This window comes from Pelmatolapia mariae, linkage group LG3_W, assembly GCF_036321145.2.
Source record: "Pelmatolapia mariae isolate MD_Pm_ZW linkage group LG3_W, Pm_UMD_F_2, whole genome shotgun sequence".
Taxonomy (NCBI): Eukaryota; Metazoa; Chordata; class Actinopteri; order Cichliformes; family Cichlidae; genus Pelmatolapia; species Pelmatolapia mariae.
Genome location: NC_086229.1, coordinates 53,882,651 through 53,954,739, shown reverse-complemented (window position 1 = coordinate 53,954,739; position 72,089 = coordinate 53,882,651). Strand labels below are relative to the sequence as shown.

General features: G+C 39.5%; 4 protein-coding genes and 2 pseudogenes across 4 annotated transcripts; 1 reads left to right on the top strand and 5 right to left on the bottom strand.

The window, feature by feature from the left end:
* Positions 1–1,702: 1,702 nt before the first annotated feature.
* On the bottom strand, positions 1,703–2,378 carry LOC134624660 (histone H2B 1/2). Its single transcript, XM_063469684.1, has one exon. The coding sequence runs from the start codon at positions 2,367–2,369 to the stop codon at positions 1,995–1,997; it is 375 nt and encodes a 124-aa protein (XP_063325754.1). The 5' UTR covers positions 2,370–2,378; the 3' UTR covers positions 1,703–1,994.
* A 7,746-nt stretch (positions 2,379–10,124) lies between these two features.
* Positions 10,125–10,674, bottom strand: LOC134624658 (histone H2A). Its single transcript, XM_063469681.1, has one exon. The coding sequence runs from the start codon at positions 10,529–10,531 to the stop codon at positions 10,145–10,147; it is 387 nt and encodes a 128-aa protein (XP_063325751.1). The 5' UTR covers positions 10,532–10,674; the 3' UTR covers positions 10,125–10,144.
* A 3,899-nt stretch (positions 10,675–14,573) lies between these two features.
* Positions 14,574–16,576, bottom strand: LOC134624661 (histone H4-like). Its single transcript, XM_065470324.1, has 2 exons — positions 16,555–16,576; positions 14,574–14,885 (listed from the first exon to the last, which is right to left on the bottom strand). The coding sequence occupies exons 1-2, from the start codon at positions 16,574–16,576 to the stop codon at positions 14,587–14,589; spliced, it is 321 nt and encodes a 106-aa protein (XP_065326396.1). The 3' UTR covers positions 14,574–14,586.
* A 17,163-nt stretch (positions 16,577–33,739) lies between these two features.
* On the bottom strand, positions 33,740–34,827 carry LOC134624655 (E3 ubiquitin/ISG15 ligase TRIM25-like; annotated as a pseudogene).
* Positions 34,828–52,545: 17,718 nt separating this feature from the next.
* Positions 52,546–54,439, bottom strand: LOC134624654 (tripartite motif-containing protein 16-like). The gene has a single exon (XM_063469678.1). The coding sequence runs from the start codon at positions 54,349–54,351 to the stop codon at positions 52,678–52,680; it is 1,674 nt and encodes a 557-aa protein (XP_063325748.1). The 5' UTR covers positions 54,352–54,439; the 3' UTR covers positions 52,546–52,677.
* A 9,564-nt stretch (positions 54,440–64,003) lies between these two features.
* LOC135932544 (uncharacterized) lies at positions 64,004–64,963 on the top strand (annotated as a pseudogene).
* Positions 64,964–72,089: the final 7,126 nt, after the last annotated feature.

The following is a 72,089-nucleotide window of genomic DNA, read 5'->3' as shown; positions in this document are numbered from 1 at the left end:
GCAGCGCGCGCAGCTCTCGCGTGTTCCCCGCAATGCTTCATTTTGTGTTTCGTGTCTCGGGATCAAAGAGCTCAAAGTGAGTGTGTGAGCAGCACTGCAGGTCGACAGTGGAGCAGTCCACAGCGGGCTTGTGTCTCGTCGTGCAGGCCTCGTGTCGGGCTCTCGTGCTCTCTGCTCTCGGTTCGTGGAGCTTCCAAAGCTCAGCGACTCGGTGCGGAGCTCAGCGCTGCTCGGCGGCTTCTTGCACTCTTTTCTCTGCTAAAACCGATGGAGCCGCAGCAGAGCTCCGTAAAAAGCCTTTTCCAGCTGATACACATGTTTGTTCTCGCACTCCGACTTAAAAGCAGCATCTGGTGAGCGCAGCTGTGGGACAAAGTGATGCCGCGAGCTCCCAGCAAACACACCGATGCTGCTGGAGCCCCACGGAGCAGTCTGTGACAGCTGCTCACTTCTAACCAAAGCACAGTTTCACTCACATTCTTGTACATCAGAAGTTTCATTAGTGACCTTACAGCAGCTCGCTTCCACACTTTGGCTCTGATCTCTTAGTCTGCATTGACTCAGTTTCCTTCTACAGTTACTGACTCTACAATAAACAACAGCAGTGAATGAACACGTGAATACACACATCCACAAACGGATCACTAAGTGTCTCAATGTGTAATACTCAATACCTGCTAAAAAACATCCAGCCATCTCACTGTTAAACTATTATTTTATTTTTGTCGCCATTAGTCAAACATTTTATTTATTATTATTGTAATATAATAAGGTTGTTGTTATTATTTGTTATTTATCTTATCCTGCTCTGCCCATGTCGGTGCATTTCCCAGCTCTGGCACTAATAAAGCTTATCTCATGTCCTGGATAGCGACGTCAGTTTAATCTAGTATAGTATTTTTTAATTGTGCCCAGTATGTCTGTGCTCCTCTTTCTGGAGGATTCCGTTATTCTCCCACCTACTGAAAAATATGTGACCACAATTTTTTGTGCATGATGAGTAAAATGCTGCACAATAACTCTGACCCACTCCATCATGTGCTGACCAGTCACAGGAGTGGGTTTAGTGAGAGACTGAGATGACCAAAATTCCCCTCTGAACACCACAGGAAATCATTCCTACCCATCTCCTGTACAACTCCCCCATCTTATGCACAGCACTTACTACAATACTTGTATTATAGAAAGGGCAAGGTGGTTACAGAGCCACCAAATTAGGAGTTAGATTCAAGAAAGCTTTGATGGAAATTCCTCTGGGCATTGCTAGGAAAGCTGGATGTGAAGGACACAGCAGGGCCTGCCTGTGGCATAGGCAGTATAGGCAAATGCTAACAGTGTCATCCATCCAGGGGCATCATAAGTGAGGAAAAGGTACAAAAAAATAAAAAGTGATGATAGCAATTCATATCTTTCTTAGTATACCTTTTGGCATCTAATAGTCCAACAAACGAGCCCTTTGTATCCTAGTTAGTCTAGTTGTGTGTTAAAGTGCACATCAAGTCAGGTGGGTTTGTGATTTCAACCATGTGCAGTACAGTACACAGTGAAGCAGGAGCATAGTGCTGCATATAACAGACAGGACCACAACTGTATGGCGAAAGTGCAAGAAAATGAATACAGACGACAAAAACTGCAACATGAATGTTGATACTCGTTTTCTGCGCCGAAGCATTTTAATGCAATGACTAACTCAACTTTGCATATCAGGAATAAATAAACCGAAGAATTATACTTGGAACAAACACAAGTGTTTAATACAAAGTCGCACTAATTATGATTGTAGTGAGTTTGTCTTTCCACAAAGTAAAGAGCAGGAACACGTTTCTGTAGACAGGGTTCAGTAATGCAGATTAATACCACCCAGTGACACGGAGGTGAACATCCGCGATTCTAGTTGCAACACAGTATGCAGTATGTTTGACGGTAGAAATTATGCTCGTTAGTTTAGTGTGTGGCTCTGAAAAGAGCCGTTGTGTTGACGTCTGAGATCCAGTTTATTTGGAGCTGGTGTACTTTGTGACGGCCTTGGTGCCCTCAGACACGGCGTGCTTGGCCAGCTCACCGGGGAGGAGCAGGCGCACTGCGGTCTGGATCTCCCTGGAGGTGATAGTGGAGCGCTTGTTGTAGTGGGCCAGGCGAGACGCCTCAGCAGCGATGCGCTCGAAGATGTCGTTGACAAACGAGTTCATGATGCTCATGGCTTTGGAGGAGATCCCGGTGTCGGGGTGGACCTGCTTCAGCACCTTGTACACGTAGATGGCGTAGCTCTCCTTCCTGGTCTTTCTCTTCTTCTTGCCGCCCTTGCCGGCGGTCTTGGTCACGGCTTTCTTGGAGCCCTTCTTGGGCGCTGACTTGGCGGGTTCAGGCATTTTCTCTACTCGATACTCTGCAGCAATGGATGAGGTATTTGACTGAGAGCAGCGCTTTTTATACAGGCTGTATGCTAATACCACTGCGCAGGCCCTCGCATCTCATTGGTGGAGCCGCACAGTGGGCCGGACGTTGTGTTGGAGGGAATTTGTGAATTTTGCTGAAACAGGCGCGCATCTAACAAAGACAGTGGGCTGTGTGATTGTGTCCTCGTTTGCTGAGGCAGTCATTTATTCTAAATGAGCAGTAAATGTAGAGCTCTGTGTGACAGATATGGATGTGTTAGTATCAGTATTATCTTCAGACAACAATGAAATCATTTTAATAATAATTCCGCCTGGTTTCGTGTTTGTGTAGCGCCCATGTAACGTGGTGATGGTCACAGTTTACGCACCAGCACACAGCTTTAAAACTTCACTGAGTTTTAGCTCTGAGTGGAGATTAAACACTGGGCATAATTAGGTAACTGCATAGTTTTACTGAAGTTTAATATGTCTTCTTCTTCTTCTTAAATGTTATTGGCGTTTGACAAACAAAGTTTAATATGTCTCACTGGAGCGCACATATTAGACTGAACTTAGACTGAAGAGAGAGAGAGAGCAAACAGTATTCATTTGGTGATTTATTATAATATATAAATGCTGTTCTGTTTCATTCAATGCTCAGTCTCTTTGATGCTGATGGATAACACAGAACACACAGCAAGAACACCTGTTCAGCCAATCACATTCATTCCACTTTGATTTGCACAAACTCAAGCGCCCGTATCTCATCTTCGCACAGCTCCAGGTTCACGCAAGAGAGACTAATTACCTGCACCTGTGCTTATTAAAGAAAAAAGAAAAAAGAACTTGGTTGCTGTTGTTCTAAAGCAGGGGTGGGTTATCTCAGTCCACGAGGGCCGGTGTCCCTGCAGGTTTTACATGTGTCCTCGAACCAACACAGCTGATTTAAATGGCTAAATTAGCTCCTCAACATGTCCTGAAGTTCTCCAGAGGCCTGGTAACGAACACATTTCCTTTGAGTGTTAACAGTGCGAAGAGAAGTATCAAAATGAGTGGGCGCGGCAAAACCGGAGATTACTATTAGTTATGTAATCATGCCCCCGTATGCCCCATTATCGTTTGCTTCTAACTTCAGCAATCTATGGGTGAGACTGAAGTACATCGGAAACGGGGATCCCCCGACCCGTGATTATGTTGGTGAAGAGCTGTTATTACAAACATCATGGCTAAATGTGCAAGACATATACTCTCTCATCGCTCTGCCCAGTAAACGGGACTTTGAGCTGTGTTTCACCCAAGAGGCGCCTTTACGTCGCTTCTTAGAGATCTCTCTTTCCAACGCATCACATCCGAAATGGAAAGACTGGCAGGTGGAGTCTTCTGTCCAGGTAGAGGTAGTGACTTTTGTTGTTAAATTCTGGACTGGAAGGATTCCAGACCAAGATATCGAGCTATATCTTAAAAGGTACTGCGAGATTCTTCAACCCCCAGTCAAGCCAGTGGATAAATTCGGCCTCTGGTATGGAGTACGAAAATACAAAGTGCGGATGCGTAGAGATGAAGCTGGACATATAATCTCCATCCCTAATTCCATCTCGTTGGGCCCCTACAATGGTAGGATTATTTATCCTGGCCAAACGGTAAGGTGTTTCATCTGCCAAGATCTAGACCACCAGGCGAGAGATTGCCCCACTATTAAATGTTGGAAATGCGGTGAGTTGGGCCACAAGGCTAAAAGTTGTCATAATGAAAGTGAGTGCTCCCTCTGTGGTGTGAAAGGGCACACTTTCTTTAAATGCCCCAAGTCTTTTGTGAACATACTTAAATCTTCCCAAAAACCCCGACCTTCAGACACCTTAGATTTCCCTTCTTTGGAGGATCCTTCTCAAGTAATGGACGCCCCCGTGAGTGCCCAGGAGAGAGAGGCTCCCCCCTCTCCTCCTCTTCCTCCTTCCTCGACTTCAGTCTCACTGTCACTCCCGACTTCGCTTGGATTAGACAATCCACAAGTGGATGATCAGGATAACCAACCTAGCCCTGTTCAAGATGAGTTACCATCTCCACTGTCTCAGTCAAGTGAAAAAAGTGACGAGAGTAATGAAGAGCTGGATGGTAACCTAATCATAGAGACATCTGATGGCGAGAATAAGAGTGAAAGTGACGACGAGGAAATTGACAGCGAGAAGACATCTGATGACAATGGAGATAGCGAGGACCTTGGATCCTTCCCTCTCACAGAGGCGGCATCTCTGGCTTTTGCTGCGCTGCCTGAGGAAACGAAAGGAAAAAGGGAAGACCTTCGTTAGTGGAAGTCACCCGGCCCTCGATGAGCTCGTCAACGAGGATATGAGAGGAGGCAGAAAAAGGAGTGTTTCTGCCTATAGCTGTGGAAGAGATAAGCGGAAGGATAATAGACCAAGTCCTCCGTGAGTAATAATTCTGAGATGGACTTTCCTTTAGTGAACCTATGAGTAACATTAAAATAATAACATTTAATGTCAGAGGTCTTCAATCAGACAAGAGCAGGAAAAGGAAGGTTGATTTCTTAAAAAGGCTTGATTATGACATTTTGTGCCTTCAAGAGATGAGATTAAAAACACGCGCAGATATATGTGAATTAACTAAAATGTGGAACACTGGCCATTCAATAATATCGATAGGGGAAGACAGCTCTGATGGAGTGGGCATTTTCTTTAAAAAAGATACGGTGAATATAATCAGAAGAAGAGACATAATACCGGGACGTCTCCTCCTCGTTGATTGCTGTTATTACGGGCAAAGGTTACGTATTATTAATGTTTATAATGCACCCGATCGAACGAAAAAGATACATTTATTGAAAAAACTTAAGTATTTATTAGAGACTGGTTTTAATATAATTTTGTGTGGAGATTTTAACATTGTTACTGAAGCGACTGACAGAATATCCAATGTTGAATTTAGAGAATTGCGAGAAAGTAAATTGTTGGTCAAAGTTTGTAAAGAAGCAGCACTTCGTGATTTATACAGGCTTTTGCATCCCCATACTATACATTACACTATTCGATTCATTAACTAAAACAAGGATTGATAGATTTTATATATCATCTAATGTTCAAGGTCTGAAGTATGACACACTATTAACAGATTTTTCTGATCATATGGTGGTTATGGCAACAGTATCGTGTTGCTCCCACGAATTTTTGAACTATTGGAAATTGAATACATCCTTGTTAACAGACGAGTTGCTTGTGCCCGAAGTTAAATCTGAAATTAAGAAAATATTACATCTTAAGATTTTTACTACTTCTTTTTCGGAACTTTGGGAGCTCCTTAAACGACGTATGTGTCAATTTTTTAAATTCAAAGCGAGAGAATTAAATCATGCAAAGAATATAAAATATAACGAAGATGTGAGTAGATATATATATTTAAGAAATAAGAAGGAGAAAGAAGAGGAGGAAGAAAATCAAATGATGTCTCTTAAAGAGAACATTGATCGAGTCAATAGAGAAGTTTTATTTAATATGTTGAGACGTACTGAATTTCACGGGAACGGCGATTATATGATTCTAAATAATCAAAAGAAACGTAGAAATTATTTTATTGTCTCAATTAAGGATAAACATGGAAAGTCAGTTTTTAAAGAAGAAGGAAAAAGACAAGTTATTGGGGACTATTGTTATACATTTTTTTGAGTGAGGTCGAACCATTAGATTCTGTCATTTATGAAACTTTGATTGGAAAAATTAAAAGAGAGGAAGTGGAGTCAGTAATTAACCAACTTAGCACCGAGAAAACACCTGGTCCGGATGGCCTCCCCTCTGAATTTTATAAACTTGTGAGTAAAGAACTGTCTGAATTATTAACTCAGTATTATAACGAAGGAATAGAAAGAGGAACAATGGGTAAATCGTTTTATGAAGGAGTTGTGTTTATTATATAAGAAAGGTGACAGAGAAGATATTAATAATTATAGACAATTGACAATAATGAATGTAGATTATAAAATTTTTACTAAAATAATTATGTCCAGACTAGAGGATGTGTTAGATATTATCATTGAAAAAGAACAAACATGCGCAATTAAGGGACGACTGATGTGGGATAATTTATGTATGCTAAGAGAAATTATTTATAATGGAAAGGACTCAGAGCTCTGCATCTTAGGCTTAGACCAAAGGAGGGCTTTTGATTCTGTTTCCCACTCCTATTTATGGCAAGTAATGAGTTAATTTATTAATTTAATGAATTAATTTATAAAAAGTCCCTAGTGCGAGTTAAATGGAAAACTCTCATCCCCTTTTAGTGCTGAGTGCGGGGTTAAGCAAGGATGTCCTTTGAGTGCTGCATTATATGTCCTTGCAATCAACCCTTTATTGAAAAGGATGAATAATGATAAACGTATTAAGGGATACATCCTTGACAAATCCCATAAAATCACTCTTGGCGTATGCAGATGATGTGACGGTGTTAATTAGAAATCAAAATGAATTGTCTTCAGTTATGGAGATATTACACCAATACGAACTGGCATCAGGTGCCAAGCTGAACCAAGATAAAACTGAAGGGGTGTGGCTTGGACATCAGACCAGACAACCCAAAATGACTATCTCCTTATGTAGGGAGATTAAAATTTTGGGTATATGGATCGATAATACTGACTCTATAGTTTACTAAATTGGAATAAGAAAGAAAATGAAATCAGAATGGAAATTATGAAATGGGAAAATAAAGATACAAATTATAAAACACGTATTAATATTGTAAAAACACACATAATTTCAAAACTTCTTTTCCTTGCCACAATACTTCCTCCTCCGAGAAAAACCGTAATGAAAATAAGTAAGATGTGCATTAAATTTATCTGGGGATCCAATCGTGAAGTGACTAAGAGAAAATTTATGTACAAGGGTAAGAAACACGGGGGATTGGGAGCCCCAGACTTAGAGATTGTTTTGCGAATCCCTTTTATTAAAAATACTCACAGTGCAATATCTCGGGGTGCCCCGTGGGTTCGGGGGAAGGAAGAATTGTGGAACAAAAAAAGAGGCAGGGCCAGAGCGGGCGTACCATACCACAGACTTATGTATGGAGATTTATCAAGTCAATGGGAACATTATAGTCTAAATATTTTCCAAGATAATACGAAAAATATTTATAAACAAATTAATGAAATTAAAAATGAAGGTATGATTCAATATAAGTGCGTAGATAAAGACGAGAATCTTTCTACAGTTAAAAATATACAAGACAAATTATTATCCGAAAGCATGAGAGATGTGGTATGGCTCATCTCGCTCGGGCGCCTCCCTGTGAGGGCAGTGGTTCAGTGGAGTTGTTTTGTTACCACCATGAAATGTCCTATGATAGACTGTGATGAAGATGAGACCTTAGAACATCTTCTATTGGACTGTTATAGGACAACTGAGACAAGGCAGAAGATGACAGAATTTGTGAGTTAATTATTAGGTATGCCCTCACTGTCATTTGTTATGCTTTTATTTTGTAAGGATGCTTCCTGTTGTGCACGGAGTATGCGCGAGAGTTCTATAATAAAACAATGGCACCCTTTCGGTGTGAATGTTCCGGTGAAAGCCGATGCCCCACGTGTGATTATTCCTCCGTCTAGATAATTAGTATCTTCAATATTCATGCAGATTCCGCTGGAAGACCCGTCTCTGCTAACAAATTGGTTACGATTTTGATGTTAACATTAAAGCACTTAAATATGGTTTGTTTAAAGAAAAAATGGGTGAAGACAAAAGGAGACTCTTTTGGTTAATAATGTGTGTAATTAACACACATATTTGGAAAACCCGTGCCAAAGGAGTGATAGAACAAAGGATGATAAGTAGTGATGTGGTGAGCAAACATATCATTACAGATCTGCGGAGAAGGAGAACAATGGACCTGAAACTTGGAAAAGTTTTCCCCTGGAATGTATTGACACTGTAAGTTTTAAAAGTGTTTTGTGGACTCAGATGCTCGACTTTCCTCCTTGTTTTCCTTCTTCCTTAATAAGTAGTATGTGATCATGGTTTTGTATATGTAATTGTATGTATATGTAAATTTTATTTGTAATTTTGTATACTTTAAATAAAGCGTTTAAAAAAAAAAAAAAAAAAAACAGTAACGAACTAATCATGTGATTCAGGTGTGTTGACCCAAGGTGAGATCTAAAACCTGCAGGGACACCGGCCCTCGTGGACTGAGATTGCCCACCCCTGTTCTAAAGGAATAAACAATGCAAAGAAATATTTCTTAAATTGCAGTTTTCTTGGTGTGAACCTCAAAGGGTTAATGCTTGCAGTCATTACTCTAAGGCTGTACGGAGTACTGCACATGTAGCTTTGGATGATTCTTAATGAGGTATTGTTCATAGACTGTTTATTACCTCAGTATTTAATAAAAACTCACTAAAATAAATAAATAAACAGTCAGTTCTAAAACTATTGATCGGTGAAAAATTTAAACATAACTTTGAACTTAAGCTACCAAATGGCTGTAATTGGTTTCAGCACGTAAATACAGATGTGGCAAGAGACAGAAAACATGCTGCTGTTTGCACATATTCAGTCCAGTTTACTGAAGAAGACCTCAGGCTGTCAGGTTGAAACAGTCGGTCGTGGTTTTGTTACATAAACACTGGACCTCCTCTCAGCGTCCCCGCTCTATCTGCTATTCCCAAAGAGACTCAAGTTTCTCTGTGACTGCAGTTGCCAGTTAAAGCTGACGTCACAGCCCAATTTAACAGCATTATGGTAGTAATTAGAATCAAACATACAATAAAAGAGAGCCCTTGAGCACAAATATGCATCATGCGAACTGCTGATAATGAAGGAAAACATCTTTAGGAAAATTTATCTGAGGAGAATTTTTTACTTTAGTCTGGCACCAACCACATTACAGCCACAGCTCAATGCAGCTTCAGTGATGGAGGTGCTGAACATGGTCCATTCAGTCTCAATGTCCCCAGTCATTGATTCTTAATGAGGTATTGTTCATAGACTGTTTCGGCAGGTAGATGAAGAATGTACATTCTTCAACAATTTGAGACACATCCACTCTAAATTTCCCAGTACACAACTTGATAAATGCACATGGGGTGGCAGCATCTCTGCTGGGGACAGGAAGAGACTGAACAGGCTGATCCGAAGGGCCAGCTCTGTTCTAGGATGCCCTCTGGACCCAGTGGAGGTTGTGAGTGACAGGAGAATGGTGGCTAAGCTGTCATCCCTGTTGGACAACATCTCTCACCCCATGCATGAGACTGTGACAGCACTGAGCAGCTCCTTCAGTGGGAGACTTCGGCACCCACGGTGTGGGACGGAGAGATTTCGCAGGTCTTTCCTCCCCACTGCTGTCAGACTCCACAACAAAGACTTTAACTGATCAAACACACACATCCACAAATGTGCAATAACACAAATGTGCAATAATCTTTCTGGCACCGTTGTATTTTTCACTCTGTTGTATATAGCATTTGTATTCTATTTTTATCCTATTGTATATTTTATTCTATTTTATTCTACTGTATATAGTATTCTATTTTTATTCTATTCTGTACAGTTGTGTACTGTATTTATTCTTATTTTATTTTATTCTAATTGTCCTTCATAACTTTTGCACTGTCCACTTCCTGCTGTGACAAAACAAATTTCCCACGTGTGGGACTAATAAAGGTTATCTTATCTTATCTTATTAATGCCAAGTAAAATCTTTGCTGAGAGAGGAGTGTTTGGCTCTTAAAAGAGCCTTTGTTGTTGGTGCAGCCCAGCGCTTTGCGTTTACTTGGCCTTGACGGGCTTCTCGGTCTTCTTGGGCAGCAGCACGGCCTGGATGTTGGGCAGCACACCACCCTGAGCGATGGTGACTCCCCCCAGCAGCTTGTTGAGCTCCTCGTCGTTGCGCACAGCCAGCTGCAGGTGACGTGGGATGATGCGAGTCTTCTTGTTGTCGCGGGCTGCGTTGCCAGCCAGCTCCAGGATCTCAGCGGTCAGGTACTCGAGCACAGCTGCCAGGTAAACGGGGGCGCCGGCTCCCACACGCTCCGCATAGTTGCCTTTGCGCAGCAGCCTGTGGACACGACCCACGGGGAACTGAAGCCCGGCACGGGATGAGCGGGTCTTAGCCTTAGCTCTGGCTTTGCCTCCTGTCTTTCCGCGACCACTCATTTTGACAGGTTCTTTTCTTCGTAGTATCGACACTAAGAGAAAATGTGGTCCGATCAGCTCAAAGCCTCGCTTATATTTCCGCAGAGCGCGCGCAGCTTCGTCACGCACCTATCGCAGAGAGGCTTGCGGCAGCGCGCAAATTCAATGCACTCTTCTCCAATGAGCGGCACACACCGAGGCGGGGCGGTGCTCCTCTGAACGTTGCTGAGCACCACGTGCAGCCCGTCACCAATCACGAGCCGGAGCGGCACCGCGTCACAGCCAGTCACACACTTTAAGAGCAGCGAGTCGCCTCTGGTTGCTACGTTTTCTGCTGTTAGCGCAGTAAAAAGAAAAGCGACAAAGAATGGCAAGAACCAAGCAGACCGCTCGCAAGTCTACTGGCGGCAAAGCCCCCAGGAAGCAGCTGGCCACCAAGGCCGCTCGTAAGAGCGCCCCGGCCACCGGAGGCGTCAAGAAGCCTCACCGTTATAGGCCCGGTACCGTGGCTCTGCGCGAGATCCGCCGTTACCAGAAATCCACCGAGCTGCTCATCCGCAAGCTGCCCTTCCAGCGCCTGGTCCGCGAGATTGCTCAGGACTTCAAGACCGACCTGCGCTTCCAGAGCTCTGCTGTCATGGCTCTGCAGGAGGCCAGCGAGGCTTACCTGGTCGGACTCTTCGAGGACACCAACCTGTGCGCCATCCACGCCAAAAGGGTCACCATCATGCCCAAAGACATCCAGCTGGCTCGCCGCATCCGCGGAGAGAGAGCTTAAGCGCGCTGCACGCTCTCCTACCAACAACGGCTCTTTTCAGAGCCAACTCACTCACACCAAGAGCCCGCTCCTTTAGTCTTCTTATTACTATTGTTTTTATAATAATCTCGTACTCTCACTTCAATGTTCTTGCTGTTTCTATACTAGAAACTAAGTTGGCATCAACGTTGAATTCATCAGAACTGTCTTTGTGTGTGTGTGTGTGTGTGTGTGTGTGTGGCTGGATGACTGAATGTAGTGTAAAGCGCTTTGGGGTTCTTAGGGACTAAATAAAGCACTATACAAATACAGGCCATTTACTATTTAGTTCTCTGTCTCCCAGAGTAGCATTTCTAATTTTGATTGAACTGTCAGAGACAACAGCAGCCTCGAGTAAGCCACGGTATTAGTTTACAGAGGCTGTTAAACTTGCATCTAACATTACAATGTTGGTGACTCAAGAATGTCATCCTAATGGTACTGACATATGTTTACAAAATGTACAATTTATATTTGCATTTCAAGTTTTAAACATTTAATCAACATGTCTGTGGATTTTTTAATTGTAAAAAATACTAGCATTTTAAGATCTTTGTGTGATTTCAGATCAGTAATACTAATGCAGTATGTCAGTGAGGAAAAACAACTAAATTCAGTTGAGCTAAAAAGAATGATAGCAAACAAATGGTGAATGGCCTGTATTTGTATAGCGCTTTACTAGTGCCTAAGGACCCCAAAGCGCTTTACACATCCACTCATCCACCCATTCACACACACATTCACACACCAAACAAGGCAAGGGGGAAAAAAATAAAATGAAACAATTTGAGGGTGAAATCCAAACATAAATTCAAAAGGAGTGAAAAATGGCCGTTTGTATTTCAGACCTCAGTGGGTGAATCCAACAAATCATGAAAAATTAGGTTTAAATTTATGTTCGTGACAGTGCAGATTTCTGACATTTTGTGTAATTTAAGCTGTAACAATGTGATTGTTTTCCAACAAGAAACAGTGTGAAACTTAAATTAGACTTGTGTTTGAACCGCACCATGTAGTGTAGCTTTATGGATTTAATACTTATTGTGCTACATATTTATTTATTATACAGGCAATACAGTACATAGAATCAAAACTCACATGTTTTATGTAACTAAAGTGTGTAATTATGTGGGCTACAGACAATAATTAAGTTCTAGACTATATTTATATGAAAAGTGTGTATACTTACTGCATTTGAATCATTTTAACCATATGTAACCACCTGCGTGTGTTTGGGGGGAAAAAAGGCTTTGATTTTGCCACCCCATTTGATTTCTTTGCCATCTTAAAAAATTTCTCTAGATCCGCCCCTGCTATAGATTAACTAGTATTTATTATCGTGACAATTGTCAGGCTACTTTTAGTCATCCCAGTATCCTCGGCTGAGGCTGAAAGAAGCTTCAGTGCTCTCTCAAGACTAAAAAGATGGCTAAGGTCAACAATGACTCAAATGAGATTAAACAATGCTGCTGTATGCCATGTCCCCCAGGAGAGACTGGACAGTATAGATGTAAAACAAATATGCCAGCAGTTTATCTCAGTTAACGAGAGGAGAAGGCATGTGTTTGGCTCCTTCACATAGTGGACGTTGAGTTGTTGTGTGGGACACCAGTAGTCCATGTCTGTTGCTGTAACAGTAGTTCATGTTTAGAATAAAAAATCCCAGCTCACTGATTTGATCGGGGCAATAGTGCCTAAAATGTTGCATCATTTTGCTGAGAGATCTTTTACTTTGTGGTAATCTTAGAGGAGTAGTTTTATGGACAAAAACCACCAGGTCATTCAGTGTCCCCTTTTAGTGCTAATGTATCAGAGATGTTGGTGTAATATAACTGAAGTAATGTTGTTAAGTCCTTAAAGTCATATTCTTTTATTGTCATGACTGTATTTGAAAATATTTTTATTTTTGTATGATACCTGATTTATATGGAATATGGCTGAAGTAAACTAAAGCCTAAAATACTTTAGTCAGTCATTTGTTTAATAGTAATTTAACATTATATAATTCACATATAAAACCAGGAGTTGTAGTTTTAAATGGTTTAAAAGCATGTAGAATAGCATAAGAAAACAGCGACGAAGAGCTGAACAAGCTGCTGGGCCGAGTGACGATCACTCAGGGTGGTGTGCTGCCCAACATCCAGGCCAAGAAGACTAAGAAAGCTAAATAAAATCCAGTGACTGTCCTCAACCAACTAGCGGCTCTTTTAAGAGCCACTCACAACCTCAGAGTTCACTTGCTTAAAGTAATGAAACTAAATCTTTAATCCATAGGTGTCAAACTCATGTTCACACTAAAACTGAAGTGGGCCAGCCCTGTTAGTCTATCAGTGTGTGCAACACATTTAGCAGTTTTACTACATGAATACAAATCTGACTGACTTAAGTTGTAAAGCTATTACCCAGACTTTTTTCTTTTTATAAACTTGCTGTAAAAACAGAAATCTGTGTAGCAAGAGCATAAACATTGTGCCATTGTTTTTTCCTTAAAGTACATGTACTAAAACTTTCTCTCATTTAGGTCTGAGATTCATTTAGGCCGAGAGCGAGCCACAGCAGTGTGCTACATGCAAACACACTTTGTGTATGGTGTATTTTCTGATCTGTAAATGTGGTCTTTCTTAAAGGGTTTTTTTTTTAACCTGGAAGCATGTTGAATAAACGTAGACAACCTGGCAAAACTTGTTTGTGATGTGCGTTGTTCCATCATAGAGCATTTACAGTTACAGCCTTTGATTCTTTGTTTGCACTTTAAACAGATATGTTGCATTTCAAGTGCATAAGAGGTAGGTACTAAAAACATATCTCCGCTAGACAATGTTCCTTTTATGTAGGTTATGTCAGGATTTTAAGGCAAGGCAAGTTTATTTATATAGCACAATTCAAAAACAAGGTGATTCACTTCAAAGTGCTTTTCAGACTGTTCTCTAGTACTCCAGCTGTAGGGGAATAATTAAACAGCGGTATTGATGAGGTCTGTAACAGCTCAAGATCAGTTTATGGCTGAGTCAATTATTTTAAGTTTGTAATGTGTGTTTGTAATCATTTCAAACACCTTTAGAGTTATTAAAATATTAATAAATGTATTAAAATATGTTGGGAATGCAAGCCAATAATTGATGTGAAGTTACTACTTCGGAAGTTGGTGGCAGGCGTGTGACTAATATTTTCAGAAGTTTCTGCCAAAACATGAGTAAAATAACACCACCCCAGAACAGAGCTCTTAAAGTGAAGTGTGTGGCTCTTAAAAGAGCCGTTTGGTGGATTAGGTCGAATGAGTTTAACCGCCAAAGCCGTACAGAGTGCGGCCCTGCCTCTTCAGAGCGTACACCACATCCATGGCGGTCACAGTCTTCCTCTTGGCGTGCTCAGTGTAGGTGACGGCATCACGGATGACGTTCTCCAGAAACACCTTCAGCACACCGCGGGTCTCCTCATAGATCAGACCGGAGATACGCTTGACTCCGCCACGGCGAGCCAGACGGCGGATGGCGGGTTTGGTGATGCCCTGGATGTTATCACGGAGAACTTTACGGTGACGCTTGGCGCCTCCTTTGCCGAGTCCTTTGCCACCCTTGCTTTTTTTTTTTTTTTTTTTTTCTAATTTTGTGACGCTTGGCGCCTCCTTTACCGAGTCCTTTGCCACCCTTGCTTTTTTTTTTTTTTTTTTTTTTTTTTTTTTAAAAGCCTTTATTTCCAAAATTCACGGCAAATTCACAAGCAAATGACACATAAGAAAAAATATTTTTTTACATCAATATACATAACAATACACATAGTAATTTACAATAGATATATAAAGCACAAAATCCCCCCCCAAAAAAAAAAAAAAAAAAAAAACTCAAAAAAAATTTAACATCAATTAAATTTTAATTAATTAAAATTAATTAATTAAAATTAATTAAATCAATTAAATCTTCAAAAGGTCCCAAGGTAAAGGGCTATTCTTTTTTTGGTCTAACGTTTTCCTCCTTCTCAGGTCTGTAAGGAAATTCTTGCACACAGCCACGCTATCTATCATTTTTTGCTCGATGACCACTTTGGCTCTCGTTTTCCAAATGTGGGTGTTAATGACACACATGATAAGCCAAAAGAGGCGTCTTTTACTGTCGTACATTTTTTCGTTAAACAGACCATATTTTATAGCTTGTATGTTGTTATCAATTTCAAACCCTACTTTAGTCATTTGCTGTCTAATCTCAACTGTTCTATAACAGGATAGCAGTAAATGTTCAAGGGTTTCATCCTCGCCACACCGTGGCATAGGACATTCTTTGGTAGTAACATAACAGCTCCACTGGACCACCGCTCTAACAGGGAGACGTCCAACAGAAATAAGCCACACCGTATCTCTCATATTTTCAGAGATTAATTTGTCACGGATATTTTTAACTATTAACGGGTATTGTTCTACGCCCGCGTCTTTATATTTTATCTGACCTTCATTATTTTTATTATTAATTATATTATATACTTGCCTAGTGCTTACTTCTGTCCAATTAATGCTATGGTCTTTCCACTGTTCTATAGTGTCGCCAAAAAACAATTTATAATAAGGTATATTCGATCTAGCCCTACCTTTGATTTTTTTCCATTGAGTTACATTACCTTTAATCCAAGGAGCTTCTCTATTAAGAGCGCTAAAAATATTTTTAATAAAAGGAATTCTTAAAATGATGCGGAGGTCTGGAGCACCCAATCCACCACACTCTTTGTCTGTATACATTAAGGTTCTTTTCGTTACCTCTCTATTTGTTCCCCATATTAATTTGACACACAATTTGTTTAAAAGTATAAATGTTTTATGGGGGGGGAGGAAAAACCGTAGCAAGGAAAAGAAGTTTTGATATTATATGGGTTTTAACTATATTAACTCGAGCTTTATAGTTAGTATTTTTATTTTCCCATTTGACTACTTCTTCTTTAATTTCACATTCCTTTTTAGACCAATTTAGCAAACAGGGGTCCCCTTTGTTGATCCAGATTCCCAAGACTTTCATTTCTTCATATACTTGTATGTTTATTTCCGGTTTTTGCACTGAGGAACCAAACCACACGCCCTCTGTTTTTTCTGGGTTCAATTTTGCCCCTGATGCCAGTTCGTATTGTTTGAGATGAGACAGTAACCTGTCTAACTCGTCATGGTTCCTAATAATAACTGTGATATCATCGGCATAAGCCATGGCTGTCACTTTATAGCCATCATTAAAACAGTATCCTTTAATATTAGGGTCATTATTGATTAATCCACCCTTGCCTCTTCCACTCATGGTTACAGTTTCTTACTTGAACGAGCAAAGTCGAATGAACCTCAACCCCACCGAGCCGTGTTATTATGTGTGCTCGGCGGACGTAAAAGAAAACAGACGGTGAGAGGTTCGCAGGACGGCTCGAAGCTCAGTGGCTCCGCCCACTCTTCTATTCTTTATGTGGAAATGTTGTCTTTTGTTAATGACAAATTAAGTCTAACCGAAGGGAGGCTCACACCAAATCGCACCCACAGTGCCTGAGGCGAGTTCACATTTTTATTTCACAAACTAAACCCAAGTATCCGCATTAGTAACAAAAACCAGACACCCTCTTAACATTTTACCCAGAGTCTAGCATAACTGTTCAAGCTAAAATAAAATTTATTACCATCAAAACGATTAACACATGTATAGATCACACACAGAGAGGATGTCACTGCAGTTTGAAATATGAAACTAAAGGCTAAAAGTACAAAAACAAATCCGGTTTCTTTATTGTATTTGTAAGCCTGTCCAGCAGATTTTACAATCGGAATTGTGAAGCCAAACATTTGCTTCACCAGGATGAGCTCTATAAGCTCTTGTTCACATGTCATTTTATTTCTGAGAAATCTACAAGTGTATTTATTCAGTGTACAGTAAACTGCGATGGAGACAACCAGTGCTACTCCACCCGCAGTCACAGTCATGCTGTTCCTCATTTCCGACAAAGGCCAGTAGATGGCGGTAGTTTAAGCTGCTCCTGTTTTCTTTTACGTCTTCTTTTACATGAGTGTAAATTTAGGAGTCCATCAAGCAACCCTTGAGAGTCATTTCCTAACAGCAAAAGTGAGTGGAAGAGTTTAGTCTTTGTTCATTCAAAGAAAGAACTGTAACCATCAGTGGAAGAGGCAAGTGTGGATTCATTTCTGAACAACAAAAATAAGTGGAAGAGGTAAGGGTGGCTTTTAGGAAATATTACTAAAGATGAAGTAGAATGTGTGATCAGTCAGTTAAGTATGAATAAAACCCCTGGTTTAGATGGACTTCCGTCTGAATTTTATGAAGTAGTAGTGAATGAAATATCAGAATTTTTAGCCGCTGTTAACTGAGTTAGTAACTGAGTTACAATATTCTAAAAGTAATTAATTACTTGAAAAGTAACTATTGCGTTACTTTAAACGTTTAACCCTCTGGGGTCCAGGGTATTATTGGCCATTTTTAACTACTTTTGATTTTCCCTCCACATTTTACCTTTTAAAACTATTTACTTTGCCTTGTTTGGTATCATCCTTTTCAGCACAACCTCACGTATCTGAATTTACAGTTATGTTTTCATTTTGACATACTGTATTAACACACTTGATCTAAAATCAGACAAAAAACATAAAATCAGAGTAGAAAAAGTTATATTTTTTACTGTAACAACCACAAACATGTTTAATGAATCATATTTCATAACTTTAAATGCAAATATAAATTGTCAATTTTAAAATCCTATGCACAAGTTTTGCAAACAAAGTTTGCAAACAAATAACAAAGTTATTTGCATCCATTTACCTTTTACCTTGATTTTTTAAATAACCATTTCAAACTATTTACAGAACAATCAGCTGTTCTTCAATAAGATGACACACAAATTATTTGTGCCACTCCAAAAAATAATTTCTGTCCACTATAAAGGAGAACATCACAGCCTGATACCTGCAGGTCTGACAGCAGCAGGTGTATCACTCCTGTTTCTACCTGGAGACAGCAGTCGCCTCATTGTTCTGACACACAACACAAAACTATCCACAACACTACACACTAACTACACACTCCAAACACGCTAAACGCCACAAATCTCTCATATCTCAAAACTCGCGCTCTCTCTCTCTTTTTCTGCTGTCTTTCGCTCTCTCTCTCTCTCTCTCTCTCTCTCCGTCACTCCTAAAACTTCCCCTGTTTTTTGTTGTTGTTGTTGGTTTTTTTGCTCATAAGCAGAGTGCTTGCTAGCGCTGTCCTTAGACAGTAAACGTGGCGAAACTATTGAGGAAAAAACGCCGCGTATATATTGTTTATCATGACTCTGGTTTTACGTGGCCTATCAACACAATTTATAAACTGGTATATATCACCTTGTTGCTTTGTCTTTAAGTGGTCATGTGATTGGTTTACCACGACTACTTTATTCTTCTGCTTCAGTCAAACAGCAGCACTAATGCGATTGTTTTGCCCCCTTAGCTCCAGGTGTTGTGCTAGACAGTGATCGTGATTACCGTCCGCAGAAGCGCACGCAGCTGCTTAAAGCTGTAGCGTCCAGATTACTTACAGCTACTTCCGTGCAACTGGTATAAGATGCGGTAAGCTGAACACAGCTTCAACCGTCTGTTTGTTGAAAAATAGTAACGGATCGCATTTTCTTGTTCGTAACTGTAACGGCATTCTAACGATAGGAATAGTAATTAGTTAGATTACTCGTTACTGAAAAAAGTAATGCCGTTATTCCCATCACTGTTTATGATAAATGGATTTGAAAGTAGATAAAACACATTTGTGTTGGCCTTGCCTCATTAAAATGAACTTTGTCTGTGTGTGTGTTTCAGGTACTGCACTCTCAACCAGCATTGCAGCCATGGGTCATTGTGAGCATCACAGGGAGGGTTGAAGCCGCCCACTGCACCTGTATGGCCGGAGTCGCAGAGACCTGCACCCATGTCGCTGCTCTTCTGTTTAAAGTAGAAGCAACAGTGTTGATCCGTGGCACAAGGACTGTTATAGATGAACCTGCATACTGGGTTTTGCTGGGTAATGCGACCAAGATGCAGCCAGTGGTTGGCTATAAGATAGACTTCTCCTCTTCAGCTGCCCCCAAAAAAAGGCTCTCAATCAAAACATAAACAGACCATCCGTAGTGTCACATAAAAGAAGCCGTCCTCAGAAAAGAAAAATCCCACCTGCCACTGTGGAGGAGTTGTCTCAATTGATGGGAAAAAACGCAAGCAAACCTTCACCATCTTATCCAGAAGGCTCACCTCTTCACCCTCACATGGATGAAGTAATCTGATTGGCATGGTGGTGTGTAGCATGTAGTTTGAAGCAGGGATTTCGTAGTGCCACATGTGTAGCGTTGGAACCCAGTCAGGATTTGTTTCATCCATTTCATAGGCTGGTTTGCCTGCAATAATGAAAAACAATTAGCAACTCTATAAAGAAAACGTATATTTACAAAATCACTCATTAGGATGTTTGTTCTAATTTGCTATGACCTCAGAGCGCATTGAACATAAAACTAATAGGCTATAAAGAGTAATATGAACTTATTTAGAACTTACCTGAATGAAAATGTCTGGAGCACCAACAGATATCTGGGGATGGTAGAGAACTGGATATCAGCTCGTCTCACAGCTGCTGTCCAGGCTAGATGCCTTCTTTTGGTAACATCCGATACATAAGCTCCCTCACATTGCTTCCAGGTGGGGAAATGATAAAAAGAGAGCCCATTTTCCAGCTTATTCCCTTCCCAATCGTGCAATCTAACATTACAACTGACACTCTGATACCTCAGCACAAAAAAGCATATGCATTTTAATACACCTTACAAACACAAGACAAGCAACAGGGGTGGGTATGGGTGAGAGTGAGCCGCTGCAGAGAGCGCATCCGCTCCTGCAGCATATCTGTGCTGGTCCAGTCGACACTCCATCTGTATTGGGAGGGGACAAGCATCGAAGGGGATGCTTCTCCCTTTAAACAGCTTGTCTCTTTAAACAGAGATGTTTAAAAGGGGGGGGGGGGGGGTGCTCAAAGTTAAAAAGGGGCACATGGAACCAGGCTGAAGAACAACAACACACATTCTTTAAGAATCTAATATGGGATCTCATCATACCATATCACTGTCATCAGGTGGGGACAATGCAAAGCAAACATAGCCTGTGTTTTACCTGATGGGTACAATGTTACTGTTGAGGTGTTTCTGCTGCTCCTGCTGCTGATAGTGCTGGAGGGCAGGGCTGTGTTGATCTGAGGCTGTAGACAGTAAAAAGTCCATATGAGAGATGGGAGCTGATTAAACTGGTGTTATGAGATAATAATAAAATGCAAAGATTGATGACAGTGCGTGGAACCATAGGGCAACAAAGCTGTGGGAAATAAACTGGGCTCTCTTCCTCCTTCCATCTGCTCATCTCATCTATCACTCTCCACTTGCTGTCGATCTGAGAACAAGGCACAATTTGCTATTGCATTGATCTATTATTTAATTATCCACACTTAAAAAGTTAAACCCAAAGCAATATCAACATCATTTCATTTGAAATATGGTTTTTTAGGGTTTTTATTTCCTAAATTGTTTCTTGGCACTTAAACAGATGTTGAAGAGTTTGTTAAGGGGTTTATTGGTTGAAGCTCATTTAACTCATCTTGATAGAAAGTTCATCCTCCAGAAGGTGTCCTGCTACTGTTATTGGCTGTCTCTCTGAGGTATTCAACATAAGGTTGTGTATCATCAGGAGAGCTGCTGATAATCCCAGTACTAATCCAACAACAGAGACCTGTCTGCACTTCATCAAAACAATCTGTAAAAGTCAATAAATAAATTAATCTATAGCTGGCAGAGGTGAAGCCATAATCAGTGTTCATCTCACACAGGTACAGACCCAAGTCCTCAGTCCTGAGTCTGGACAGCTGGAGTCTGATTCGTCCTTCTCTGAGGGCGTCTTTGTCACTCTGGACTCGTCCTGAAAACTTTTCATCCTGAGACTCTGACACCTCAACACCTTCATGAACATGATACGGGACTGAGGATTTATCACTGATAAAGAGTTCACAGAGGATGTTGAGAGTTTTGGTGGATCTGTCAGGTTTGGTGGTGAACGTCCACTCCAGTGTGATGTTGTGCTTCTCCTCTGCCTGATAGCAGGTCTGTGTCACATTGACGACAAATGATCCTGTTGAGGAGACAGAGAGGGAAAGAGAGGAGGAGACACACTGAGAACTGGAACAAATCTGTTGTTGAGCTTTATTTGGAGTTCATAAAGTGAAGCTGTAAACTAACCAGAGACACGTGAGGTGAGGATGATGAGCAGCAGGACCCTGCAGATCATCTTCTCCTGTGAGAGGAGACAGAGGTGAAGAGTTATCAACACACGAGGTCAAAGGTCAGTCAGTACAGCTAAAAGAAGGAAAATCTACAGATCAGTCAGATAATAACATTGACTGATCAAAACTACAAGAACTACAACCACAGCAATAGAAACAACCAGAAGAAAAACCTGCACTTTGATTTATTCTGAAAATAGTTCACATTTGAAAGTCTTCATAGCTGCAGAAATGATTGTTATCCACAAGGTGGCGCAATGTTTCAACTAATGAAGAAAATGAAACTATAAAAGTCTTTTTCTCTGGCTTTTAGTCCTTCACTGACTCATGATTAAGTACAGAAAAGTTTATCACTTTCACTGATATTAGTCGATATTATCTGAAAATGTTTCATTTTGACCTAAACAGTGTAACAGCAGTATAGGGGGCACCTGATAATCAGAAGCAAGACTGTGGCTACACATAAAATACGAGTAGTTTTATAATAATCACTTTCAGACATGTATGTAGACTATTTATCCTTTAAAAAATCTGTTTTAATGCAAGGTATTTTTGTTAAATACATTTTTCTCCAAGCGCTTCTTAAACTGTCTGAATGTGTCAGTGTGGCTCTTATCTGCGCAAAGGTACAATACGCTATCAAAGCTGACAGCAACCATACTCACACCTCAATATTGTCATTATTCACACAATGTATTTATTTTTCATTGGTACAATGTGTGGCTAGCACAAATGATAACCATGAACTGAACGTAATAGGGAAAGCAGCTGCTTTGTTATAGTTCTTACAGTTTTAATACTTCCTCAACTTTAAAGTTTATGTTTTTGTACTGAAGGAGTTGAAAATATGCTGCTAATTAACTCTGGTGCTCATTGGAGCTCCTTCAGTTTTTTGTGAAGCTGTCTCAGTGCTCTTTCAGTATAGCCAATAGCCAAACCCATGTTCTCTGATTGGATAGTTAAATTTGTGATTGACATGACATTGGCCAATTAGATGAAAGGAAGAAAAATAGGGTCAAAATTCTTACTTGTGACTTGAAACTTGAGTGCAGTTTCACACGTATATTTTGGATAAGTCCACACACAAATTCTTTTCACACACACACAAATTGTTTTTACACAAACAAATCCTGATTTACAAGTACAAAATATTTATGACCACAATTTGAGCCCATACTCACCACCTTTATTGGAATTTGGACACTGTGGGGGTACACTGCAATTGGGCAGACTCTGAGGGCACTGACTTTTTTGCAGTATTTATGCTGATGCAGGGGCGATTTTAGCCCATTTTTGGAATGAATCAAAGCACCCCCAAAGATTTCTTACTTTTTTTGGACAATATTTGCTGTCTGTGTGACACACTGCTAAAAATATAAAAACCATACAGTACTTGGTTGAGACATAACATTTTAACAACAAAAGTATAGATAACCCCCCCCCCTCTCCCAAAATGGTTTGTTCCAGCTCGCTCTCCGCTGCTCTGGCTCCGTTCAGTCCGTTGCTGCCAGAGAGATGGTGGCTGAGACGCAGCGGAGCGGAGGTGTAAGTGCCTGCCTTAAAACAGGACATATTAGCTGCATTTAACCTTCAGTTACTCTTTATATAGTTTGGTAGGAGTCATAACATGTTTCTTTTTAGCTGAAAAACCTTACACCCAGGTAACCTGGTGTGTTGAAAACATGTTTTCCGACGATGTTTGCTACCCTACAATCCGTCCTGCTCTGTAGTAAAATCAGCGACATTTGACCGTCCTGTTGCTCCCATTGAAATGTATACAGCCTATTTAAAATCTAAAACTTAACATTGTCCGTAGCCTGCCGTTGTTACCACTGTCCTGTTTGAAATGGATACTAACTAGCTAACTGACTGGATGCCCATTAACCTTATAACTCCTGTTGTGTGTATGTGTGTGTGTGTGTGTGTGTGTGTTTGTGTACAGAGAGACAGCCAGGTTCATAAGGGATGTAAGGAAGTTTTTTCAAAAAAAAGGAGCCACATTCAGGTAAAAGTGTAAAATCAAATGATCCATCAATCAAAAATAATGTTGGATCAGTGTTTCAATATTTATATCTTTTATTAGATGTTCATGTGGTTTGGTTATTTGCCTTTTGGTTGAAAGTACACTGAGAGAGGACTTTTTGTTAGTGATCTTAATAGTATTTTTTCATATTAATGTAATTTTTTATCTAATTGAATATAATCTATTTGTGTATGATTGTCAGTCCAAAGAGGGAGAGAGGAAAGAGGGGAACGTGAGGAGAAAGTACAAGGTCAGGAAGAACCAGGTAAGAAAACAGACAGGGAACAGTGACAGGCAAAACAAAAACTGTTAAACTGACAAAGAGAAAAAACCTGATTTTACTCATACAATCTGGAAGTTGTGCTCTCCCTATATAAAAGCTGCTATACAGAATCTGCAAAACAAACTGGGTTGAAACATTTTTGACCCTCTTTAACAACATTCCAACATAACATTATCATTGATTGGGGAGATTAAAATTAATGATATATTTTTATGTGGTTCAGCCACAACTCTACTAAAACCTCAGCCAGTAATAGGTAGGCCAACCTTTGGACCGTCCAGTTGTCTGTATGACTGCCGCAGTACAGTATCAGAAAGTGCCAAACAGCCCTGGTGGAGTGAGGAGCTGTAAAGAGAAGCAGAGTGCTCTGTTTATATTCTAAAAGTGTTTTAAGCTTGTTTCAAAGATTCTGTGCACCAGCTTTAAATGTTTTCCAAAAGCACACATACACTTATCAGTGTTTCTCAAACTTTTTACAGTGTGTGCCACCTGATAAAAATGTCAAGCTCTCCCAAGTACCACTATGAAAGCATGAAACTCATAAATCTTACAACACAAAATTAGTATTATTAAATTAGTAAAATTAGTATCTGCAGTAAAGATTTTTATTTTTAATAATTTATTCTGTTTTGGGAGTGTTTTTCATGTATCTGTATTATATTATACATACACATTAAAAGTGAATCTCTGTCCAAATGCACTCAGTTTACTTCTTACTCACTATGAGCATCATTCATTATTCTCCCACAGTAATTAAGGTTAGGATATGTATTTTTTTTTATTCCAATCCATTCTTCTTTTGCAGCATTTAAATAACCTTTATCAGATTTGATGGTTTTGTTACAGACTTTTCAAAAAAAGTGTTTTGCTTTTCTTTCTCAAATGTGGGGATTAAATTGTGTTAAAATGTACAAAAGAGTGATGTCATGTTTTGAGACGAGGACCCAGTCACAGAGAGACTTGTTGAATTTAAGAATCTTATTATTTAAGAAAGAAATTTGCAGACTTGCACAGAGATGGTAAAATTATGATGACTGATAACGGAGATGAAGACAACAGACGATGAGGACAGGGAAGAACAGGGGTTTAAATGCACCAAGGAGACAGTCAGAGAGAACTCGGGACAACTGGAGACATTTAAGGATGCAGGGACTGACAGAGACAGGGAAGAAGTCTCATTGTGACGTGTAAAGTTTATCTTGCCTGGCTGGGCAGCTCTCTGGGTGCTCAGCACCCCCAAAGCTCTGATCCTAGAATCGCCCCTGTGCTGATGTAGTCTTTTTCCCACATAGAGCCATGAGGAACTTTATTTACCAATCAAGAAGAGAAACACTCTTTGGGTGCATATTAACACACATCATTTTCATTAATAAATCCTGTCAGCTACCTCAAACAGAACTCAGTAGATCTCATCTTGCTGCCTTTTTCATCTCTGAACTGATGAGGTCAGCACTGAGCACTGACAATAAGATCTGATTATTGTTGTGTATTGAATGTTTCAGGCAAAGTTGATCATTTTAATACCTTTTGAAAGACGCTGATATCAGAATCTGTGTGCCAATAGAGTTACTCTGATTTACCTTTTTGTGGTTTCTTGTTGTATATTGACACAATGGCTCATTGTTGTCATGCAAATGTGTTTTGAAATCTGTGCTGTGTGTAATTAAAGTTATAAATCGCACACCATCCAGTCGCAACTGAGTCATGCGAAAGAGTCCAGTCTTTTATATGCCCCTGTGCTCTGACAGTGTCTGTATGCTTAAGTATCGAATTACAGACAGGTGTTACAGATGCATAAGCATAAACTAAAATGTATAAATGTGTACAGTGTGTAACTTTTGATGACACATAAATACAGAGCAATTTGTCCACACTCAAAACTATTTTACAAATGTGTACATCCAAACCTAGTGATCTCCTGCAATGACTACATGAACAAATTGGAGTTTATAATTCAGATCTTTAATTTCTACCGCACGTTCTGATTTCTGTAATAAAATATTATGGCAAACAGTATTGAAGACTGCACTGAGGTATAACAGGACCACCACAGCCATCAATGAAACTCTGATACCACAAATCACCATGGCAACGGTTACAGAAAGTAAGGAGCCATTGTTTTAAATGAGTGGTTGAAACATGAATGTGTCAGTGTGGAAACTGATAAGATATCTACCAAATCTACTCTACATTTGATTTTTAAACATAACGATTCAGCTAAAACCAAACTGGAATAAAAGGCAAAGCGATTGCAACTTAAAAAGAAACACTGTCATCTAGTTAGAGCTAGTAAGACTGAATGTTGCCTGACAGCACTTAATAATGCAGTCACAGACTCATTTAGATTAGCAAGAATGAAACTAGTTCAGGAGAGCACTGCTAGATAAAGAATGGGGTTCATGTCGATGTGGCTTGTGGTGAACCCGGAAATCAGTGATTGAAGATTAAAAACAACCCAGGACACAATCAGTCTGTAAAAAAGAGCAGAGAAGAGACAAAATTGTAACAAGAGAGTAGTTTGATGAAGAGACCAAACCTTTAAACTGATCTAAAACATAACCATCTCCCTATATTGATATACATACAAGCTCCTCCTCCATGTGCACATGAAGTTAGTTTTTGAACCAGACAGATCTGGCACAGAATGACACAGCAAAATAAAGTGTTTTCTGTGTTTAGCATGATCGGGAACAAGATTGAGTCTCAGCAGTTATTCAGTTTCATTCTGCACTGAAACTGAATAACTTTCTAACCACTAAACAGGGGCCCATTCTTCAAAGCAAACACCGGCTATGTGTGTTTGTACCTGTTTGACAGAGTTATAAAGTTATGAATGTGTCTTCTTCAGAGGCCGTCTGTTTTTTGACAACAGATCATTCATTGCATTATGACTCAGAGCAGAGGCGTTACGTACAGTGGCAATTTTCATTAATCATTTCTGCCCGGGGAGCGGTGTGTAGGGACGGTGCCTTGCTCAGGGGTACCTCAGGGTAGCAGTTCAGTGGATTCGATCTTCCGATTATGGGGCCACCACTCGACCTACTGAGGTACCTCTGCCCTACTTTCAACAGTGAAAAACTTGCACTGCACTGCAAATAGTCACACCTTGTTTCAGAAGTAAACAGTCAGTTCACATGTGTGCCACACACTGCAAATAAACCAAGTGTCAGTACCAGTAATTTGAGTCAGTCGAAGATTTAAACAGAGAAAGAAAAGAAAAGAAAATAGGAGTCCCCTTCGCATGATGCCCTCCTGGTCGTGTACATCTATTAGCCTGAAAGAATGGGTGAACTCAGAAAACTGCAACTACATGAAAAAAGAACAGCAGGAGAAAATTGTTTTTCACAACAGCTGCAAAACACAAACAGAATGATCAAAGAATAAACAAAACAAGTGCATCACACAATAAAAACATCCATTTTAACAAACCATTTTAAAATAATTGTAAATGTAAAAAAAATGTTCTGTTTAAAGAAATTCATGAAATTGGGTGGTATCTAAAACCTTCTTTTTCTACAACTAATGAGCACTGTGGTGCAAACTCGGTCACTTCTGCTTGCATGACATGTTTCATCAAATAGACCAAATCAGATGTTCCTCACATTACATATTGTCAAGAAGACTGAGATCCCTCGGCTCAGACAAAAGCTTGTATGTGCGTTCGGATTTAGCCTAAACAGCAGGCACAGATATACAGAAATGGAAAGGTTTTTGATTATGTATATTAATTATTAACTGATTGAGCTGTTCCCTTTGCTGTTGCTAAATTGCTTATTAAAGTATCTTTTCTGCAAATAAAGTTAATTTTGTGGACATTCCATTCTTTTGACATAAAGGTCGAACTTGGGCATGAGTATTAACATCTACTTTTTTAGGGTCCTTATACGTTATTCTAGTGTTTTAAAACTAACAGATCCCTGGGGTCTATTTTCCAGGCCACTAAAGTAAATCTTAGCAAATTTCCAAGTGCCAAAGATCATTAGAGAGGAGCTACAGTTAATGAATGTGGCTGCTGATCATACTTTACTCAGGGTAGCTAGTAAAGGACGCAGTTCGCTAAATGATTGTGAACTGCGGGGAGGCATTCAGACAGAGGTAGTGAGTGCTGAGAGATAAATAAAATCTGGTAACCTGTCGTGGTAATACCCCTGAGATCAAAGACTCTGATCCTTTCCACTAGAAAGCCAATTTTATGACTATGCTGCAGTTTCTTTTGGCTAGAATTGAACAACAAACCACCAGGTGGTGCAGTTGTACATTTTTATATTTATGTTACATTTTGGGATATTTAGGCAACATCATTGAGAGTTAAATCTTTGGTTTCACCACATCTCAAATAAACATGATTTTTGGAGGCCAATGAAGTCTTTGGAAAGAAACCAGTTTGAGATAATCTGAGCTTGGTGAAATGACCCTTCTGAAAACAGCTGATAGAAACAATGCAAACTGTAATCATGAATCCACAGAAATGATGTGGTATATAAATAATCCTCAGATGCCAACAAAGGGAGGAAAGTGTGCCAGACAACATTCTTCATACTATCACACCATCTACTAGAGTTGTTAGAACAAGGTAGAAGTGACAGTCGTCTACCACGTCTTGAAGATATCCTCAGTTGAGGTCAGAAGCGCTCCGTCTTCACTGTACTCAGTGCAAAAAGAGATACAAACTATTAAAATAATAGAAAACAAAGAAACATTTCACAAAGAGTGAAAATAATATCACAACCAAAACCTTCATCTTGTGAATGTTGCTACCTGTAAACTTCATGTATCCAGTGGTTTATACAGTATGAACACATTTAATTTTACTTTGTGCATGTTCATTTTTATTGCTATATTTAAATTAACCTTATATTTTTTTTAGATGATTTGTTATGTCTCCTACAGAAGTAAAGATTAAAAGATGAATTTATTCATTATTTCAATACATACAGTGATAAGTAGGATGTATTCTAGATGTGTGGTAAACTACAATTACAGAAAAACAATTCTACATGCAGAGGCCACTTGATTAGGTAAACCTGCACATTAAACTCATTGAAATGACCACATGAGAGATGATATTGCAAGTTAACTGTACACAATGGCAGTAATTTTAGTCGTGCAATATCTCCAATCACTGCTTGCCTTTAGTTTCTCTAGTGTGCATACAGATGTATTGTAGAATAATTTGGGGTTTAGATTCTTACGCTCAGACACTAACAGACATTAACAGGGAAAGTGTCATGGTCTGGGTGAGTGCTGTTTTTTTTCCACAGAGCCGGTGGTTCCACCTCTGGGTGGAGTTGCTGCATTCCTGCCTGTATCCACACCTGTCTGCAGTTAAGGTGCTGGTAGTTAAGAACAGTGCTCACCACTACTCTTTGCCAGATCTTCAGCTAACCTCAGTTAGTGCAGACCATCATGCTCATTGAAAACTGTCATAGTGATATTCTCTGCTTACCTCATGTTTCTTTGCTCACAGTCATCCAGCCGACCTCTAAGCTCAAATTCTGACATTACTCACCTTCATTCTGATGCTGGTTATTGTGGCTTTTCCACCTCAGCTCATGCTAGCTTCATCTACCTGCAGATCATCACTAGCTGGAACCCTCATCCTCTCACCCGGGCCACTTACCCCTCCTGTGACAATAAGTAAGACAGTTATAGTTCATTATTCATTCAAACCTGGTCTTCACTGAAACACCTTATGAACTTTGTCTCCTCTCATTGCAGTGATTCAGAAACCTCTGGTTTTGTTCCCCGGCCTCGAAACTCCTTTTTCCCTCACGTCACAGAATCCCTGTGTTCATAGGTATTCTAGTGCCTTATGTTATTTTTTACAGTTCATGTTTTCTACTTGCTTTCAAATAAATCACACATCTCTCACAGGTCACGTCACACCATGGTTCACAGTTCACGGTCAAGCCATCTCTATTACACTCTGTAAATAAAGTCTTGTAAATCCCATTCACAGTGCCTCTGTGTGTGATCTGCATTTGAGTCCGTTTGTCTGGTTTGGCTTTCGGACGTGACCGGAAACCGAAGGTAGCCAGTATGTACTAGTAGGCCAAGTGGAATGTGTAGCGCTCATTGATAACATAAATGGTCATTCACATAATTTGTATTCTATGCCATTTTTTTCATGTCACTGTTATAATGAAGTACTTTATCATGTAGTTTTCATCTGTCATACATTTTTTTTGTTTTTTATTATTGCTTTGTTGTGTAGTGTCATCATGCTTTTGTGAGAGTTTGCCCTTTTTGTAGGGTGGCTACAGTCCGGCTTTCCCCTGCAACCGACTCAGATGAAATTCTCTTCATGTGCACCAGTGACTGTAAAAAAAAAACATAGATGGCCTGATAGCTCCCAAAGATTGAAGCCAATCTATATCGCCACCTGGTGTTTCGCTGCAGCATGGGTTAAAAACTCGCCTTCTTCATGACAGCAGATGGGACTGGGGCCAGACTAAAATAAAAAATTCTCCTCAGATAAATATTCCTAAAGATGCTTTCATTCATTATCAGCAGTTCTCATGATGCTGATTTGTCCTCAAGGGCTCTCCTTTATCGTATTGTTGTGGAAGTTTTTCCATTTAAATAAAGCCTGCAGACGAGCGGTGAGCGGTAGCCAACATTCTTTAATCCAGACACACAAAGACAACGGACAGCCAAGCTTGATGGAGCCCCTGCATGTCCGCGGGACAGACGGTCAGCAGAGTTCTCTCTGAGCCTAGCATGGCTCTCAGTTAAATACCTTCTCCAGGAACAAAAGGCAGTACACAGCTGTTTCACACCTTAAGGTTCACACTCCCTTGCTACCTCCCAGAGTCCTCGAAGAGACAAAAGACTCTTCCTGTGGAGTGGTCTGCTTCCCCCCAACTTCCTTCTTACAGTATGGGTGTCAGACATGTTAAAATCCAGTGGCACCAAGGCATTATACAATAAAATAATGTCATTAGTACATAAGTAAAAGAAATTCCATTACAGTATGTTTGATTCTAATTGCTACCATAATGCTGTTAAATTGGGCTGTGACGTCAGCTTTAACTGGCAACTGCAGTCACAGAGAAACTTAAGTCTCTTTGGGAATAGCAGATAGAGCGGGGACGCTGAGAGGAGGTCCAGTGTTTATGTTACAAAACCACGACCGACTGTTTCAACCTGACAGCCTGAGGTCTTCTTCAGTAAACTGGACTGAATATGTACAAACAGCAGCATGTTTTCTGTCTCTTGCCACATCTGTATTTATGTGCTGAAACCAATTACAGCCATTTGGCAGCTTAAGTTCAAAGTTATGTTTAATTTTTCCACTGATGATTGTTTTTAGAACTGACTCTGTGTTTGTTTATTTATTTATTTTACTGAGTTTTTATTAAATACTCAGGTTAAAAAAAACAGTCTATGAACAATACCTCATTAAGAATCATGTGCAGTACTCCGTACAGCTTACAGCCTTAGAGAGTAATGACTTCAAGCATTAACCCTTTGAGGTTCACACCAAGAAAACTGCAATTTAAAAAATGTCTCTTTGCATTGTTTATTCCTTTAGAACAACAGCAACAAAGTTGGATTTTTTTTCCTTTAATAAGCATGGGTGCAGGTAATTAGTCTATCTCTTGTGTGAACCTGGAGCTGTGTGAATGCCTCATATAAGCTGTGCTATTTGGCATCTTTTACTTTTCTATGACAGCTGTATGTGGGTCCCATAGCCTTCTATTGGAGCGGTAGGTCACAGAAAATGTTCAGCTTGCGTTTTGGTAATTTGGTAGAGGTTTAAAGTAATTTGTACCCCTGTAGGAAGAAAATATTGTTTTATTCCTGCGGAGAAACTTGTAGTGGACTCTGCCACCACTTGCCGATACTTATTAGGGTGTGACCCTAACGCTAGATATGAAGCAAGGTGGGAGGAATTTTCCTGCTGAGGTCAGCTGTTCAGTGTAAGTGATGTCCTGCTTTAATTTAGAGATTGCCGAGCTGCTGCTTTGCCTGGGTGGATTTCTGGCTGCTGGGCCGAGGTTCTTATACACCGGTGGCTATTTTCATTTGTTTTTAAATTGATTTAACGTGACAGGAGCTGAAGGCTATTATGGAGTAGATGACCTGCTCCACCTCCTGAGCTATAGTCACCTCAGTAGTGTTGCTAGCAGAAGTTGAAGTAAATTATGTAGAAACATTCATATTCTTTTCTACTCACAAAAAGCATGAATTCAGTTTCCTTGTTATTAAGGTCAATTTATTGATATCAAACCACATCTTAAAAATGTCCAGTTCATTTTCAATTGCATACAAGAGAATCTTTACATTTTATGTCCAGAACACAATAAATTTGTATCATCTGTATAAACAACACAGTTTTCCATTTTCCAACCAAGAATAGGCTACACATCTTATTCCGTATCTCTCTAGTTTCCTGAATAACTGATATGATCTACTGTATGAAAAGCTTTCTGTAGATAAAAACCATCAGAGAATTCATCATTTTATTGATTTTAAAAGACTATGAAACTTAGATTTACTCTCATCAACAGAGCCTCAAAGCAGTTTGAGAATTATTCACAACGTTTAATCTATCAGTTAATTTCTGCCACAAACTCCCCTCCATCGATCTTACTGAGTTCACGAGACATCACACACTGGACTGACTGAAAGACATGAACTACTTTTTGTGCAGGTTTTCTTGTATTAAAACAATATTTTCTTCTATGTAAAGAAAGTAAATAAACAACAGAAAGGAAGAGAAATCCTGTCACTTCAGAAAATAGAACAAACTACATAATATGTAGTTTGTTCTATTTAAACTACATAAGACTGGCCGCCTATAAAATCCAAATCTTTAAGAAATAAAAATAAATAAAGTTCCAGTGTTATTGTCGTTTAAGCAATGAAAAAGCTTGAGGCCCTAAAACTGTTGAATTATTGCTTGATTATGTTTATGATCATTACTTCCTTTACTTACTTTGGGGTCTAGTGGAAACTGTTTTAAAATAAATTTCTCTCATGTCACTCTGATCTGTTCACAAAGATTCAACAGAGAAAAAGTGCAGCATTGATTTTTATACAGTTTCAGGTAAATTTACAGGTAACTACAGACAATCAATCATAAGATTTCAAAGTCGCAGCCATAAAGTGATCTCTGTGCAGAGAAGAAACAGCACAACAGTGAGCTCTCAACAGCAAAGAGAGACAAGAACAACAAACTGGAAGCTCAAAGGTCTATTTGACTTTAATCAACTCTGCTGTTACAGTTTCAAACCCAAAAAGACCAAGTGTATTAAAACCAAGTCCAGCATAGAGCGGCTGAGTGAATGTGGTCTGGACTCTGTGGAGGAGAGTCATGGTTTCAGAGACGCTGTAGAAAGACAGAATACCTGCTCTGTGATCCAGGTACACTCCTACTCTGGAGGACCGAGGACCTGAGAGGACAGTTTAGATGTTGTTGTGCCAAAATATGTAACTGTTTGACTTGAAATCAAAAGGGTTTATATCAAAATGTAATATCCAAGATTTGTCATTGTATCCAAATCCACATTCCTCTGAGCTCCCTGCTCTGCTGATATTCTTGTATGCGACTGCTACTTCAACTCTCCCTCTCCACTCCACCTCCCAGTAAAAACGTCCAGTCAGACTCTCTCTACTCAGGACCTGACACCATGCAGTGAATCTGTCTGGATGATCAGAATAAGACTGTTGTTGATTTTTTCTTGTTGCTTTTCTGTTCCCCTCAGATAATAACAATTCTCTGTGTGCTGTGTTTGGATCCAGTGTGATTTGACGTGAATATTTTAAGAATCCAGCTCTGGTCTTTGGCTCTGGTGACAGTAAAACATCCTCTTCAGTGACTGTCAGTGAGATGTTTGTCCATTCCTCTCTCAGAATGTCCTGTAGTTTATCTCTGGTCTCTGACACAGCTGCTGTCACATCCTCAAAGTACCTCAGAGGACGAATATTGATGCTGGATGAGTGTGTAGACTCACTGAGTGCTGACAGTGAGGGGTAGTTGTGTAGAAACTGGTTGTGATCCTCTGTGTGTGAGAGCTGCTCCAGCTCGCCGTCTTTCCTCTTCAGCTCAGCGATCTCCTGCTCCAGCTTCTCCTGAAGCTCTTTGAATTGACTCACTTCAGTTTCCTGCTGGGATCTGACCTGCTGCTTCACATCAGAGCTTCTTTTCTGGATGAGACGGATCAGCTCAGTGAACATCTTCTCACTGTCCTCCACTGCTTTATCAGCAGAGCCATTGATGGCCTCCACCTCCTGTTGAAGCAGCTTCACATCTTTCTCTCGCTCCTGGATTCTCTGCTGGATGTTTAGTCGTCTCACCTCGAGCTCCTTCTGCTTCTCAGTCCTTTCTGCTGCAGCTGGGACTGTTTCATGGCCTTTATGTTCATCCATTGTGCAGAGATGACAGATACTCTGCTGATCAGTACGACAGAAAATCTTCATCACCTCATCATGACGAGAGCAGATGTTCTCCTGGAGCTTCTTGGAGGGGGCCACCAGCTTGTGTTTCTTTAATGGAGCTGCATCATAGTGAGGTTCAAGGTGTTTCTTACAGTAAGAGGCCAGACAGACTAAACAGGACTTGATGGCTTTCAGCTTCCTCCCAGTGCAGACATCACAGGCCACATCTTCAGGTCCAGCATAGCAGTGATCAGCTGGAGCAGCTTGGAGTCCAGTCTTCTTCAGCTGCTCCACTAAAGCTGCTAACATGATGTTTTTCTCCAGGACAGGCCTCGGTGTGAAAGTCTTCCTGCACTGAGGGCAGCTGTGGATTCCCTTCCTGTCCTCTTCATCCCAGAAACTTTTAATACAATTCATGCAGTAGCTGTGTCCACAGGGAATAGTCACCGGATAATTTAGTAGATCCAAACAGACTGAGCAAGAGAAGATTTCTTCATCCAGCTGAGTTACTTTTTGTGCCATTTTGTCCTGGCAGTAACAAATGAATGTGTTACTTGGTGTGTGTCTGTGAGTTTCTGTTTTGTCGAAGTGAAACTAGACTTAACAACCTGTGTCTGTGCAGTGAGTGGGAGCTGTCAGCTCTCAGATATATGTGTACAGAGTGTATCTGGTGTGTTTAATCAAGAGTAGGGAAGCGATATCAAGCTTTGACTTATTCCAGGAAGAGGAGTGATTTGAAGCACTTTAACGAGGGTGACCATATTTTGTTTTTCCAAAAAAAGGACACTTGGCTCAGTTATGAAGAGCTTTAATACAATAATACCACTTTGGGTGGCACCCTGTGGGGCTGGGGGCAGAGCCATTGTGGGGGTGAATTAATAAAAAAACCAAAAAAAACAAAAACCAGAATGCTTAGACACTGCTAGCATAATTGACAGGTTTTTGACGGGGTTCCCACACAAATGCAAAGCAGAGGATGAAGCATCGCCAAATACTAGAAAATATGGTAAAGCATATCTAGCCTTTGGCTTCACCTGCACAACTGCCAAGGTAGGTCTCTGCGATAGAATTACTGTCCCCTGCGTCGGGAGCATGCGCAGGGCTCTCCACATCACGGACAAACAGTATCCCACAGCTGTTTATGTTTGTAAACCCATTTTGCACAGAGAGGCATTTTTTGAAAAATGTATTGATAGCAATGTTGAATATTATTACACAGGAAAAAAACAACCACATGTAAAATAATCACACCGTGACGCCTTTGCTTTTCTAAATGGAGGGACAGTAACTGCGTGTGTGTATGTAAGCGTGTAAAACCTGAAGATAGCCAGATTAACAGTAACGGTAATTTGTCTCTATCCGCGATTGTAGGAAAAAAGGCACATACCTTTGACGTTGCGTGACGAAATCTGTATTTCTCGTCCACACGTAAACGCAAAAAAGGAGTTTTCGAAAATCTCCAACCTGGCAGGAGTTTTAAAAAATCGCTGTTTTCGGTGATTCGAAACTCCGTTTACGTGTGGACGAAAAATGTCACATAGGCTTTTACAAGTCAACGAGCGCAACCCCCCCCAAAAAAAAAAACTTAAAAGCCTCTGGAATTAAATAATGGTACAGAAATAATGCCTCATCTGCATAAGAAAAATTACCAGTTGCAGTTTATCTGAAATGATGCACTTGCACTTTGGGATCTTTTAAACATCATTAGGCGCGTTGCTGCGCACCGTCTGTCCCGTCTGTGAGCGCAGAACAAGCACTCACAAAGCAGCAGTTCGGGTATGACTTCAAAAGCTTCTTCTGGTATTAACAAGAGTGTATACATTGTTTTGTTTCTCTTTTTTTGTTGTTGGGGTGTGTGTGTGTGAGTGTTTGTGTTTGTGCTCATCAAAAATGAAAGCACATGTTCAGTTTTCTGTTGAGCACAAAAACGGTTCTGAAGCTGAAGATGAACCTGTAGTTCCTGATTAACTGTTCAGGATTTAGATTGAGGTTATTGTTCCCTCTCCATCAACCAGAAAGTGTTTTGCGTCAGTTACCTTTTACCTGCTTTTAGTATCTGCTACATAAATAAAAGTGACATACATTCCTTTACATCCACTAAATATTTCTGTCATTAATAAAACATCCATAAACTGATATCTAAAGGAAAAAGGTTCATCTCCATTAATGTTTTGCTTTAATTTGTCGTGCTGTTGTTCCATTAATGCTGCTGTTCTTCCTCTCTGCTACAGTTTCTGTTCTCACGTAAACTCCACCTCGCAAAGTTTAATTTCATCACACTGATATTTGCAGTTCTCTCAAGAATTCCTACCAAGAACCATTTTGATTATTATTATTATTATTATTATTAATAATAATAATAATAATAATAATAATTTATTTATTCCCAATAATACATAAATAAGATAAATATGTAAATGTATTCAAAACTTATCAAATTTATTTCTGACATCTAAAATTGTGATGATGGAAGGTAATCTAATCCCTTTCCTTTTAGCTCACAGATTAGCTATTATATTGACAAATGAATTAGCTTTGGAATTAACTATGGGATTAGCTCCTATATTAGCTAACAGAGCATGGATATATCATGGATATATTAAGAATATGAAGGGACTCTGCAAGGAAATGTAGAGCTGAACGTCCGAGTGTGCGCCTGTGGGCAGCCTGACCACCTGTTGAAGGTAACATGCTAACATGACTGTCTGATCATCTTTGTTTAAAATTTTTTTAACTCCCAACAGTATTAGCTAGCTACTGTTTTTAGTAAGCTAATGTGCTCTTCAGAAATAAAGCTCGAAGCAGCTCAAACTGTGGACCAATGTTCCCTCTAAGCTGCGCACGTGCGCAATTGCGCACTGCTGGCACGGTCTGTGCGCACAGAAAATCTGCGTTGCGCACAAAAAAAATCTAACCTGAATTGAAATTAAAATTAATACTTTAACAATTCTGCTTAGCAGTGTTAGTCAGTAAGTGACTGGGTGCTCCCGGGATTAGAACGATGCCACCTTATCCCATAGTCCAGCCAATAATGCGATTCACATTCGTATATACGCAGCTAATCAACGTGGTTGACAGGCTATGACAGCGTCCTTATGTGCCGACACCGGTGTTTTAGCTAGCAAAGCGGCGTGGCTGATGTGGAGTGAAGCCACGTTAATGACAACGTGTACAACCACTGGAGATGTGAGCAGGACAGACGGAGCAATTGACGGGAAAAGTGTGGACTTTATACCAGTTTTTAAATTGTGTTGATAGGCCACGTAAAACCAGAGTTATGATAAAAATGTTTGCAATGTTTGGTTTTCTTCCTGAATACTGTCGTTGTTTATATTTACTGCGGGAAGAAACGGTAAAAACAGCGTTTTATAAGAAAAGAGGCTCCAAAGCACTCTCCACCTGTGAGCAAAAACAACCCCCCACCCCCCCTCTCTTTCCTATTCGTCCAAAAAAGTACCATGTCGACCAATCAAAAAATGATATGGCAACGTGGCATCTAGTTGTTAAGAAACGGGAGGAAGTTTTAGGAGTGACGGCGGTGTTTTGAGATGTGAGAGATTTGAGACGTTTAGCGCAAACCTTGTGTAGTTAGTGTGTAGTGTAGTCAATAGTTTTGTTAGCAATGAGCAATGAGACGACTGCTGGATGTTACAGGTGTTACAGGAGTGATACATCTCCTGTTGTCAGGTCTGCAGGTATCAGGCTGTTGTTCTCCTTTATCTCATAGTGGACAGAAATTATTTTTGGAGTGGCACAAATAATTTGTGTGGCATCAGATTTGATGCAGAACAGCTGATTGTTCTGTAAATAGTTTGAAATGTTTATTTAAAAACGCCTTGGCTGCATTTAAAAAAATAGCTGCAAAAACTTTGTTGTTTGCCAAACTGAGTTACTTTTTTGAGGAGTAACTATATAATTAATTGCCCAGCATTGGTCATTATATACTATATTTTGCAGACAGAGTTACAGGGCTCTCTCCCAGACCACAGACTCATAATACAAGTCAGAGCTGTATTAAAAAAAATAAAAAAAAGAAAGTTGTGTTTTTGAAATTGGAGTTCAAGTTATTTTTACTTCCAATAGTGTTAACATACTACACAGGCCAATGGCTATTTTTTTTACATTTTCATTGTAAATGGGCTAAAGCAGTTTAAAAGTAGTCTAACATAAATGTAAATGCTGTAATTTGATTATTTTAATAAACCATGTAACTTGGATGGATTGGATGTCGCTCTGATGTCGCTCACAGTGGTCCAAGGGATCACTCAGGGAGTTTGTGTGTTCGCTCAGACACATAAAAAATTAGAGGGAACATTGCTGTGGACTCTAACTAGTGTTAGAGAAATGGCCTCAACCACAGTAAACACATCAGAGTAACGTCACAGTAAACACATCAGCGTGATCCCCATCAGGACCGGCTCCTTCCTCAAATCATCGTTTTCTGGAAGAACCTCTTCATTTCTTGCCACCATTTACCCACTACAGTTTGCATACCGGACTAATCGTTCCACACAAGGGCGTAGATTTGGCATGGACGGAAGGGACATGTCCCCACCAATATCCAGCGATTATTGAATTGTCCCCACCAATAATTTGATCTCTGCGAGTAAAGAAAAACAAACCTGATAGAAAGAAAAAAACGATCTGTCAACGTCTCATTCACCCAGCGGTGCAGAAAGAGTTAAATTACGTTCTCTACTGGAGTCCTACCTCATGTGACAAATATGGCCAATATGATTGGCTGTGCCTTTCAGGGAGCTCTGTTTAGTTTTAGCAGCGGCAAGCCTGCGCTGCGAGGACCTGCAAGGAGGAGAGGAGGATGACAGCACAAAGGAAGAACCTGGATATAAGAAAGCATTTTTCAAAGAAACCTGTAAGTCACTTAAAGCCAAGTTTACTCATAAAATGTGTCCATCATAATAACGTTACAGGCTATGCTAGGCTTTGGCCCACATCAGTCTAAAATTGTATGTAACCATGAATAACGTGTTTTGGAAACTAACTGCACAACAGGCAGCACTATTAGTTATCTCAGTCTCAGAGTAGCATTTCTAATTTTGATTGAAACTGTCAGAGAAAACGGCAGCCTCGAGCAAGCCAGGATATTAGTTTACAGAGGCTGTTAGAATTATATGTCTAACGTTAAAATTTCATCCTTATGGTAGTGACATATTCATAGGATTAATTTTTGAGACAAAATATCATGAGGTAATCATGATTTTGCAAATATTCCACCTTGTAGTGCAGTTTGCACAAATTGTTTTAAAAATTGTAATTTAAAATGCACTCACCCTACAAACATTACTAATGAGTGACTCATCAGTAATGTTTGTATAGTGTGCCTAAAATGTTGCATAATTTTGCTGTGAGATCTTTTACTTTGTGGTAATCTTAGATGAGTAGTTTTATGGACAAAAACCACCAGGTCATTCAGTGTTCCCTTAGTGCTAATGTATAAGAGATGTTGGTGTAATATAACTGAACTAATGTTGTTAAGTCCTTAAAGTCATATTCTTTTATTGTCATGACTGTATTTGAAGCTATTTTTATTTTACTATGATACCTAATTTATATGGAATATGGCTGAAGTAAACTAAAGTCTAAAATACATTTGTTTAATAGTAATTTAACATTATATAATTCACATGTAAAACTATGAATTGTAATTTTAAATGGTTTAAAAGCATGTAGAATAGCATATGTAGGCAAGTATATTTCTCCTTTTTTTTAATCAAGAAGCAAAGACAAAAAGGAAAAAAAAAGAAACAGGGCAGGGTTCGGTGGTTGCATCATCTGTCCCCATCAATGCCAAAACCAAATCTACGCCCTTGATTCCACAGATGCCCATATGGAAAAGAAACAGTAAAAACTTTTAAAAAAAACTTGCATAAGATGTGGCCTACTTCATATAGTGAATCATATAAGGCTTATATGATTTAATCATGAAAGTGGCCACTTTCTCATTACTTTCATATATTGTTTTAGTAAGTATCCAAAACATACAAGTTTCATTTATATAATTTTTCAAGGGATCTTATATCTGTTTTCACTCTTGTATGCTTTTCATACAAGTTTCACACAAGACAGATACAAACTTTATAAGATTTATATATATCTTTTCCATATGGGTGATGCCATAGCTCACCTACTCCACACATCCCTGAGTCCCCTAGACACTGGCAGAGGGAATTATGTTAGGATGCTGTAAATGGACTACAGTCCAGCATTCAACACAATAATTCCCTCAAATCTTTTGACCAAGTTGAAGGATCTAGGACTCAGCTCATCACTGTGTCAGTGGATCCTTATCTTCCTCACAGACCCCAATCAGTCAGGGTGGGAAAACATGTCACCCTCCATCTCACTCCACACTGGGGTGCCTCAGGGCTGTGTTTTAAGCCCCCTGCTGAGCTTCCGCTCACTTAAGACCAGAACAGAGAGAATGAGGAGGAGCTTTTTTCCCCAGGCTAGTCGGGCCCTGAAGCAGGTGTAGGCCATGACTGGACTCTCATACATCACGGCACCACACGCACTCTGTTTATTTGCACACTTCTTATAATTTCTTTCTTAAATTGTTTATTTGCACATCCTATTTTTTATCTTTATAATTTACCTTTAACTCTTAGTTTAGTCTTTAATTCTTAGGTTAAATTCTTAATTTATTGTTTACATCTGTTAGACCCTTTCGTATTTAACTGCAATTTTTTTTGTAATTTTGTAAATCTTGAAAATTTCTGTAGTGTAGTTTAATGGTCGGGCATTGCACAGCAATAAGCATTTCACTGCATGTTGTACTGTGTATGATTATGCGTGTGACAAATAAAATTTGAATTTGAACTTCAACATTTCAAGTCATCTATGTGCATGGGCAAGACAACCTGTTGCAAGTCAGATCGAGAATCAGGGTTAAGATTAAAGCTAATTTAAGTGACTTTGGACATGAAAGTAAGGTTTAAAGTAAGGTGACTTTGACCCCCCCCCCCTTCTTACAACCCTGTTTCCTGCACCCTGTCTGGGGCTGGGGACAATTCTAAAAGGGAGAGCATTATTTCTATACTGTCTTCTCTTCATTGGCTCCCTGTTAAATCCAGAACTGAATTCAGAACTGCTCATAGAGGGTCATTGGATTGTTGGGGTTTCTTTGTATTATCTCAGAGCCTTTACTGTACAATATAAAGGGTTTTGAGGTGACTGTTAAGCTGCATTGATTCATTCACAGACAGTCACATTTTTATACTCTTCTTACTGTACTGATATTCATTTGTGTGTGCATATATGATCTAATAAATGCATCTAATTCAAACGGACACACTATAAAATGAGGAAGAAGGTACAAAGCAATGTGAAAGCTAGGCAATTATTGTCAAAAGCAAAAGAGGAAATATACTTGTCTATTTCAGTAACAGTTCATCACCCTAACAGCAGCTCAAAGAAAACAGTTGTCAATCGAGCCTTTAGCCATTTGTCAGCATCCTGATTTCATTCAGCACAATGAAGACTTTAGTGGGACTGTTGCTTTTGCTTCTCACTTATTCAGCCTCAGCAGGTATGTATGCTTATTATCCAACAGTTTTAACCCTGAACAATGTATGTTTTTTTCTAGTGTAAACATCAAAGATTTTGTATATCCAAGGGAATTACACATCTTTAAAATGTGTGCAATATAAAGAAAATGTTTAAATGGACGTAGGGTCCGCAACAAGTAAAAAATATTTAATCAAAATATTTAGAATTGTGGATTCTAAATGTATTTCTTGATATTTCTCTCAATATTTCAACAGCTCCATCTGTCAGTGCTTCTGCTGTCAGTGCTTCAGCTGTCAGTTCTTCAGCTGTCAGTTCTTCAGCTGTCAAGGCTCCAGCTGTCAGGGCTCTAACCGTCAATGCTTCAGTGGTGGATGAAATACCAGTAAGAGCATTTTATTGAACTCAATTTGTATAATTAAATTTGAAAATGTTTTTTAAAAATGAATAGAATGAGTGAAAATAAAATGTTTCCATGTTTTACCAGTTATCTGGGTTGAAGTCTCAGGGGCAGGAGTGTAAAGCACTCAGCAGGGGTTGTAAATGGTAAATGGTGTGAGTGTTCGCACAAGAACATTTTTTCTAAGTGCTTTCCTCACTATCATCCACACACATTCATACACTAATGGATGCATTGGAGAGCAATTTGGGGTTAGTATCTTGCTCATGCCCATTTGGCATTCAGCCAGGAATCGAACCACCAACCTTCCAATCAGTAGATGACCTGCTCTACCGCCTGAGCTACAGCCACAGAACAGAATGAAGGCTGAGATAACCTTTGGAGAAAACTAATTCCCCAATAACATCTAACCTAATCCTTATTTAGTTATAGTGTTAGACTACAAGTAGTTCAACAACAGATGAGAATAAGAAAAGGATTTTAGTAGTTAAACATTTCTCACATTGTTTCAGCAGCTCCAAGAAACATCTCAAAAAGTCTAAATTTACTCTGATTGTGGTATTTTTATTTTTAAATAATGATAGAGTAGTTATGACAACAAATTCTTCTTTTTGTGCAAAAATTTTATTTTACTTTCAGTGTGATCCCAGCAGACATTAAACAGATGTAAGTGTTTCAGTTGGTGATCCAAAACCAACAGGAAGTTTAAGTAACTATGTTGGGATACCACATTATTTATATATTGAGGCAAAATAAAAATAGTAATTGCAATATTTATTTATTCAAATAATTATTAAGGAAAATATCCTTGGCATAAACGGAATGTATTCCAGTAAAGTAAATATTTAAACGGAAACCAGAATATTTGGTTTCATTTGATCCGATTCCATGAAGTATAATATTTGACATTGTACTTTTGCTACAAAATTACATAGAACAATTTATATGTAATCAGATTAATTGCATTTAAGTAAAAAATTTGTTTTCCAGCCACTTCTTACATATATTTTTCAGGTCCTCAAGCAAACACACGCCTTAACCTTGCCATCATCGCAGGCACTGCCATTGCTGCCATTGTGCTCGTGATAATCTTCTATGTAATTGCCCGGAGATGTGGTAAGTTTATTCTTGCATTAGGGAGATTTTTGTTGTTGCCGTTGTTGTGTGTAAAATGTGTGCATGTTAACTACTTTGTTATAAGTAGAATTAAACAAGCTAAAAAGGAAAAAAAAACATGCAAAAGAATTACAGGATTATATGCCATGATGTCAAATACACAAAATAATACATATTGATATTTTACCAACATCACTAATATGAAAAAATACATCAAAAGAAAATCACTAAGTTATTTTGTGATTATTATAAGATAACTTCTAAAAAGTATCCAGCTATGCTAACCTGCAACACAGTGAATTTTACCTTTTTTATAACCTGTACAAACTAAAATACATCGGCTTCTTTGTCACAAAGTAATATTCACCTTTTGGCTAAATTTGACATTTTTAGCCTTTCAGATGAATCTCTCATTTTAATTGTGCTATAAATGATAATTTTTAAGCTTTCTGTTTATCCAAAATAACAAGCTACTATTCTCTGATGTTCTTAGAGTTACCTATAAACTGCCCATGCATGACTTTTGACACACTGTGTGTGTGTGTGTGTGTGTGTGTGTGTGTGTGTGTGTGTGTGTGTGTAGGTGCAACGAACGAGCAAATCTTAGACTCTTGCGGCAAACCCTTTTTTAAGCTCACAACGGCATGCTGTGAGCTGCTTCAAAACACTGAATAAAAGGGTTTGATCTTTTCTCTTTTGGATACTAAAGATTTTTTATTCATACTGTTCTTAATATCTTTTAGCACACTTGTTATAGCTGTCTTTCTTATATCTCTTTTGACACAAAATGTGCATGCTTGAATGTTGTAGTCAACCGATTTTCTTTTTATGCTTAAAAAAATGTTCTGTTAAAAGATATTCATGAAATTTGGTGGTATCTAAAACCTCCTTTTCTATAACTAATGAGCACTATGGTGAAAATGGTCACTTCTGCTTGCATGACCTGTTTCATCAAATAGACCAAATCAGATGTTCCTAACATTACATGTGATCAATAAGACTGAGATCCCTCGGCTCAGAGAAAAGCTTGTATGTGCGTTAGGATTTAGCCTAAACAGCAGGCACAGATATATAGAAATAGGAAGGTTTTTGATTTGATTATGTATAAGAAAAGGGAAGAAGTAATTTGTTTTGTGAGTGATAAACACTAAAGTTCAACTAAAGTTCAATAACGGGTGTTAAACAGAGACAAAGATAAAATAAGTACTCAGAAATAAAATAAAAAAATACACTGAATGACGGAAGGGGAATAATAAATTTCTGTTTGAGATTATAAGAAATCATGAAATGCAGTCATGATAGAATGGGGGGGCGATGATTGTTAACATCAGATGTTGTTCGTATCAGAGGATTCATAAAAACCTCTGCAGTTAATGATTATTCGCAGTTTCCCTGGGGCATTGTTAAAGTGAGCAGAAGACTGGAAGACTCTGGTTCACATAGTTGATTTTTTTATACCCCGTAGAGATACATTTTTTTACTTTTCTTTAAACTCTTACATTTTGAATGTGAATATTATTAACTGATTGAGCTGTTTCATTTGCCGTTTCTAAATTGCTTAATAAAGTATCCTTTTTCGCGATTAAAGTTAATTTTGTGGACATTCCATTCTTTTGACGTAAAGGTCGAACTTGGGCATGAGTATTAACATCTACTTTTTTAAGGTTCTTATAGGTTATTCTAGTGTTTGAAAATGAACAGATCCCTGCGGTCTATTTTCCAGGCCACTAAAGTAAATCTTAGCAAATTTCCAAGTGCCAAAGATCATTAGAGAGGAGCTACAGTTAATGAATGTGGCTGTTGATCATACTTTACTCAGGGTAGCTAGTAAAGGATGCAGTTCGCTAAATGATTGTGAACTGCGGGGAGGCATTCAGACAGAGGTAGTTAGTGCTGACAGATAAATAAAATCTGTTAAGCTGTCGTGGTAATACCCCTGAGATCAGAGACTCGGATCCTTTCAACCAGAAAGCCAATTTTATGACTATGCTGCAGTTTCTTTTGGCTAGAACTGAACAATGAACCACCAGGTGGTGCAGTTGTACATTTTAATATTTATGTTACATTTTGGGATATTTAGGCAACATCAAGTAGAGTTAAATCTTTGGTTTCACCACATCTCAAATAAACACGATTTTTGGAGGCCAATGAAGTCTTTGGAAAGAGACCAGTTTGAGATAATCTGAGCTTGGTGAAATGACCCTTCTGAAAACAGCTGATAGAAACAATGCATACTGTAATTGTTACAGGCCCCACTATGGTGGGCGCGTAGCCAGATTACGATCCTGTAAAACAGGAGAGAAAGTGAACACAGGAGACACGCTGCCGTTCGCCTGGTCAATCTTGCCAGAATTTATTCATACAACACGAGCATATCTACTCCACTCTTTTGGTAACTCAATTGTACTATAACTGCTCATTCCCTCACATGGCTTGTTGTACAAAAGGGTTAGGTTTGTGTATGGGATTTCCTATGCCCCTGAATGCACCATAGGTGTGCATGTCTGCAGCTTTAGTTCAGAGACAAACGGCAGCTGAACAACGGACAGTGTGTGCATTCATAAGACCGTGAGTTAATGTTTTACTTCACTCAGTTATGTTGGTGTTCAGCCATGAGTGTATTTGATGACTTACCAGCAGTTTCTGCTTCTGTTTAAGTGATGTTATGTATAAGTGGCAGTTCGCTAGCATAACAGATTTGTTCGCTAATTAGCGTCTAGCAGAGAGATTCGTTGTTATCATGTTGTTGATTCTGTGCTCTGTGTAACAGATGATAAAACAATGTAAAGTTGCCTTCAGTGCATAGTTGTATGCTGTGTGTTAATGCATAATGTCTGACTTTGAGTTTATGTAACCAGTCTGAAGTATAATGTCAGCTTATTTAGGTATATACTGTACTTGAGTACACCTCAGTTGTATCTTTATGTTTATTATGTAATTTGATTTCTAATTGATTTGTATCATTATGCTTTGTCTACAGAAACCACACACACACACACACACACACACTCTCTCGCCCAGCTGCGGGCACGTTCTCAATTGGAGATACGGAGAGTGACGGCTTTGTTCCTGGACTCTGCCTGTTTGTTCCTCTCGCATCTGAACATTTGCAGGTGTTCTGGCCCGACACTCTGGGGTGATTGCTGCCAGCTCAGATTTCTTTAACCCTTCTAAACACTTGTTTTCCACCAGTACATTTCAATATTAATCCACACTACTGGCATAAAACAACAAAGGGTTGAAATGAATGAAACAAATGACAACTACACCTCTTTTCCCATAAAACAGATAAACAAAATAATTCACATCATCATGGTAGTGTCTTATCATAGAAAGGAAACTCTACTTTCAACATTACTGCACTACTGTCCTTGCCAGCATTTTTGTTGGCCGTACTCTTATCAGCTCTCTCGCTTCATATATCTTTTCAGACCAGTTAGATTCTAACACTGAAACAGCAAGTTTACACATGACTTCAGGCGGGCTCAGAACACTTTACAGACACTTTATACAAAACATGAACACAAAGCTACAAGTTTATCAGGAACTGTAAACCCAACCGGGTTGGTGGTTCTTATTCTTATATGGAGTATTATACGCAGTTGCAACAGCTTGCTAGCGTTACCCAGGCATACAGCCTAGCTATAACATCCTACAGAGCTAAAGTAGCTCACATAGCGACAGTGTAATACATCACATATCACAGACCCGTCTTATGTCATGAAAGTCTAAGTATCACAGTGTCCAGCTGTGTATTTCTTTATGTTTTTGACCACATTACTGACCTGTAAAACAGGAGAGAAAGTGAACACAGGAGACACGCTGCCGTTCGCCTGGTCAGTCTTGCCAGAATGGAAAACTTAGGCAGCTATGCACCCGACTCAGTTCCCAAAGCACGCTGCTGCCCCCTACTGTCCAAAGTGTTATACACTCTCCTGGCAACAGGGAACTTACACGACATTGTGGATTTAAATTACACCAATAAACCAGCAAAATAAAACATACATAATAATCTCCATATATCACGACACTTAACTCACAATTGTGACCACATATCTGTGTGGATCACATAATCATGAATGCACAGAAATGCTGTGGTATAGAAATAATTCTCAGATGCCAACAAAGGGAGGAAAGTGTGCAAGACAACATTCTGTCACACCATCTATTTGAGTATTTAGAACAAGGTAGAAGTGACAGTCGTCTACCACTTTTTGAACATATCCTCGGTTGAAGTCAGAAGCAGGGGCGATTCTAGGATTAGAGCTTTGGGGGTACTGAGCACCCAGAGAGCAGCCCAGCCAGGCAAGATAAACTTTACATGTCACGATGAGACTTCTTCACCTGTCTCTGTCAGTCCCTGCATCCTTAAATGTTTCCAGTTGTCCCGAGTTCTCTATGATTGTCTCTTTGGTGCATTTAAACCCCTGTTCTTCCCTGTCCTCGCCGTATGTTGTCTTCGTCTCTGTTATCAGTCATCATAATTTTACCATCTCTGTGCAAGTCTGCAAATTTCTTTATTAAATCACAATGAATGATGCTAATAGTGAGTAAAAAGTAAACAGTATAATACAGATACATAAAAAACACTCCCAAAACAGAATAAATTATTACAAATAAATTATTACAAAATATTAATAAAAAACTATAAAAATGGAGGCAACTTTGCCTGTGGTAGAATGTATACAATGTATGAAATTTTTTTTTTTACTGCAGATACTAATTTTGTGTTGTAAGATTTATGAGTTTTAATGCTTTCATAGTGGTACATGGGAGAACTGACATTTTCTCAGGTGGTACACACTGTAAAAAGTTTGAGAAACACTGATAAGTGTATGTGTGCTTTTGGAAAACATTTAAAGCTGCAGTACAGAATCTTTGAAACAGGCTGGCTTAAAACATTTTTAGAATATAAACAGAGCACTCTGCTTCCCTTTACAGCTCCTCACTCCACCAGGGCACCGTTTGGCATTTTCTGCGCAAATGTGATGTACGTACTGCGGCAGTCATACAGACAACTGGACAGTCCAAAAGTTGGCCTACCTATTACTGGCTGAGGTTTTAGTAGAGTTGTGGCTGAACCACATAAAATGATAATGTTATGTTGGAATGTTGTTAAAGACGGTCAAAAATGTTTCAACCCAGTTTGTTTTGCAGATTCTGTATAGCAGCTTTAATATAGGGAGAACACAACTTCCAGATTGTATGAGTAAAATCAGTTTTTTTCTCTTTGTCAGTTTAACAGTTTTTGTTTTGCCTGTCACTATTCCCTGTCTGTTTTCTTACCTGGTTCTTCCTGACCTTGTACTTTCTCCTCACGTTCCCCTCTTTCCTCTCTCCCTCTTTGGACTGACAATCATACACAAATAGATTATATTCAATTAGATGAAAAAATTACATTAATATGAAAAAATACTATTAAGATCACTAACAAAAAGTCCTCTCTCAGTGTACTTTAGACCAAAAGGCAAATAACCAAACCACATGAACATCTAATAAAAGTTATAAATATTGAAACACTGATCCAACATTATTTTTGATTGACGAATCATTTGACTTTACACTTTTACCTGAATGTGGCTCCTTTTTTTGAAAAAACTTCCTTATATCCGTTATGAACCTGGCTGTCTCTCTGTACACAAACACACACACACACACACACGTAGCCGCTAAGACTGGTGGACCTAAATCTTCACCTCCAAGTCCGTTCACATACAAGAGGAAGAGGAGTGAGTGGGTCAGCGCTCAGGGCACAGAAACTAAGCTGGCTTTGAACACACACCATTTATTTCCATTAAAAAAAAAAACAAAAAAAAACCACAGCCAGAATCACAAATACAAGTTAAAAGCCCCCGTATACAATAAAAAGAGTGTTCTCAATACGCTAAAATCCCTGCCGGCAGAAATAACTATACACTACTAAAAAACCAAAGCTAAACAAATGTCTCCCATATGCTAAAATCCGCCCCCCACAGTCCCATAATCCCACAGTCCTGCCACATGCGGGCGAATGTTCCTTATCTGAAACAGGAGAGGAATTTCTCTTCCGGGATGGAAACCACGCCGGCCAGAAGAACAAGGAGGGGGCTCCTGTCACAGACCTGTCTCCTCCTGACAGCGCGTCGCCGCACAGTCCCGCCCCACTCCACACCTGAACACGGCCTCCCTCGTAGCACCGTCAGATGCAGGCAGAGGGGCACCCCTGCCCTGCTGTGAATTGCGGCCATTGCCACCCACTGTTGCTGTTCCTGCCGTTGGGACTGGATCGCTGAACGACTCGTGGCACCCCACAGTCAGGCAGCAGTTCCTCCAATACATGTGCGGGCTTACATGCGTTCCTTTTCCTCCTGCTCACCTTTCGTGCGTCGCTCTTTTGTCTCTGCGCTCACTATCCCCTTTAACAGGTCAGCCTGGCGGCTGATAGGCCACCTCAGGGAACGCCCCACCTCACAGGTGCCTACCATTGTCTGCTTAGTCCACAGTGGATTAGAAGAATATTGTGCAACAACACTAAAATACATAAATATGAGGATAAAACCATGCAATATAAATATCAATAAACAAACATGCAATATAAATATCACAATAAAATCATACAAATAAAATCAACACTATGTACCAATACACAGATTGATAAAACATAAAAACACAAATTTCCACTGTGTGACACACACACCAGGAGTTATAAGGTTGATGGGCATCCAGTCAGTTAGCTAGTTAGTATCCATTTCAAACAGGACAGTTTTAAGTTTTAGCTTTTAAATTTGCTGTATACATTTCAATGGGAGCAACAGGACGGTCAAATGTCGCTGATTTTACTACAGAGCAGGACGGATTGTAGGGTAGCAAACATCGTCGAGAAACACGTTTTCAACACTGCAGGTTACCTGGGTGTAATGTTTTCAGCTAAAAAGAAACATGGCCTGACTCCTACCTAACTATATAAAGAGTAACTGAAGGTTAAATGCAGCTAATATGTCCTGTTTTAAGGCAGGCACTTCCACCTCCGCTCCGCTGCGTCTCAGCCACCATCTCTCTGGCAGCAACGGCGCTAGAGGCAGAGTAGGTGAGAGCTGGAACAAACCATTTTGGGAGGGGGTTATCTATACATTTGTTGTTAAAATGTTACGTCTCAACCAGGTACTGTATGCTTTTTATATTTTTAGTAGTGTGTCACACAAACAGCAAATATTGTCAAAAAAAGTAAGAAATCTTTGGGGGTGCTTAAAATGTGCTAAAATCGCCCCTGGTCAGAAGCGCTCCGTCTTCACTGTACTCAGTGCAAAAAGAGATACAAACTATTAAAATAATAGAGAACAAGGAAACATTTCACAAAGAGTGAAAATAATATCACAACCAAAACCTTCATCTTGTGAATGCTGCTGCCTGTAAACTTCATGTATCCAGTGGTTTATACAGTATGAACATCGCATTTAATTTTACTTTGTGTATGTTCATTTTTATTGCCATATTGACGTTTAACCTTATATATTTTTTAGATGATTTGTTATGTGTCCTACAGAAGTAAAGTTTAAAAAATGTATTTAGTCATAATTTCAACACATGCAGTGATAAGTAGGATGTATTCTAGATGTTGTGGTAAAAACTCCAATTACAGACAAAAAATTCTACATGCAGGGGCCACTTGATTAGTTACAACTGCACATTAAACTATACTGGTAGTCACTCTCAATTTGCCTATAAAATAAATATAGTTACACCTGTCAGGGAAAACACTTACTGTGCACAAAACCAGACTGTTAAAACAAATAAATAAAATAATAATAATAAATACAAATAAATAAATAATAAAACTTTTCTTCATAGTCAGCAAAGAACAAAAATTATGGAAACATAGTCAAATTAACATCTGAGCATGAGAGTGCAGTATATTCAGTTTTACAATGTATATGAAATATATTCAGTTTTAGAATTTATATTTAGTGTTAATTGTAGCTAGGCTCAAAGTGTTAATGCTAGCTTATTTAAATAAACGACATAGTCACATGCAAAAGTGGGGAGGCACTAGGGGTGGCAAGAGATTAATTTAGGGTGGCACATGCCACCACTGTAGATCTGGCCCTGCTTAGTACATTACTCACTTGATCATGTTTTAGCTACAAATTTGTTCTCTTTATAGAACGTTTGGTATTCATGAAATGTAGTAAATGTGTGTGTTTGTTTACCAATTTATGAATTCATTCATCCTATCATTGAAATGACCACATGAGAGATGATATTGCAAGTTAACTGCACACAATGGCAGTAATTTTAGTCGTACAATATTTCCAATCACTGCTTGCCTTTAGTTTCTCTAATTTGTATACAAATGTATTGTAGAATAATTTGGGGTTTGGATTGTTACTGTCAGACAGTAACAGACAGAAGTAAATTATGTAGAAACATTCATATTCTTTTCTACTCACAAAAAGCATGAATTCAGTTTCCTTGTTATTAAGGTCAATTTATTGATATCAAACCACATCTTTAAAATTTCCAGCTCATTTTCAATTGCATACAAGAGAATCTTTACATTTTATGTCCAGAGCACAATAAATTTGAATCATCTGTATAAACAACACAGTTGTCCATTTTCCAACCAAGAAAAGGCTACACATCTTATTCGATATCTCTCTAGTTTCCTGAATAACTGATATGATCTACTGTATGAAAAGCTTTCTGCAGGTCAAGATAAAAACCATCAGAGAATTCATCATTTTATTAACTCTCCTCCATCTTACTGAGTTCACGAGACATCACACACTGGACTGACTGAAAGACATGAACTACTTTTTGTGCAGGTTTTCTTGTATTAAAACAATATTTTCTTCTATGTAAAGGAAGTAAATAAACAACAGAAAGGAAGAGAAATCCTGTCAATTCAGAAAATAGAACAAACTACATAATATGGAGTTTGTTATATTTAAACTACATGAGACTGGCCCCCTATAAAATCCAAATCTTTAAGAAATAAAAATAAATAAAGTTCCAGTGTTATTGTCGTTTAAACAATGAAAACACTTGAGGCCCTAAAACTGTTGAATTATTGCTTGATTATGTTTATGATCATTACTTCCTTTACTTACTTTGGGGTCCAGTGGAAACTGTTTTAAAATAAATTTCTCACATGTCACTCTGATCTGTTCACAAAGATTCAACAGAGAAAAAGTGCTGCATTGATTTCAATACAATTTCAGGTAAATAACAGACTATCAATCATAAGATGTCAAACTCGCAGCCATAAAGTGATCTCTGTGCAGAGAAGAAACAGCACAACAGTGAGCTCTCAACAGCAAAGAGAGACAAGAACAAAAAACTGGAATTTCAAAGGTCTATTTGACTTTAATCAACTCTGCAGTGCCTCCATTTTTATAAAAACCAAGTCCAGCATAGAGCGGCTGAGTGAATGTGGTCTGGACTCTGTGGAGGAGAGTCATGGTTTCAGAGACGCTGTAGAAAGACAGAATACCTGCTCTGTGATCCAGGTACACTCCTACTCTGGAGGACCGAGGACCTGAGAGGTCAGTTTGGCCTTTGTTGTGCCAAAATGTATAACTGTTTGTGTCACAATATAATGACCAAGATTTGTCATTAGATCTAAATTCACATTCATATGACCTCCCTGCTCTGCTGATATTCTTGTATGCAACTGCTATGTCTAGTGTTCTCCCTCTCCACTCCACCTCCCAGTAACAACGTCCAGTCAGACTCTCTCTACTCAGGACCTGAAACCAGTTAGTGAATCTGTCTGGATGATTAGAATAAGACTGTTGTTGGAACATAAATGTTGCTCTTCTGTTCCCCTCAGATAATAACAGATATTTGTGTGCTGTGTTTGGATTCAGTGTGATTTCACGTGAATATTTTAAGAATCCAGCTCTGGTCTTTGGCTCTGGTGATGACAATAAAACATCCACTTCAGTGACTGTCAGTGAGATGTTTGTCCATTCCTCTCTCAGAATGTCCTGTAGTTTATCTCTGGTCTCTGACACAGCTGCTGTCACATCCTCAAAGTAGCTCAGAGGACGAATATTGATGCTGGATGAGTGTGTAGACTCACTGAGTGCTGACAGTGAGGGGTAGTTGTGTAGAAACTGGTTGTGATCCTCTGTGTGTGAGAACTGCTCCAGCTCGCCGTCTTTCCTCTTCAGCTCAGCGATCTCCTGCTCCAGCTTCTCCTGAAGCTCTTTGACTCGACTCACTTCAGTTTCCTGCTGGGATCTGACCTGCTGCTTCACATCAGAGCTTCTTTTCTGGATGAGACGGATCAGCTCAGTGAACATCTTCTCACTGTCCTCCACTGCTTTATCAGCAGAGCCATTGATGGCCTCCACCTCCTGTTGAAGCAGCTTCACATCTTTCTCTCGCTCCTGGATTCTCTGCTGGATGTTTAGTCGTCTCACCTCGAGCTCCTTCTGCTTCTCAGTCCTTTCTGCTGCAGCTGGGACTGTTTCATGGCCTTTATGGTCATCCATTGTGCAGAGATAACAGATACTCTGCTGATCAGTACGACAGAAAATCTTCATCACCTCATCATGACGAGAGCAGATGTTCTCCTGGAGCTTCACAGAAGTTTTAACAAGTGTATGCTTTTTAAAAGTTTGAGATTCAAAGTGAGGTTGGAGGTGTTTCTCACAGTAAGAGGCCAGACAAGATAAACAGGACTTGATGGCTTTCAGTTTCCTTCCAGTGCAGACATCACAGGCCACATCTTCAGGTCCAGCATAGCAGTGATCAGCTGGAGCAGCTTGGAGTCCAGTCTTCTTCAGCTGCTCCACTAAAGCTGCTAACACGATGTTTTTCTGCAGGACAGGCCTCGGTGTGAAAGTCTTCCTGCACTGAGGGCAGCTGTGGATTCCCTTCCTGTCCTCTTCATCCCAGAAACTTTTAATACAGTTCATGCAGTAGCTGTGTCCACAGGCTGTAGTCACCGGATCCTTCAGTAGATCCAAACAGATGGAACAAGAAATAGTTTCTTGGTCCAGCTGAACTCCTTTCTGTGCCATTTCTCCTCTCAGTTTCTCTTTGGCAGAAACGAAAGCATTCTGACCTCTGATCTCATAACATACTTTTCTGTCGTGAATGGAGCCTGCCGGCTCTGAAACCTTACAACATGTTTGTTACACCCATCTTCAAACTGCTGATCTAAAGGGGAGGGAACAAGGAAATACATTTACAGTGTTTCAGGAAGAAGAGGGAGGAGTTATCAGGCTTTGACACAGTCCAGGAAGTGCAGCAGTTTAACGTAGACGCTGTTTGTTTAACCCTTTGAACATGAACAAAGGAGGCTGATCAGTTTTTACATTTATAATATATGAATGACAAGTAAATAAAAAGCTGTCACACCATGGCACATATTATACTGTGACTTGTTTTTCATTTCAAAAATGTTCACATTCAGACACAAAAATTATTAAATATTTCACAGTTATTAATCCTTCAAATATGAGACATTTAGCTTTCAGACACAGAGCCAGTGTCTTTATCTTTATTGCAAGTATTTTTGTGTTTTACGCCGTTGAATATCAAGTTAAATATGCTGCGAAATGTGAACATTTACAGAATAAAAGGTCAGAATGTGTAGAACAGGTTTTTCTTTCACTTATATTGATATTGATGTTTTCACAAATATATTGAGAGCTGCAGACTTGCATTTCAAATTTTACTCTTATTTTTTATTTTTACTACTTGGAACCACAACTCTGTGACTCCAACCTCTCAGATCAGTGAATACAAGTGCTCGTGTCATGATCCGGGGTGTCGGTGGTGTTTTGGGGAATGATTTCTTACTCTGTTCAAAGCTCAGGTCCTGCCTCCAGGTCAAGTTCTGGGTCTACATCTGCCTCCACATGCAGCTCATTGTCTGCAATCAGCAATGACGCTTTATGGTCCACCTCAGACTATTTGCCAGATTGTCATCTAAACAGTAGTTTTAAATCAGCCTTCATGTTCTGCTTGCTCCAAGTGTTCCTCTGTTTAATTTTGCCTTCTTTGTGTCTCCAGTTTCCTGCACCTCCAGATCATTATCCACTTACCTCCACTCTTATCTGGATTTCTTCTGTCACTGGTCCTTCCCTCCAACCAGCTGCCTGCCTGCTCGCTCTGTTTCACCCAACTTCCTGTGGAGAATCTGGAAACCTGCCTGTCTGCTTTCCTGCTCACTGTAACCATCCATGACTTCAGAAAAGGTCTCCCTCCCTCCAAAACCCAGATTCACCAGCCTGCCAAGGAAGCAATCTTCTTGCTTTCAGACACAGAGCCAGTGTCTTCATCTTTACTGCAAGTATTTTTGTGTTTTACACCGTTGAATATAAAGTTAAATGTGCTGCAAAATGTGAAAATATACAGAATAAAAAGTCAGAATGTGTAGAACAGGTTTTTCTTTTTTCACTTACAAAATGTTTTCAAATTCTTCTCTTTTAAACTCGCAGATACAGAAAAAAATATTTACAAACGATTAATACGTTGGACAGTGGATCCAACCTTTCAGAAGTTTCCACCTAGTAATATTTTACAGTTGTCTGTGTCTCTATTTAATAAAATCAGTTTGAGGTTGAAACAGCTGTGACTTGAGTCTGCTTGTGGATCCACTTTCACGCTGGCCTCTCGGCCCTGAAAGCTTGACTTCTCTCTCTCGACTCATAAATTCACGCATTGTGAGCTTCAACTTTTGCTGCACTTTTTAAGAGAAATCTGATACAAAACTTGTACTTGTAGCTGAAGGGGGACAGGGGGTGGTGAGGGGGTTTGTGTAGTTGAAGGCAGAGACAATAGGAATGGAGGTCAGCCAATCAGGATATTGATAACTGGTTTGTATTGCGACTCTTTGTGTTCTGTCTTTCTGGGGGTGTCGATCAAAACAAGCAGCAGCCAATCAAATGCAGTCCAGTCATTTATTTAGTTGGCTCAGATATTTACACAGCACAGTAATGAAGGGCACAGTACAGGTTTTACAGTCTTTGTAATCTGTGAGTGTGCATAGGTTTACTCTAAAAAGGAAATAAACAACACGAAATAACATTTAGATTCATGTCACGTATGTAGGTTTATATAACAGTTATAATTACTTAAACTAAAACTCGTACACATATTTCTGTGTTAAACTAAGTAGATCCTAACTCTGACGTTACAGCGTTCACAAAGACAAACACAGTCCAACAGCACCATCTACTGACTCCACAGGTTTACAGCAGCTTGATCATGTGACTACATTTGCACAAACATGACTATCAAGCTGCAAACTGTCTGTATCAGTGTTTCCATTCTGAAAGACGTGGAGACGTTTTACAAAATAAAATACATATGAAATAAAATAAACTAATAAATCATCACACTTTTAGATTCAAATATTTGTTAATTAAGCAATTCAAGATTTCCAACTTATGAGGACAACATAAAGTCTGTTCATCTATTTTAATGACACAGTAAGTCTGAATTATTAGAATCATCAATATTTAAAGACATAATTAAAGACAAAAATAAATCAATAAAACTGTGTCCACAAGCAATAATAAGGTGCATTTATTAAAGGAAAAATCATTATTGAACCTCTTTTAAATGTAAAAATGCTGCAGATGTTTGCTAAAAATAGATCCACAACAACTGCATCCCTGCATCTGTTTCCTTCCTGGTAATATTTAAAGCAAAAATAATGATGATACAGTTAACAATAAATAAATAACAATAAATAAAACAATTAAAACAAAACAAAAAAACAATAAAAACAGAAGTGCTACTCGAAACATAAACCTGCTTAACAGATGCTGATCAGTACGACAGAAAATCTTCATCACCTCATCATGACGAGAGCAGATGTTCTCCTAGAGCTTCTTGGAGGGGGCCACCAGCTTGTGTTTCTTTTATGGAGCTGCATCATAGTGAGGTTGGAGGTGTTTCTCACAGTAAGAGGCCAGACAGACATCACAGGCCACATCTTCAGGTCCAGCATAGCAGTGATCAGCTGGAGCAGCTTGGAGTCCAGTCTCCTTCAGCTGCTCCACTAAAGCTGCTAACATGGTGTTTTTCTCCAGGACAGGCCTCGGTGTGAAAGTCTTCCTGCACTGAGGGCAGCTGTGGATTCCCTTCCTGTCCTCTTCACCAAAATGTATTTTCATACAGTTCATGCAGTAGGTGTGTCCACAGCAAATAGTCACCAGATAATTCAGTAGATCCAAACAGATCAAACAAGAGAAAATTTCTTCATCCTGCTGAGCTACTTTTTGTGCCTTTTGTCCTGGCAGTAACAAATGAATATATTACTCGGTGTGTGTCTATGAGTTTCTGTTTTGTTGAAGTGAAACTAGACTTAACAACCTGTGTCTGTGCAGTGAGTGGGGGCTGTCAGCTGTCAGATATATGTGTATAGAGTGTATCTGGACATTCTTTCAATGATGAGGATGTACAAATCCTGGAGAGGGAGGAACACTGAGTGTTGAGTCAAGGAGGACATTTACGTGAAAATGGAAAGACGATCGCTGAATCAAGGAGGGGGCCTCTTTCACCTGTGTGAATGCTGTGACTGCAATGATCAAATAATATTGACAATTTATCAATACTGCTAAATCTAGGATTGAATTCAGAACTGCTCATAGAGGGTCATTGGATTGTTGGGGTTTTTTTTGTATTATCTCAGAGTCTTTATCTTATAATATAAAGCGTCTTGACGCGACTGTTAAGCTGCATTGATTCATTCACAGACACAGCACTGATATTCATTCGTGTGTGCATATATGATTTAACGAATGTATGTATTTCAAACAGACACACTATAAAATGAGGAAGAAGGTCCTGAGAATAGTGAAAGTTAGACAATAGTTGGCAAAAGAAACATGTCAAAAAGTCTAAATTTACTCTGACTGTTGTATTTTTATTTTTAAACAATAATAGAGCAGTTATGACACCAAATGTTTCTTTTTGTGTAAAAAATATTATTTTACTTTCAGTGTGATCCCAGCTGACATTAAACAGAATTCATTTAAAGCCGATGTAAGAGTTTAAGATGCCGATCCAAAACCAACAGGAACTTTAAGTAACTATGTTGGGATACCACATTAAACTGAATATAGTCTTACTTTATATACATTTTTTTAAATATATTTTTATATTGAGGCAAAATAAAAATAGTAATTGCAAGTTTTATTTATTCAAATAATAATTAAAGAAAATATCCTTGTTATAAACCAGGGGTGTCAAACTCATTTTAGTTCAGGGGCCACATGGAGAAAAGTCTATTCTCAAGTGGGCCAGACTAGTAAAATCATTGTATATATAACTTAAAAACAACAACTTCAGATTATTTTCTTTGTTTTAATACAATCAACACAAAAAATAAAGCTAGAGCCTGTGGACAGTATGTTCAAAATAGTACAAGCACAACATTGCTATTAATCATAAAACACCTCCAGTTATTTGAAAATTCTGAGGACAACAAACACACAACCACACAGTACCTCACTGATTTACAGAACTATATCACAGATCACCGAATTCTATCAGTGTCTCATGGAGCACGTTCAGTGGGGTTGCATAGTTTATTTGACTCCTGATACCTGGCATCTTTTAGCTTTCACCAGCTCATCAATATCAGGCATCACATCCTGAACGGCAGCTAACTTCAGGATGTGATTCAAGTGCTTGTGTGTGAGCCTTGAGCGCAGTTTTGTTTTATTTATGCTCATTACAGAGAAAACTTGCTCACAAAGATATGTGGTTCCGAACATGCACAACAGTTTTGCAGCAAGGGCTGTCAAGTTGCGGTAACCTGGCAAGAGATTCTCATGAAATGTGTTCAAGCTAGATGCGGCAAATTTGCCCTTCAAATCCGAGTCACACTGCAAGTCTATTATTTCAAGTTGGATCCTGACGGGCAGATCAGAGGGATTCACGGTGAACGGCGAGCAAAAAACTTTGAAGTCTTTCTCCAGTTCACCAAAAATCTTAAATTGTTGCTCAAACTCTAAATACAGTCCCGTTATTTTATCTTTGAACCGTTTCATGTCTGCCACACTTTGGATCATGCACACATTTTTCAGACAGGGGAAGTGAGCTGCATCACCACCAGCCAGCTGTGTTTCCCACAATGACGGCTTCAACTTGAAAGAACGTTTGCTGTCATAATACTGCGTGACAACTTTATTGCGTCCTTGAAGCTGTTTGTTCAAGTTATTCGGGTGCTCTGTAACATCCACCATAAATGCAAGCTCCTGCACCCATTCTGCGGAATGAAATTCTAACACTGGTTTGCCCTTTTCTTCCATGAACTATTCAATTTCTTCTCGTAAATCAAAGAAACACCTCAGCACAGCACCTCGGCTCAACCATCTTACCTCAGTGTGGTATGGCAGGCCATAGACGTGGTCTTTCTCTCTGAGAAGGCTGTCAAACTGACGGTGATTGAGGCTTCTGGATCGGATGAAATTAACAGTTTGGATGACCACCTTCATGACGTTATCCATTTTCAGTGACTTGCAACACAAAGCCTCCTGGTGCAAAATACAGTGAAAAGTCCAAAAATCACATCCTCCATTTGCAGATTGCACTTTATCTCTGAACTTTGTTATGACGCCTGTTTTTCCCGATCATTGAGGGCGCACCATCTGTAGCCAGGCTGACAGTGCGGGACCAGTCCACTCCAACCATGTCCAGCGCGGTGAAAATATCAGCTGCAGTAGTTGTATCTGTCATCGGCACCTACTCCACGAACTCCTCGGTGAGGGTCAATGTGTCATCAGCTCCTCAGATAAAAATTGCCAGTTGTGCAACATCTGTAATGGCCGTGCCTTCATCAATTGCAACTGAAAATGCAATAAATGACTTTACTTTTTGCTTCAACTGGCTGTCCAAATCCGCTGAAAGATCAGAAATCCTGTTGGCAACTGTGTTTCTTGTCAGGCTGATATTTGCAAAGGCCTGGCGCTTTTCAGTGCACACAATCTCCGATGCCTTCATCATACATGTTTTTACAAATTCACCCTCACTAAATGGTTTTGATGCTAGTGCAATTTTGTTAGCGATGAGGTAGCTAGCTTTCACTGCAGCGTCACTGATGTCTCGGCTGTGAGTAAACACAGACTGCTGTTTCTTCAGACCCGGCAACGGTTCATTCACCTTCTCTCTTCTCCGCTGTCCTTGAAAGTTGTCATATTTGTCTGCATGAAGACTCACATAGTGACGACGGAGGTTTTATTCTTTCAGCACTGCAACATGCTGGGAACACACCAAACATACAGCTTTCCCATTCACTTCCGTGAATAAATAGGAGGATGACCATTTTTTCTTGGAACACTCTGCACTCTGCATCCACTTTTCTCTTTTTTGACAGAGACATATTGGGGCAGTGAGGGTGCCAAAGCACATCAGGTTTAAATTTTGTGGGCAAAACAAAGTAGCTCACAATTGCCATTGCGCCATCCAAAGGACGCAATTGGAACAGCAGTTTCTTTTTTGATAATTTGCAGCTCATTTTTAGACTTTACAAAATCATCTTGCGGACTGAATTAAACCCGTTTGCAGGCCTTAAGGCCGTAAGTTTGACACCCCTGTTATAAACTGAATGTATTCCAGTAAAGTAAATATATTTAAACAGAAACCACAAATATTCAGTTTCATTTGATCTGATTCCATGAAATATAATTATTTTGTGATCATTATAAGGTAACTAATAAAAAGTATTCAAATGTGCTAACCTGCAACGCAGTGAATGTGTTACTTCACTGCGTTGGCTGTAGCTCAGGTGGTAGAGCGGGTCACCGACTCACCGGAAGGCTCCTCCAGTCTACATGCCAAATATCCTTGGACAAGATACTAACCCCATGTTTGCCTACTGGTGGTGGTCAGAGGGCCCAGTGGCGCCAGTGTCCGGCAGCCTTGCCTCTGTTAGTGCGCCCCAGGGCAGCTGTGACTACAATGTAGCTTACCATCACCAGTGTGTGAATGTGTGTGTGTGAATGGGTGGATGACTGGTTGTAGTGTAAAGCATTTTGGGGTCCTTAGGGACTGAGTAAAGCACTATACAAATACAGGCCATTTACCATTTAGCATTAAAACGTGTACAAACTAAAATGTATCGTCTTCCTTGTTGTTGCAAGGTAATATTGAGCTTTTGGCTCAATGATATATTTAGCTTTTCAGGTTAATTTCTCATATTTAATCATGCCGTAAATGATTATGTTTAAGTTTTCTGTTCATTCAAAATAACAAACTACAGTCCTCTACTGTTCTCAGAAAGTTACCTATAAACTGTGCATGCATAACTTTTGACACACCATGTGTGTGTGTGTGTGTCTGTCTGTCTGTTTGGAAAGAAAAGCCTTCAAACACTGTTATTATTATAACATGAACACATACAAATAAAAAAAAACAAAAAAACTTTTCCCTCTGGTGGACAAACTCTGTAAGTACAACATGTTCCTAAAAGGCTTCAAGCCTACTTTGATATTTTTGCAGTTCCTCATTATGTCTTTTTGGAGATGTTGTAATGAGTGAATGAAGTCTGACTGTAGATTTTCTTTCTTCTAGCTGTACTGACTGACCTTTGACCTCATGTGTTGATGACTCTTCACCTCTGTCTCCTCTCACAGGGAGAAGATGATCTGCAGGATCCTCCTATCAGGCAGAGGAGAACCACAACATAGGAAAGAACAAAAGGAAGAATATTAATGTATTTATTTATAAATCACCATATTCTTATGATGTTGCATTTTGAAATTATATATTAAATACTTATAATAAATGGCACAGTTGGCCAAATGGTGCCAAGTGTAAAATGGATTTAAAGAATTTCTTGAATGCGAACCAGTTTGTAATGTCTGACAAGGAAAACACATATCATGTCTGTCAGCGAGGGCAGCAGTCTAAACAGAGATAATGTTTTTCTCTACATGATACCATATAAAATGTAAAATTAAAAATATCTGATCAAATCATTTCATGCAGGAATCTTACAAAATGAATTTATAAGCAACAACAACCTCTCTCCAGCTTGGAAGATGGAAGAAATTACATTGAAGGTAAAAATAAATAGTTGTGTTGTCTCCTTCCTGGTGGTTTGGGAGTTGTTTTTGTCACGGACCCGGTTCCAGGGACTCGGGGTCCGTGAGCAGTGTGGACTACTATCATTATTATTATTGTTATTATTATTATTATTATTATTATTATTATTATTATTATTATTGTTGTTGTTGTTGTGTCTTCTGCACTGCTGCTGTCCTGTGTTTGTGTACTGTCAGGTGTGTATGGGTGTGGTAGTGGCAGGCACTTTCAGGCCTGGTGGGTGTGGCCCTGCCAGCTGACCGGTCACACCCAGGAATCTCCACACACACCTGGCGCCGATGAAGCCTCGAGATAGACTCGTTTGTCCACCAGAGGGAAAAGGTTTTTTTTTTTTTTTTTGTATGTGTTCATGTTATAATAATAACTATTAAATTAATTTTTAGCATGAATTGTTGTATCCTTAAATATCTCTCTCCTTTAATTATTCACTTATTTTTATTTCCCCAAGCTCATCACATTGGAGTCCTTTGTGCTAGGCTATATGATAGACAAGTACCTTTGGTAAATTCTTATTGATTAAATGTGCTATAAAATACTGTAGACATGACAGTAAGCCTAACATGAATCAGATTTTTTTTAATCATCTTTCAGGTGCTTTATTTTCCTTCCCAAAAACACATTATTTAACATTTTTACACAATTCTTTGAAGTAACTTTAAGGATGGAAACACAGTATCAGTCCTGTTCTGCTGGTAATGATCCAATACCCTATAACAGTGCTGGTGTGTGTATACTGTCAATAGAGATTGAAAATGTGACGTCATTCAGGGGTAAAACCGCAAAGGATACTGGGAAGTAGTGGCAAGAGGTAATAGCGGGCACAGGCTTTCAATAGAAATCAGTCACACAGCGATAAAAAGAAACATAAAATGGCAAGAAGCTGTTGTATTATTAACTGCACAAGCCGGGCGAACGGCAGCCGCGTGAAGTCGACGGGAAATGCGATTGGTTTTCATCGGATTCCGGCGTGGAAGAGAAATTGTCCAAGCCATATCTCCGAAGTCACGAAGAGGCGACGGATGGCCTGGATTGCCGCTATCAGAAGACCTAATATAACGTTCGAAAACACTCCACCGCACATGTTAGTCTGCTCCAAGCATTTCCACAAAGGTAACTGTTTTGTGGTAGTTAATATGTCTTATATGGCGCTGAACAGAAATCATCGCGCTATGCTCCTTTGTTTATTGTGGCTGTGTGTAATGTTGGCTGTATTTTGTAGGCAAACCAGCCTACGAAATGCTGGAATGCGATCCAGACTGGGCACCCTCTCTCAAACTGGGCCACACAGACTTTAAAGCTTCTACCACAGCGAGATTTGATCGGTTAAAACAGAGATCGAAATCAAAACAGCCACGAAAAGGCCCGCGTTCCTCTGGGGCAGAGACAGCTCATCCAGGCGAAATCCATGCAGGTAAAATTGTCAATGTACATAAATAAATTCCACTTTTTCCACATTAAGCACTGTCTTGTTTTTGCACATAAAATGATCTTGTCTTTGTCTGTATGCATGTGTGTCTTTCAGCACCAGTCACTACGGAAACTACAGCTGAGATCGAACCACAGCAGCTAACTCCACAGCACGAGGATGAAGATCTGCAGGAGTGTAAAATGTGTTCTCTAAGGTTACAAGAAATAGCACACCTGCAGGAAGAAAACCTAATATTAAAAAAAGAACTGTCCAAAAAGAAATTAGACAAGGAATTCTTGAAAGATGATAACTCTAAAGTTAAATTCTACACAGGGTTGCCTTCTTTTGCTTTACTAATGGGGGTGCTACAACAAATCAGCCCGAGCTTGCCAGACACTGACAGGAAAATTTCCCAGTTTCAGATGCTCTTGTTGACTCTCACGCATTTAAGACTCAACCTTCCAATTGCACATATTGCACACCTCTTTGATATTAGCCGGACAACCACTTCCACTGTGTTTAACATTACTGTAAATGTGTTATACGCTCACCTCAGTCCATTGGTGCACTGGCCTGGAAGACATTGCATACAGGCCAGTATGCCACACCAGTATGTAGAGATGTTTGGTGACCGGGTGACAGTTATTATTGACTGTTTTGAACTGTTCATAGAGAGGGCACAAAATTTACGCGCCATGGCGGAGACATATTCTACATACAAAAGTAGACACACAATGAAATATCTCATTGGCATCACACCACAGGGGACCATCTCTTTCATTTCTAAACGATAAACGAATAGCTGAAACATCTGGCTTTCTACAGAAACTTTCACCTGGGGACATAGTGCTCGCAGACCGGGGTTTTGATATCAGGGAAAGTGTTGCCTTAATGGGTGCCACTTTAAAAATTCCAGCAGTCAGCTACAAGCAAAAGATGTGGAGGACACACGAAAACTGGCACATGTCAGGATCCATGTTGAACGCGTTATAGGCTGTCTACGGTCCAAGTACACTATCCTAAACGACACCATCCGTTTAGGTTTTGTGGTGCCATGCGAAGGTGAGAACATGACTTTGCTGGATAAGATAGTCGCTGTATCATGTGCGCTCACAAATATGTGCCCAAGTGTTGTTGTGAAGCAAGCAAGTGATGAATAACTGTTTTCCAATTTGCTCTTGTTTTGTTGTGCAACTGTGTTTTTAAACAAATCAACTATTAATGCACAACGGTATACTATTTTGCCTTTGTCCTGTAAGCTTCAATAGTAACATGTAACACTGTTGTCAGTTATAAATAAAGACAGTCCTGATGAAAGACTTGTGCAACACTTACTTTATTTGTATTGGTTCTGACACTGTATATTAGTACAGACTAAAAAGAAAGATTGCGTTGGCCCATTCTGGACATAAAGAGATAATTTACAGCACAGCTGTAAAGTGCAGTGGTGTGACAGACATTTATAGCAATTTAAACACGTTCTAATAATTCACTGTGCATAACAGAACAACAGGTAACACAAACCATAAAGTGCAGAGTACAGGAAGATGGGTCCACCGTAATGTGACACTAAACATGAAATCACAAGAAAGTCCTTTTCTTTGCCTTTTCATCGAGTCTGTCTTTGTACGGACCGGCATTGTTCTCCTTCGTTTTGTACATTCCTTTTTTGGTGAGGAAAGAAAAAGCAAGACGGTATTGGAACGTGAGAATAAACGTTTTGCGGTGCTGCAAATGCCTGCATTTAATGCGGTAATTTGAATGTCTTGCCACCACCTCCCAGCATGCAATGCGCGAAAGTCACGTGGTCTGTCAATCTCTATAGCTGGATTGACCTTCTCACCTCTAACACTAAGAACCCCATGTGACAAATATGGCCAATGTGATTGGCTGTGCCTTTCAGGGAGCTCTGTTTAGTTTTAGCAGCGGCAAGCCTGCGCTGCGAGGACCTGCAAGGAGGAGAGGAGGATGGCAGCAACAAGGAAGAACCTGGATATAAGAAAGTGTTTTTCAAAGAAAGAAAGAAATCTGTACGTTGCTTAAAGTCAAGTTCACTCATAAAATGTGTCCGTCAAAATAACGTTACAAGCTATGCTAGGCTTTGGCCCACATCAGTCTCAAGTTGTATGTAACCATGAATAACGTGTTTTGGAAACTAACTGCACAACAGGCAGCACTATTAGGCTACGTTCACACTGCAGGTCTTAATGCTCAATTCCAATTTTTTGATCAAATCCGATTTTTTTGTCTGCTTGTTCACACTACAAATAAAATGCGACAGCAAACGCGCTCTAGTCTGAACACTCAAAGTGGCCCGCATGCGCAAAAGAAGACGTCACACACAACTCGCTCTGTTTAGACCCAGAGCAAACAATATTGTTTGACTGATGGCCCTTAATATAAAGACTTTGGACTTTATGTTTCCCAATTTTTGCTTTAAGATATTTTGTTATTTACATAATAATGTAAATAACCTAATAATTATCCGTATTGCTGTTTTAGATGAGCGGTGCTTCAAAGGATAGTTGCAGATTTCTGTCAGAATCTGCAGATTATACAGTACAAATAAAATGTTCACGTTTCTCCAACGTTGTCTTCCCAACAGTTTCACTGACATCTACGCTGGATGGCCAGGAAGCATTTGCGATGTCTTATCGGGTGCTTCTCCGGAGCTGATAATTGGCATCTGACTTGTGTCAGTGACGTAAAAGACGGATTTAATGCGACATGACCATTCAAACAGCAATCGCTTTCTAAAACATCGGATATGTATCGGATTCAGGACCACATATGAAAGTGACCGAGATCGGATTTGAAAATATCGGATTTTTGCCATTCACACTGTCATTACCATGATCAGAGATGGGTCGCATAGGGTCAAAAAAATCGGATTTGATGCGCTTTCGCCTGCAGTGTGAACGTAGCCTTAGTTATCTCAGTCTCCCAGAGTAGCATTTCTAATTTTGATTGAAACTGTCAGAGAAAACGGCAGCCTCGAGTAAGCCAGGATATTAGTTTACAGAGGCTGTTAAAATTATATGTCTAACATTAAAATGTTGGTGACACAATAATTTCATCCTAATGGCACTGACATATTCATAGGGTTAATTTTTGAGACAAAATATCATGAGGTAGTCATGATTTTGCAAATATTCCAACTTGTAGTGCAGTTTGCACAAGTTGTTTTAAAAATGCACTCACCCTACAAACATTACAGATGAGTCAAGATCTGCACAAACTGACAGAAACACTGAAGCAGCTACACATTTTATTCTTCTTGTCATGTATGTCCTATTTGTCAGGTGACAGAAGAACCAACACAAAGCTCAGAGAGTAATGGTGATACAAGATCACAGGTGAAATTGGATGATGACTTGATGGTTCATTACTGCATGTGAAGCACATGTGTGACTGCATGTATTTGGAATGTCTCATTGTTATTTATCAAGTGACAGAGGCAGCTCTGCCATGCTGTAGCTCGGACAGAGGTGAAGAGGCGAGGTCACAGGTGACTGACTGATGTTTTGGTGCTATAGATTAACGAGAGGAGAAGGCATGTGTTTGGCTCCTTCACATAGTGGACGTTGAGTTGTTGTGTGGGACACCAGTAGTCCATGTCTGTTGCTGTAACAGTAGTTCATGTTTAGAATAAAAAATCCCAGCTCACTGATTTGATCGGGGCAATAGTGCCTAAAATGTTGCATCATTTTGCTGAGAGATCCTTTACTTTGTGGTAATCTTAGATGAGTAGTTTTATGGACAAAAACCACCAGGTCATTCAGTGTTCCCTTAGTGCTAATGTATAAGAGATGCTGGTGTACTATAACTGAAGTTAAGTCATTATGCAAATGTACTGTTTATAAGATTGGGGAAACCTGCAGTCAGCTGAGACTGAAGAAGTCACTTGGATGAGTGACGAAATGTTTCTCCCACATAACGCTACGTCCAGATGAAGAGAATCAACTTTTGGAAAATTAATTACCTGGATGATTGAGCGTGCGTCAAGATGATATAACTGAAGTAATGTTGTTAAAGTCATATTCTTTTATTGTCATGACTGTATTTGAAGCTATTTTTATTTTTGTATGATACTTGATTTATATGGAATATGGCTGAAGTAAACTAAAGTCTAAAATACTTTAGTCAGTCATTTGTTTAATAGTAATTTGACATTATATAATTCACATATAAAACTATGAATTGTAATTTTAAATGGTTTGAAAGCATGTAGAATAGCATATGTAGGCAAGTATATTCCTCCACTTTTTATCAAGAAGAAAGACAAAAACAGGGCAGGGTTCGGTGGTTGAATCATCCGTCCCCACCAATGCCAAAACCAAATCTACACCCTTGCCAGGATCGTCCCCCGCCACCTGCAGCTGGCCGTCCGCAACAGCAAAGAGCTGAACAAGCTGCTGGGCTGAGTGACGATCGCTCAGGCTGGTGTGCAGCCCAACATCCAGGCCAAGAAGACTGAGAAAGCTAAATAAAATCCAGTGACTGTCCTCAACCAACTAACGGATCTTTTAAGAGCCACTCACAACCTCTGAGAGTTCACTTGCTTAAAGTAATGAAACTAAATCTTTAATCCATAGGTGTCAAACTCATGTCGACACTAGAACTGAAGTGGGCCAGCCCTGTTAGTCTATCAGTGTGTGCAATACATTTAGCTAATTTACTACATGAATAAAAATCTGACTTAAATTGTAAAGCTATTACCCAGACTTTTCTTTTTATAAACTTGCTGTAAAAACAGAAATCTGTGTAGTAAGAGCATAAACATTGTCTCATTGTTTGTTCCTTAAAGTACTTGCACTAAAACTTTAAAAATAATTATAATAATTATAAATCACTACAAACTCTCATTTAGGTCTGAGATTCATTTAGACCAGCAGCGAGCCACAGCCCTGTGCTACATGCAATCACACTTTGTGTATGGTGTATTTTCTGTAATTCTGATCTGTAAATGTGGTCTTTCTCAAAGGTTTTTTTTTTTTTAGCCTGGAAGCATGTCAACTAAACGTAGACAACCTGGCAAAACTTCTTGTTTGCAATGTGCATTGTTTCATCACAGAGCATTTACTGTTGCCTTTGATACTTTGTTTGCACTTTAAACATATGCTGCATTTCAAGTGCATAAGATGTAGGTACTAAAAACATATCTTTGATAGGTAATGTTCCTTCTATGAAGGTTACGTCAGGACAGTAAGACTGTTCTCCACACTCCTATAGGTGAGTATTAATAAACTGTGGTATTGATTAGGTCTGTAACAGCTGAAGTTCAGTTTGTGGCTGTGTCAATTGTTTTGGGTTCGAAATGAAAAGCACACATTACAAACACCTTAATCTTTTATAGCCTATAGGAAAACGAAGAGTTATTATATGTTGGGAATGTAAGGCAGAAATTGTTTGTGGACTTATAGCACACTACTACTTCAGAAGTTTGTGTGGAGATACTGGCAGGTATTTCACTAATATTTCCAGAACTTTCTGCCAAAACATGACTAAAATAACACCATCGCAGAACAAAGCCCTTAAAGTGAGGTGTGTGGCTCTTAAAAGAGCCGTTTGATGGATTAAGACGAATGAGTTTAACCTTCGAAGCCGTACAGAGTGCGGCCCTGCCTCTTCAGAGCGTACACCACATCCATGGCGGTCACAGTCTTCCTCTTGGCGTGCTCTGTGTAGGTGACGGCGTCACGGATGACATTCTCCAGGAACACCTTCAGCACACCGCGGGTCTCCTCATAGATCAGACCGGAGATACGCTTCACTCCGCCACGGTAAGCCAGACGGCGGATAGCGGGTTTGGTAATGCCCTGGATGTTATCGCGGAAAACTTTACAGTGTGCTCACGTGATAGAGCAGCTGTGTGTATTTGTAGCCTCGCTACCGAACCGGTATTTCATCTCCGAGGAAGTTATCCCAGAGAGAAGTAAAGCATGTGTGTAAGTTCATCTCTGAATGTTTGTAAAGCATTCCCACGTTAAGCTTAACAACCGATATATGGAGCGATTGCCTCTTCTCTCTCTCTCCCTCTCCTGCTGCTACTTCAATCATGAAACTGATCAATGATCAGCTGATCGGCTTTTCTGTCGCGAGTCCGTCTCTTTTCTTTGTTTTTGGCCCACTTTGCACCAGAAAGAGGAAACCAGCGGCTGAACAACAGCAGCACGTTTAACCTTGATAAGCTGTTGTTAGAATTTATTTAATATTACTTTCTAGACCAGGATCCTTTTCTACGCAGCTGACGGCTGGTAACTGTGCAGGGGCGGATCTAGCATCAGGGCCGATAGGGCATTAACAGGGAAAAGGGGGCACAAAGACATACTTTTCTTTCTTATTCTCATTTAAAATGTCTAGCTTTTAATAAATAATTATCTGAATGTTACACCCAAAGTTTTAATCTGATGTAAAAAATGTATAGAAGTCCATTACTATATATAGTAACTGTTAAGCCTAATATACCCCAGTAAGCTATAGTACTTTTTCCTTTGGGAATGTACCATCTGTGCAGTCTGAAATTCTGTAGAAGAAAGATGTTGAATCTATTTAATTATTCTTGAAAAATAATTTAATTCTGTGCATTTTTTTTCCACTCTGCATCAAATTAAAGTTGATTACGTCGATTAGGCATCATGAGGTGGAGGGTGGGGGTGGTTCCCTTTTTCTTTTTTTTTGCTGGGAGTTTGCAACCCTATTAGTTAGGTTGCTTAATATTTCTGCTAAATACTCTTTAAAATACCAGAATAGGAAGTGTCAATAGAAAATTGTCAGTATAATCTTTTAATAATATAAGTTTGCATATGATAGACTACTACATGATGAACTCTTTATAACTCAGACTGTTTTGATTCACTGTGACCCGTTATCATACAGGGAAGGAGCAGTACCTGCTAGATAAGAGCTTAATGAGCAGTTTCACTATGTACCAGGTAGAGGAGCCTCTCCTGGCACACGCACGCACGCGCACACACACACACACACATATATCCGCACATGCTCACTCATCAACATTCCACTGAACAAACGTATTCACTGTAGTATTACTCTTCTTGTGTATAAATAAAGACCAGGGCAGTGGCAGAGCGCGAGTCTCGGAGCCCTCACTCCAAGTGCAGGTGCTCTGTGACTGCCCTTGCATGCAAGTAAAACTGTGTGTTTCTCCTCTCTGATTCTCAGCTGAAGAAGTGTCTTAGAGTACATCTCTTAACATTTATTTTGGTCCTTCGTAGAGCCGGATCAGAAATATCAGAACTGTTATCTGTGACTCTGTTCCAGGATTTGGCACACTGTTTCCTGACGCCGTGGGAAGCCAGCACCGAAGTCTGTGCACAGCCCTCTTAGACGAGGCCGAAAAGACCTGGGACGTTAAATTCGGGTCCAGGCCGGTGTTTTTAGTCTGGTCCACGGCGGTGGGATTCAGTCTGACGATCCGAACCACCAGTGAGACGTCTGAGGGTGAGAAACACTATTTTGATATATAAAACCGCCGAGAAGGTTTTAAGAAATGCGCAAAATAGGTTTACTGTAGCCGGAATTACTTTGTGAAATGCGCAAAATAGGTTTACTGTAGCCGGAATTACTTTGTGAAATGCGCAAAATAGGTTTACTGTAGCCGGAATTACTTTGTGAAATGCGCAAAATAGGTTTACTGTAGCCGGAATTACTTTGTGAAATGCGCAAAATAGGTTTACTGTAGCCGGAATTACTTTGTGAAGTGCACAAAATAGGTTTGCTGTAGCCGCAATTACTTCGTGAAACAAATTAAAATAGTAAGGAACCGTAAGGAACCAAATTAGATTTAGGCCTTAGAGGTAGCCGTAATTACTTCATAATAAATTGTAAAAGCGCGCAAATGTCTGTGTGTGTATGTGTCTGGAAGTAAGTTGATTTTACAGCACAATACGCTGCTGAACTACTTCCTTTTTATTTTAGTTTTATTTTTATTTTGTTTCGTTTTCTTTGCTTGAGGCTCACGTACTGGTGACAAAGAGAACGGTTGAGCTTTGTCTCGTGAAACTGATACCGCTTCATTGTTAGAAGTGGAGTCGAAGGCCGTATCAGCAACCACTCTGAAGTCAAGCGTGCCAGTGAAAGCCCAGCAAAATCTTTGAAAATGGGGAATAAACAAGCAAAATTAACACCTGATGAGGAATGGTTAGAAAAACAACAAGCCGGAGCAGGTAGAATTAGTGCAAATAGGTGGAGAAATCCACGGAAAGCTAAAAACCGCAGCTGGGAAGGGAAGTGCAATCCCTCAGCTGTTACCCAGCTGAGAACTGC

Bases quoted from the DNA above. Each gene is read 5' to 3' on its own strand.
- LOC134624660 (XM_063469684.1), bottom strand. From the start codon at position 2,369: ATGCCTGAACCCGCCAAGTCAGCGCCCAAGAAGGGCTCCAAGAAAGCC.
- LOC134624658 (XM_063469681.1), bottom strand. From the start codon at position 10,531: ATGAGTGGTCGCGGAAAGACAGGAGGCAAAGCCAGAGCTAAGGCTAAG.
- LOC134624661 (XM_065470324.1), bottom strand. From the start codon at position 16,576: ATGAGTGGAAGAGGCAAGGGTG. The intron at 14,886-16,554 runs GATTAATCAATA...AAAAAAAAAAAA, and splicing joins GAGTGGAAGAGGCAAGGGTG to GCAAGGGTGGCAAAGGACTC.
- LOC134624654 (XM_063469678.1), bottom strand. From the start codon at position 54,351: ATGGCACAGAAAGGAGTTCAGCTGGACCAAGAAACTATTTCTTGTTCC.